Genomic DNA, 59,458 nt, shown 5'->3' with positions numbered 1-59,458 from the left:
CGCACGTCCACCGCCATTCCATCCTGAAAATAACAAAAAAAAAAGTCCAAAATGACGACACACAAACACCGGGAGAATTCCAATAAAATATATTTGTATTCTTTTCATAGGATTACAGCCAAGATTTCCTGGTGTGGCACAACTTACCCGAAATCCCACAAATCATCTGTGTACAGTCATTTGTGCTATAGTATGCAGTAAAGACTTTCCATTGAATGCATTAGAAACGTTATACTATCGACAATACAGCATTATCAACCAGGCGGTCTCTCGTGCCGGTCAGCCGCTCCGTACGGGGGGTGGGGGAGGGGCAGGAGCACAAGAACAAGGGATCTACGAGGTGGCCCCTGGTCGTACTCAACCATCTGGGCTTGTAACATCCACCGCCTGAGGTAAAAGCTCCGAGAACCAAACTCCGTGGATGCCACCGCCACCCGCCCAGATTTCCTCTCAACTCCAAGACGTTGTGGAAGACGGTTACAGTGTTTCGCTACGAGAAATCCACACAGAACTGAGAAGAAGCGTACAAGTCACCAAATTTCTAAATTACGTTATTCACAACACCTTGTTTGTTTTTTGTCCTTAGTTTATTACTAAAAAAAATTTCTGTATTTTTTTTTTTTTTATGTTTTAACTTTTTTTTTTTTCAGAGTCACAGAATACTTAAGACTATGATACAGCAAAACTAGGAAGGATGGAAGGTCTAGAATTGATAACAGTCTTCAGGCATAGTCTGTCATGATATCCACGAGACGACATGCGCTTATAGGATTCGCTCCGGTAATAGTCAATGGTTTTATAGATCTATATATAGAGGCATAAATATGTAGATTTTTTATTTATTTTTTTTAATTTTTTTTATTCCATATAGACACAAACGCACATTACTCTAACACAGCGTTTGGCTACTCGTACAGTAGATGACAACATGAAGAAAGTCTTGACACATATGTAGCCTGGTAAAACTAGATCAGCTCGGTTCTGCATCAAGTCTACGGAAGGTGGAGTCCGAGGTGAACCCAAAAAAGCCCTTTCCCACCATATTACAAGCTCGAAATAAATATGTGCATGGCTCTCGGTTGGTCCTAGGAATAGGGATAGTCATGTAATACTTTGTCTCTGACCAGGGGGGGGGGGGAGTTGCCGAAAACTAAGGAGAGGTTCGCTTCACCACAAAAGACGTAATACGCCAAAAAGAAAAAAAAAAAAGTTGCAATAATAAAAATAGACACCTATAATCATCTGTACAACACAAGGGAATGTTTGGTGGGCGTGAGAGAGTTAAAGAGCAGAAAAATAGTCCCTGATCCGTAATCGTTTTTGTTCTGGGTATTCAACTACTTAGGTCTGGAGAAAAAAAAAAAAAAAAAAAAAAAAAAAAAAAAAAAAAATCGAAAAATAAATAAAATTTAGAAAAAAATAAATAAATAAAATGGGATACGGGAAGAATATAGGATCATTTGTAGGACTGGAAATTTAGGAGAAAAAAAAATAAAAAGCACAAAAATAAAGGAAATATAAAAAAAAATAAAAAAATTTTTTTTTTTTTTTTTTTGGACAATAACCCAGGATTAAATTATTAAACTCTGCCACAATTTATTGTAACAGACAATTTTATTTTTCTCTTTATTAAATACAATACTTTATTTATCCGCCAAGGCCCGGGCTAGTTGAATTTTTTTTTTTTTTTTTTTTTTTAATATAGATTATCATCTATGGAGTCATGTGGTTGTATCACGTGATAAAACCCAAGCTTATAATTTATATATAATTTTTTTAATAATGGAATACGAGCAGTGATCCCTCCTGCTGGGAACAAAAAAAAAAAAAAAATTTAAAAAAAAAAAACAAAAAAAAAAACTACACCCAGCTTTAAATAAGACAAGATTCTCATAAAAAATACAGAACTGCAACGCTTAAAAAAATATATATTCCACATTACAGAAAAGGTCACTTCTAACAACAAGTCATATGGATAACATGAATGCGCAGGATCAATGCAAGGCACCGTCCACAACAGCGACCGATAATAAAATTATCTGGAGAAAAAAAACAAAAAAATTACAGCAAGAAAACAAGCAGGGCTGTTTCTTCGCAACGTGCTGATTTTGCACTAAATTGCAATGGGCCCCCCTTCTCTTTCAAAGTAAGAGCGGCCGCCGCTAAGGTAACTGCGTCTAGCTTTGAAAAAGTGGCGGGAAGAAACAAAAAAAAACAAAAAAAAACAAACAAATTAAAAACATCAAGATTCCCAGTTCTACCGAATGTATGCAAAGTCATTCCTAGTATCAACTGCATCTTCCTTACATTGTAATATATACAGGTTATGTCGCATTCAACTCATCCCAGTGAACAGATTACAGGTTATTACGAGAACTAGGTGCGCGCTAGAGGCGGGGGAGGGGAGTCACTCCGATGTCACTGCACGGGCTCCACGTAGTTTGCAGGGTACAAGCCCACTTGTCCTCCGTCCAGGCGCCCTTTGCACCAGCCTTGTTCATCTTCGTCCTCTATTTTGGTCAGCTCTTCCCCTATAAAACAGAAGGTGACGGGTCATAATAAATATGGGGGGGGGGGGGTAAATTTGGCTGTCGGTGGCTTTTTGGCCTAGGCCACATTCATAAATGTCTTGTGTTGTCCTCTTACCAGCTTTGAAGCTGAGCTCATCCGTCTCCTGCCCCTCATAGTCATACAGCGCTCTGACCCGGACCTCCATTCCCCCAGCAGCGTCTTCATCGAACGGGTTGCTGTCTCCATTGGCGTCATTGCTGGTGAAGGGGTTGTTGGATTCGTCGTCGGACCATTCGGTGGGGTAACTTTTTTCGTAGCTGCTGACGCTGGAAGGCAAGCATAAGCCGTGTAAGGCAGTATATACACCAGAGGTGGAGCTGCAGTAAGCACCCCGTACACAGAGCAGGCAGAACAAGGCGGCCACACGTGCTCCAGCTTTATAGGTAAAACAAGAGGTTGGTTAAGGTAACACCGCCCATGCACATGTGTCAGACCCCCCTGGACCTATCCTGTGGACTGGCCATCAGGATGAAAAATCGGACGACCCCTTTAATAAGCACTAGAATATAACATAAGACTTATGGCCACAAGCAGGCATGCCATTGTATACCTGCTGCGGCTGGACTGTCCATCACCGCGTCAGACTATCGGACACCGTTTTTGCACATTGCATTGAAAGTGGGGTAAGTTTGCAGCATGCTGTAGCTCAGTCCCATTCAAGCGAGTAAGACTGAGCTGCAATACCCAGTACAGCCACTACTCAATGGATGGCACTGTTTTTGGCAAGTAGTAGAGAAGTCGCAGCCATCATTATCACAGTCCTGGACAACCCCTTTAATGGGCCTAATCGCATGTTATAATACTCGGTGCAGCTGCCTGTACAATGTGATAAAATAACACGTACTAGATCAAAACCCAAGACAGAAGGCCCATGGAGGAGTCTCCCAAAGAAGAGAAGAAGTGCTCCGACTCCAGTGAGGAAGAGTAGTGCTCCGTCTCCAGTGGTGACCCCAATATGGGGGTAATAGAAGGTATTCTACCCCATCAGCAACACTACTTTCTATAGGTCCTTATTTTATAGTTCTCTTAAAGGGGTTTGCGAGACTTAGATATGGATGACCTGTCCTTAAGTGGGGTGGGGTCTGATACCCAGGACCCTCACAGATCAGCTCAGCTTCCACTTCACCACCCGGTGACGTTACATTAATTTGTCTCATGGCCTGTGTGAAGCTCAGTCCTATTCAAGTGAATGGGGCTGACCTGCAATACCAAGTGCAGCCACTATACATTGTATGGCGCTGTGCTTGGTATTCAGTGAAGAGGCTGAGCGCTCACTTGAATGATCGGTGGGATCCAGGGTGTTGGATTCCCACCGATCTGACTTGGATGATTTGTCCTAACTAGAGATGAGCGAGTAGTATTCGATCGAATACCTCGCCCCCATAGGAATGCGTGTAAGCGCCAAACACCAACGGGTTAAGCGTATGATCCCTTGGTGTTCGGCCGCTTACACGCATTCCTATGGGAACGAGGTAGTCGATCGAATACTACTCGCTCATCTCTAGTCCTAACCACTACTGTTTTCATTGTGGTGGCCATGGCTATGTCCAGGAACAAATCTATAAGCTCCTCCCCTTAGACTCCTTCACAGAGGGGAGGAGTCATACCTATCCCAGGCACTTTGTTGTACAGTCCCAGTCTCCTTAGCCTGGCGAGTCCCTGCACAAGTGGGTCACATGACCGCCAAGACCAATCAGGGACCTCAGCAGTCTCTGTTGAGGGATTGGTAACATCACTCAGATCGGTCGCCTCTAAGGCCACTGATTGGTCTCTGTGGTCACGTGAGCCTCTCCCCGCTTCCACCAAGGCGAGTCCCTGCACAGGAGGGAAATCGGACTAGGACTGTACAATCGAGTACCGGGCATAGGACAGTATGATTCTGCAGTACCAGAAAGACACCACACAACAGGGGTAGAGCCATTTCTGGAAGAAGACAACCATGTTTTTCTGTTACTGTACAATCCCTTTAAGCTGCTCGTAGGCGGCACAAGGGGGTAGAATACCTTAACCACCCCCCCACCCCCCCCAAACATGGAGTCGGAGGTGTCAGACAGCCCCGGAGCTCCCACATGCCAGTTTCCAGTTAATAAGCGACGTTAATAGACAAAAACTTAAGATTAGTGTCCGGTGCTGGAAAGGAAAGAGGGGAAAAACGGGGTTAAGGTGGACAGAGCAAAGTGTCATGCGTTGGGATCCGAAACTCCTGGCCCCTACGGACAAAGAAGAGCAGACGAGAAGAGACAACAGGGAACATGGCGTCACCAACTTTTTGGTTTTACTGTCCTCCTTCTCAATGATATTGTTCGTCTCCTCCTCGTCCTCGAACGGGTTGTTACTGGACTGTGTGGACTGTACTGACTGGACGCTAAGATGGCTACGTGGGAAGAAGAGAGCAGGCACATCAAACAACCAATCACATACGGGGGGGGGGGGGGGGGGGGCACATACTTTATAGCCACATTATACAAGCCTTGGGGTCAACGTTGCCCCTTGTAAAATGATGAATTTTTTGGAATTGCAGTATTTTTGTCTCCTGGAGGGACACACCAAGACTCACAAGGGGCCAAGTGATGCGTCAAGTGCACCCCCGCCCACCCTCTTAACCGCGGTGACCATTCATTTGCATAGAACAGGTCCTATGAGGGTGGTCGGAGGTGCTGGCCTGCGGGGAGAGACCTACAAGGGGCCGTAACCCTTTCATTATCAGGATTGGTGGAGGTCCCAGAGGTTGGACCCTTCCCAATAGCATCATATCAGAACCCCATCAAGTATTCATTTTCCCTACAGCTCCTCCACAGGCGAACTGAGGTATTACCATCAAACTCAATAGTGAAATGTACATTTCGGGTCCTCCAGAGACTGAGACCCGTGGCCATATTAGTTCGTATAAGGTTTCGTAAACCAGACAGCCCCCTAACAATGTAGGGGATAAAAAGTAAGGAGCGAACCCACCTGCTGTGTTTATTCTGCAGAGACCCCTCGCCCGCCTGACTGATTCCGGTGAGAGTGACCCCCTCTCCGGGCTTCTTCTTCTCTCTTCGGCTCAGAGTCCGGTTTAAGTCGGCAGACCATTCCTAGAAAGGGTTAACCAAAGCGAAGATGAGCGGCCATTGTGCAGTACACCTCTCTCCCCACGAGGGGGCGCTAGCGCGCTATGAATGTAACACAGCCGATCTGCTGGATCCATATACGGTATTTTTTTTATTTCCCCGAGAGAAAAACAAATGAAATAGACGGGTACATGCAACATGCGGGTAGATGGGAGGGCAGAGAGAGAACGCGGGCTCGTGCTGAGCGCCACGAGATGGAACTGGAGCGCGAGGAGAACCCGCCACCAGGCTGCCATGACAACGCAAATATCAGGGCGAATTAGGCCTGAAGCTTCCCAGTCGTGTTACATGCGCCATTAACGTCAGGGCGAGCGATTCACACGGCTGCTGAGCGCTCCACGTGCCAGACCTTATACATGTATATATACAGGACAGGCTGCTATTACCACTGCTGACCACTGTGGGGCAGTCTAGGGGACCGGCATGTCCTACTGACTAATGAGCAAATATCAGAGCGATAGCGATAGGATATCACATGTACAGCCAATGTAGCAGGAGGTTACTACACCACCTGCGCAGGGGGCGCTACGTCATGTCAAAGCTGCACAGCAACAAATGTCATCTCTACCCTTACTATCCTATATGTGGTATACGGCAGTGCAATACTGGACATGTCTCATACACCCGTATACAGTGACCGAAGGGACTACAAACACCAGCAGACTAGCAGCCCTCACAGGCGCCATGTCACCACAGGCACTGCCACGGGCACAGTCTTGTAAGGAAGCGCACACAAGACCCATGGTCTACACTACAGACAGAGCCCCTCCTTGTGCCACAATCTTATTCCCCCGCGCCCCGTGTCCCCACCCAATAAACTGCTAATGGTGCTGGCTTGGTGCGCTGCCATGTTGCTGCAGAAACCAGATAAGACACATAATGTGAACACGTTACTTACTTCGTCCTTTTGTCATCCGAGGCAAGAGAGACAGGAGGAGAATTATTAACACCGTCACAGCCATGTATCTACACCCAGATCCCCCCCCCCATGATGTCACTGGTCTGATGGTTGTGGAAATCTACTGGATCCATTATCGTTATTAACCCTCCCCTGCCCTGTAATCCAGCTGCAGTGAGGAATGTCATAGACAGCGGCGGTCACCGGAGGGGGGGAGGGGCCGCTCTGTCCTTGAATTCTCTGCATTGCTGAGGGATCAGTATCGGGATTGTTTAGGACTCAGCATATTACACTAAGGGGCCGGGCTGGGCCAGATTACCCACGGGAGGGTTCTAGATGCCCCCCCACCCCTGCCAATCCCTATGATGATCGGCCACTCACCTCAAACTGGGGCCAGTTCATAGACATGCCGGGGCCGTTGTTGTTCCTGAACCACTTCAGGTCCTCCAGGACATCGGCCGTCTTTATGGCGTACTCCAGGTCTCGGTATATACCGGAATAACTGAGGGGGCAAAAATCATCAAGGTCAAGTGTCACGGGGGTTAACACAGCCGTAAATCACATGGGGTCAATACAGGGGGTGGGGGGCGCATTTATTACCCCTTCCCCAGAGGCTTCGGTCAGGTCATAGGGATGTAGCAGAGCCTCTGAACTGGGCCTGGGGGGAAAAGGGGAGTCTGCTGGGTGGGCGTCACATTGGGGAGGGGGTCCCAGAATCGTATGTTATACGTATGTAATCCAATGGCTCCATCTATCCTCCTGTCCACCTCCCCGTTCCCTCACCCCCATCTACCTCCCCGTCCCTCTCGCTCAGCCCCCTCCTCTCCATAGACATCTCTTACCCATCAGAGTTGGACAGGTCCAGGTGTTTCTCCACATCCAGGAGCAGATCACGGAAGAAGCGCAGCCTCTTATCCTCGAACTGCTGGCACTGCTCGAACACCTGCTCCATGTTCTCCATGTACTGCGGGGTGGTGCTGTCCAGGTCCTTCAGAGCCTTCTCGTACTTCTCTTTGGTCTAGGAGACAGGAGGGTCGGCCATTTATATGGCGTCACTCTGCAGACTTCTCCCCCACATCATATGGAGCTTTGTATACAATCAGTATGCAGTCAGCTCCTGAGCCCCCTCTAGTGGTGGACATTATTTTTAAGATCATGGCTTACTATCAGTGAATGGAAACATCCAGAGGCTTCAAACCAGTCCTGACCCGAGAGACTGCGCTGATACATGGTGACGAGTCCTGCCCTGAGGTCATGTGACTGCTGATACTCCCGACTAATACAGACGTGACGCGGACTTATCACGCGTGTGCAGTGAGGTGCGGAGAATCGCATAATGGCGCAATTCACTAGTCCCAAATTCCATCATGGCCTCCCCTACAGAAGCAGCACAGGCCTCTCCTGAAATACTCTGTGCTGCAGGGTCCTTCACAATCACCTGTGGTCATTTACACTTCTCACATGCCACCCTGCCCTCACTGATGTAACCCCAATAGCACCCGACTCTCCTGAAACACACTGTGCTGCAGGGTCTTCCACAATCCTCTGTGCTCATTTCACCTATATAATCCCAATGGCAGAGCGTGGAATAAACTTTGACCCCGCCCACAGCGCAGTCACCCTATTCACACTCATCATGTGCAGCGCTGTCTTGCGATCTGAGTAGTTACTGCCTTACACAAGGCCGGCCTACTTCTCTCCTGAAATCCTCTGTGCTGCCTTCCCCCAATACTAGTCTGTGATATCTCACTCACATCGCGTCACCTTTACACAATGCCCTGCCCGGTATAATCCCATATAATCCCATTTTACAAGACCAGCCCACCCCTCTCCTGAAATCCTCTGTGCTGTTGATCATTCCGCTCCATTGACTTCACTAGACTTCCAAAAATGGAAACAAAAACAGAGGAAGGAAAAAAGGTCACAGATAGCGACACAGATAGGTATATATACATCCACGTCATGGTTAGAAGGGGAGCCCCCTACTCCGATGTCACATCCATTATGTACCAGGGGCCTGTGAATTATTTAGCGCCCTCTAGCTGTTTGCACAGATGTAGATCAGGATTCTCATCCATAAAAACAAGAGGTCACCTGACGACTACCAGGCCCGTGAGACTAGTGAGGGGGTAGGGGGGCAGCTATCGGACCCCTAAGTGACAGGACAGACGACTACGCTGCAAAAACACCCAAAAAGTGAAGCCCTATGAGACAAAAGTAGTAAATGAAAGGAGTCTTCCAGGCTTTATCACTAGATGGATGACCTATCCTTAGGACAGATCAGTGGCGGTCCCACAGCCAGGACCCATAGTCCGTGGAGAACCCCTTTAAGTCATGCCTCTGCTTCTACGCGGTCATCTCCTAACCCGCCACACGTGACCGGTCTCCTCTCACAATGTTGTCGCTGCAGATTACACGGTGTATTTGCTCACCGGGGCGTTACACCAGCGCAGCGCACACATACACCTGGAAGATTTCCTAAGCAAACAAAGCTGGAGGAGAGATCGGCAGCCATATCCGGTACCTTCTGAGAGTCCACCTTGCTCTTCTCCACCTTGTCTTGGAGTTTCTTCAGTTGCTCGGGATTGAGCGCAGGATCGGCTTTGCTGTTGGTCTCTCTGGAGATGGCGAGTTTCTCCTCCTTGCATGCGGCATGGTAGGCCTTCTTAGCTCCCTCCACCTGCACGGGATACGGACAAAGGGGTCAGAGCGCCATTATTTACCCTTTCCACTAGGGGGAGCTTACCGCAGACCGAATCTGTATTGTAAATGATCATAGGCTCCCCTAGTGACTACTACAGTACCGTGAAGAGGCTGCAGCGATTACCCCTGATCGGCAAGGTGGGCCACCGTCAGATCCCCTCTGATCTAATTCTGATGGTCTACCCTGCGAGTAACCAACCGATATTAAGGGTTTTCTAAAATTGTAATACTGGGGACACCCGGCACCCCTACAGATCAGTTACTCTCAGCAGCAGCGGCACTTTGGAGAGGGCTGCTTCCATTTCACATGTCATATTCATTCGTTACGTGACCTGTCAGCAGCTCAGTCTCATTCAAGCAATTTGGACTGAACCGCAATACCAAGCACAGCCACTAAACAATGGACGGCACTGTGCTTGATATTCAGTGAAGAGGCTGCAGCGATTACCCCTGATTGGCAAGGTGGGCCCCTCTGATCTAATTTTGATGGCCTATTCAGCGAGTAACCATCCAATATTAAAGGGTTTTCTAGGATTGTAATACTGGTGACACCCGGCACCCCTACAGATCAGTTACTCTCAGCAGCAGCGGCACTTGGGAGATTGACATCATATGAATTCATCATGTAGCCTATCAGCAGCTCAGTCTCATTGAAGCAATTTGGGCTGAGCTGCAATACCAAGCACAGCCACTATACAATAGACGGCACTGTGCTTGATATTCAGTGTAGAGGCTGCAGCGATCACCTGAACATTATAGTTGATCTCAAATTAAAAACCTCAATATTTGACTCCTAAAACCCCCCATAAAGTTGGAGATCCCCTTACAGTGCACATTTTACCCCATAGACCATCTCTCTCACCTCTTTCAGCTTCTTCGCCCACGGCTTCTGTGCTTTCCTGAAGCCGTCTTCAGCTTCTTTGGTCTCCTTAAAGCCTCCCATCATCTGTTTGTGGTAGGCCTCCTTCTGCCAGTTCTTCACCTTCTCGAAGTCGTCATTCATCAGTGCGTTCTTCACCTCTAGGTGGAGCTCACTGACTTTCTCCGCTTCGGTCATCAAGGCGTGCCAGGCCTTCTCTACAGTGCCGTACTGAGGCCCTAGAAGAGGCAAAGAGGACGGATTTCAGCTCTGGAGTATTGCGAATGCAGCTCTGGGCTGGAGCAGAAGAATATCCCACCATATAAACAGAGGGATATAAACACTATAAATAACGTTACACTTACATACAGCCTGTATTATGCTCCAGAGCTGCACTCATAATTCTGCCAACTAGGACAGACAGATTTTTCCTACCGCGCTTGGCACAAACGTGATATAAGGGTTATTTTTGGAAATGCAAATTGTGAAATAAAGTGGTGTGCAGACACTGGACAAGCAAGTGACGGCCGGGCGTCTATCATTTGCATGCAGCTGCGGAGGAGAATGGGATATAATGGAGCCTGTAACTGTATATGGAGATAAGCTCCTGTATATGACCCACTCGACACGCGATCCTAGGTCATATCGGGTACCCACGAGCATAACAAGTCTCCCGAATTCGTGCCTTACCTTTCTCCACGAGTTGCTTCCACCTCTTTGCCCATTCCGTCAGCTGCTGTGCGTACGCCTTCTCGATTTTCGCCCGCTCGTGAATACAGTTCATTAAGTCGTTGCAGAGCCTGTGCCCATCATCTATCCTCTTCACTGCTCGCTTGTAATTGCCGATCTGTCGAAAATAATAAAATTGCGTAATCGTTTCAATTAAAAAAAATAAAAAAATCTACCGTTTCATGTACACAGCTGCTATTCAGAACAGTGTATCGCTATGGTTAGTAATAAACATGCAAGGTGGATTCTGCAGTTTTCTGTAGGGTCACGGGCCCTCCCAATAAGTGGGCCCTGGTTTATGTCCCAACTACTGGTTGTCAAAGTGGCCAAAAAGGTGAGTTTGTCAAATCTATATGAATAGGTATTGCAATAAAAGGGGGCTATGACGCCCCCCCGATGGTGATTGAGGTCACATTTTGGAGCAAGGAGAAGCAGTAACAAGTGTGTTAGGTTATGGCGCACCCACAGACTATTAAGGCCACCCTCGTGGGACGGCGATCGGCTTTACACGTCGCAGTAATAGCAGAGACCGTAATAAAACTCCATTGACTATGATGGTACCCTACTGCATCGGGGGCGATATATCCGCCTCCGACACCTTCGTCAATCTTTCATCTACCGCATTAAAAAAAATGAGTTAAGGGATTCCGCCCGCGCAGTTGTACGCCATCGACTAATGAACTCGACTGGGAAATTACTCCGCACATTTTGTTTTCATCTGTGAGTGACAGGTGGGGGGATGGGAGGAGGGGGATTCAGTCTGGGAACAAGTTGTAGACTGGCAAAAACACAAGCTGATATTAGAACGTGCAATAGATTGGTCTGAGCTCAGCAGACAGAAAAGGAAAAGTTCTCCCTGTCCCAATAGAAATAAGTCCCCTTTATGATCCTCATTTACATGTCACAGTCATTGGTACAGTAAGATCGCTCCTCTTCACTTGATTTTCCTCTCTTTTCATCTCTTCCTGGAGTTTCCTTACTTTTCTGCTTCCTTCACATCTGCTCAAGTTTCCTCCTATTCTTCAGCTTTATGTTGTCTTGAGCTCTGCCTTTCCCTTCTTATCCTACGTACTAACTGTACAATCCCTTTAAGTGACTTCTCCTTATACTGATAACCACTTTCCCTCTCCATTTCCCCTTGTTTCTGCTCCCCTTTTCCACCTTCCACACTTTTTCCTCAATTCTCTTCCCTACTTCTCTCCCTTCCATACCTTCCCCATTGTCCTTGCTTTTCGGCTCTTCCCTTCCCTCCACCTGCCTCCATATCCCCCTCCATTACAGCTTTCCGTCGTTCTGACCCTTGCCATTCACGTTCTTTGTTTTCTTGCTGTACAATGCCTTTAAGTGAACGCTCCTTAGACTGATAAGATCTACTTTTTGGCTTCTCCTTTCCCTTTCACACCATTTCCTTACTTCTCTCCCCATTTCTTGCTTTTCTTCTCCTTTGCCCATTTTTCCTGTCCTCTCCACACAATTTCCTCGCTTTTCTTCTTTCTCTTAACTTTCCACTTTCTTCCCCACGTCGCTTGCTTGCCATCTCTTGCTTCTCCTCTCCCTTCCTACTTCTTCCCCATTTCCTTCCCTTGACCCATCTCTTGCTTCTCTGCCATCTTCTCACCAGCTCCTTCTTTTCTCTTGATTTTCCTTTCCCTTCTTCTCCCCTAGCTTCTTTACTCTTCTATTATTCCTCTTTTCTTCTCCTTTTTCTCTCACTTCCAGACTTCTCCTTTTCCTCCTCCCATCACCTGACCCATCTTCCACCTTCTCTCCAGCTTTAATCTATCCTCGCCTTTTCCTCTCTTCTCCTTCCCCCTTTCCCTTCCCTCTTCCAGTCTACCCCTCCATCTTTTACCTTCCCTCCATCTTCCATCTTACCCCTTGCCGTTCCCTTCTCCTTTCCCGTCACCTCCTCCATCTTCCCTCCAGCTTTACCGTACCCCTCGTCCTTCCCTTTCTTCTCCTTTCCTCCATCTTCCACCTTTCCCCTCGTCATTCCCTTTCTTCTCCTTTCCTCCATCTTCCACCTTTCCCCTCGTCATTCCCCTTCTTCTCTTTTCTCCTTCCCTCCATCTTCCACCTTTCCCCTTGCCATTCCCCTTCTTCTCTTTTCTCCTTCCCTCCATCTTCCACCTTTCCCCTTGCCATTCCCCTTCTTCTCTTTTCTCCTTCCCTCCATCTTCCACCTTTCCCCTCGCCATTCCCTTTCTTCTCTCTTCTCCTTTTCCTTCTCTCCATCTTCCACCTTTTCCCTCGTCGTTCCCTTTCTTCTCTCTTCTCTTTCCCTCCATCTTCCACCTTACCCCTCGCTGTTCCCTTTCTTCTCTCTTCTCCTTCCCTCCATCTTCCACCTTTCCCCTCGCCGTTCCCTTTCTTCTCTTCTCCTTCCCTCCATCTTCCACCTTTCCCCTCACCGTTCCCTTTCTTCTCTCTTCTCCTTCCCTCCATCTTCCACCTTTCCCCTCGCCGTTCCCTTTCGACTCTTTTCTCCTTCCCTCCATCTTTCACCTTACCCCTGGCCGTTCCCTTTCTTCTCTTTTCTCCTTTTCCTTCCCTCCATCTTCCACCTTTCCCCTCGTCGTTCCCTTCCTTCTCTCTTCTCCTTTTCCTTCCCTCCATCTTCCACCTTTCCCCTCGCCGTTCCCTTTCTTCTCTAGCCACTATGCCTTTAAGTGACTGCTCCCTACCTAGATAACATCTCCTTAGCACATAGTGGAACATTCTTTACATATCAGTATTGCTGAGTGGGGAGAGCGTCCATCCTAACCTCATAGATGGAGTCATTGCTCGGGGACCAGAGCCCTACAAATGTCTGTGTACAGATCAGGTTGGACAAGTCTCCCCCCGCCCGCCCGCCCGCTCTCTGGTTATGTAACCTCTCATCCCTGTACAAACACTTGGCGCTCGGCAGAAAGCTCCTCTTGTTATATCCCGGCTCCTGCTTGCACAAGAGACAAGTGTCGCTGAAGGAGGACTGCGGACTATCAACCTATAGAAACTGTACATAACCCAAATTCCTGCCATATAATCCGGAGCCAAACAAGGCGGCGTTAACCCCGCAGCTCCCAAGACTCATCGCCGCGCTCCTTAAATAGCCTGGCTTACGGATTTGAGGAATTACTCATCACAAGACGTGTCAGGTACATCTGGATCGTATATTTTTAAACAGCGGCAAAATAGCGCTGATGGGTAACAAACAAGTAAACACCATGTTCTTAAAGCGGCCCGAACCCCCCCGCCCGCCCCGCGCTCTTTGTACTGCAATGGAAAAAAAAAAAACTGCAAATGCAAAGCTTCTTCCCCACGTTTTAATCTCTCTCTGTCAAATATCACCATGACAACATAAAAACGTGACCGGGAGGGAGGGGGAGGGATCGAAAAAAAAAATTTGTAAAAAAAATAAAAAAAATTTGGTATTTAACATAGATGAGTCTCGAAGTGGTTACCGGTGAGTAGATCCTCTGCCGGGTGTAGAGTCTACTAAGGGTTACACTTCAGAGTCCTCGTATCGGATCATCGCCGAAACTCGCCCCTCCCCTCCCCCACAAGCCAAAAATTATGCAAGGTGGAAAAACAAACATCTTAAAGGAAGGTCTACATAAGAAGACGGGAGCAAAGACACCACGTAAAGGTGTACGACCGTTGGGTACGAAGGGGACTTTGCTTCCCAAATCCCTTGTGGTTATTCTAGACCACCTTGGTTATAGCAATAACGTTCCCTAACCCACGTGGCCCATCAATGGTGGCCAAGTGGCCCACATGCTGCGGCCGTGGAAATGGTGACGCCACTAGAGCAGCGGTAGGTCTTTTTGGTATTCTATGGCAATCTCCTTCCCTTTTCGCAACACGCCAAGCTTTATTTGGTTGCAAGGGACCCTAAAGACCAATTTTTTAAAAAAGAAAATGGCTGAGGAGTTCCCGTTGTCCCCTGAAAACAATGGTTCTTTGGGGGCGTAATCGAAATCCCGTCTCACAAAGAGGGAGTGGAAAAAAAAAAGGCAGGGGCAGGGGTGACCAGTCAGGGGTCACAACCGGTTAATAAGACTGACATGACAGATCAGTTTTTGGATGGACCTTTACAATCATGTTTCGGGATTCGCAAAAACAGCAATGGTGTGTATCCAACCTAAATATGCAAAAACATCTCGGTGTGACCATGACCCAAGTCGTGGCTGGACAAGTGACCACAAGAGCCACTCAGACCTCAAGGTGTAACCCCCAAATTCTTGACCAGGCAATGAGAAGGTCCATAGAAAATCAATGAAAAGAAAAAGTTAGGCTCCAACAGCGGGTTTCTTGGTGTATAGGCTACCTGGCTCCAGAGACTTATCGAGTCCTGATCTAATTTATATTATGCAAGTCTTTTCTAAAAAGGTCAAGGGTGTAGAGAAGGGTAGAGGGGCCCTCATATAGAGAAGGGTAGAGTGGGCCATCGTAGAGAAGGGTAGAGTGGGCCATCGTAGAGAAGGGTAGAGTGGGCCATCGTAGAGAAGGGCAGAGTGGGCCATCGTAGAGAAGGGCAGAGTGGGCCATCGTAGAGAAGGGCAGAGTGGGCTCTCGTAGAGAAGGGTAGAGTGGCCCTCGTAGAGAAGGGTAGAGTGGGCTTTCGTAGAGAAGGGTAAAGTGGCCCTCGTAGAGAAGGGTAGAGTGGCCCTCGTAGAGAAGGGTAGAGTGGCCCTCGTAGAGAAGGGTAGAGTGGGCTCTCGTAGAGAAGGGTAGAGTGGGCTCTCGTAGAGAAGGGTAGAGTGGCCCTCGTAGAGAAGGGTAGAGTGGGCCATCGTAGAGAAGGGTAGAGTGGGCTCTCGTAGAGAAGGGTAGAGTGGACTCTCGTAGAGAAGGGTAGAGTGGACTCTCATAGAGAAGGGTAGAGTGGCCCTCGTAGAGAAGGGTAGAGTGGCCCTCGTAGAGAAGGGTAGAGTGGGCCATCGTAGAGAAGGGTAGAGTGGGCTCTCGTAGAGAAGGGTAGAGTGGACTCTCGTAGAGAAGGGTAGAGTGGGCTCCTGTAGAGAAGGGTAGAGTGGGCTCCTGTAGAGAAGGGTAGAGTGGGCTCTCGTGGAGAAGGGTAGAGTGGGCTCCTGTAGAGAAGGGTAGAGTGGGCTCTCGTGGAGAAGGGTAGAGTGGGCTCCCGTAGAGAAGGGTAGAGTGGGCTCTCGTGGAGAAGGGTAGAGTGGCCTCTCGTAGAGAAGGGTAGAGTGGCCCTTGTGGAGAAGGGTAGAGTGGGCTCTCGTAGAGAAGGGTAGAGTGGGCTCTCATAGAGAAGGGTAGAGTGGGCTCTCATAGAGAAGGGTAGAGTGGGCTCTCATAGAGAAGGGTAGAGTGGGCTCTCATAGAGAAGGGTAGAGTGGGCTCTCATAGATAAGGGTAAAGTGGGCTCTCAGAGAAGGGTAGAGTGGGCTCTCATAGAGAAGGGTAGAGTGGGCTCTCATAGAGAAGGGTAGAGTGGGCTCTCATAGAGAAGGGTAGAGTGGGCTCTCATAGAGAAGGGTAAAGTGGGCTCTTGTAGAGAAGGGTAGAGTGGGCTCTCATAGAGAAGGGTAGAGTGGGCTCTCATAGAGAAGGGTAAAGTGGGCTCTCGTAGAGAAGGGTAGAGTGGGCTCTCATAGAGAAGGGTAGAGTGGGCCCTCGTAGGGAAGGCTATAGCGGCCTTCGTAGAGAAAGGTAGAATGGCCCTCTTCCAAAAACCATCAAAGAAAGGAATCCGGGTGAGCTGTAGCCCTGAAAAAAAGAGGGCAAGGAGGATATTAGCGGAAAGAAATCCATCTCAAGATATGGCAAGTTTTTAAGGAATCAGTAAAGTGGCATCTCTTAAGAGTCGAAGGTCCACAAGGTGAGGGAGGAGCACAACACACAGCGAGAAAGTAGAGCAATACAAAGCTTCATTCACTTCAAGGCAGAGAGAGGAATTTATATACTGGTGCCAAAAAATTCTCAAAAGTCCTGTTCATCTGCCTAGCGTTCGGGCTATAAATTGGGCCCCTAAACCCTGGAAGGGGGAGGGATAGATTGTGAGTTAATATACATTTCATCCATTAAGCCGGTATTCACATGACGCAGTTTTCAGCTTGGAATTACCAGACTTTTCTTGCCGTTTCATTCTTATTTTTCAAAAAGTTGGCCTTATTATAAGATAACTACAATCTACTCGGCATCCACAGCAACAAAATACTGGAGGAGAAGGTTTCTGATGCAGCAAGCTGCCTCCCAGCCCAATATAAAGAAGCTTAAAGGGACTCTCCAGAAACACCCCAACTAAGGGCCCAGTAGTCAGTACTCTATAAACCTTGCTGTATTGGGGAGCAACCCTCCATGCATGGACTTCTGAGTGTTTATACAAGGAAACCAATAGGGGGGAGGCAGAGATGCAGTGGAGGGAAAAATTAACAGCCTGAACCAATGATGAGACAGGTGGGCGTGTCTTAGACTACCATATACTCCCAGCAAGCACAATGGCTATGCTGTAGTCACAGATCACAGCTCTAGTTTCCTGGAGATAAATTTAAAGGAGCAAAATCTGATGGGGCTGAGCAGCAATCCATACCAATGATGAGACGGGGGGGGGGGGGGGGGGGGTCTTAGACTACCTCAGACTTTATAGTTAGCATTGTAAGTCAGATTAAAGCTGTGGTTTACTGAAGATGAGCTAAAAGGCAGCTAAGGAGCAAGATCTACGGGGGAGGAAGAGCAGCAACCAACCAATAATAGGACAGGGGGCGTGTCTCAGACTACCCTGTACTCTCCTTAGTCACAGATCACAACTTATGGGAGGTAAAAACCAACCAAACAGCAAGAACTGAGTAAAGTAAACAACAGGCGGTTATCTCCTTTGGATACGGACTTGCATATAACTTCTGACCCAAGGATTGGACATGCCCTTTAAGACACCTACTGCAGATTCAAGATGGAGGCTAACGGCTAAATGTTAGGACTTAAGTTACTCTATTGATTACTATAGGGGGGTGTAATGATCCCCCTCCCATGTATTTTATCTCGTGGCACCGCTCTAGTATAACAAGTCATTAAAATGCCGTTCCCTGCGAGGTGTTAAAGGGCCATTGACTGCGTATAGCGGTGAAATGAGAAGCAGACTTAACGGATAGTATTACAGGAAGGTCCTCCCGGGCACCCCATGTGTGTATACACGAAACCCTGCAATGTTTCCTAACAGCTTCCACTCAGACAGGCCCGAGGCCTCATTGACATGCAGAGCTGACAGAGGAACAAGTCATAGTCCTCCAGCGTGCGGTGGTGGAGAACAGCCAGGCCTCTGTTGGGTGGAATCTGATAGCGGCGATGTGAATAAATTCAGCGTGACCTCCAGTTCTCCATCCACAGAAGTGGAGAAAACACTTGTCCTATTGTGACCCAGTTTTCCCCTTCTATCTCCATCACTGCTCGATGGAAAATCCACCTCCTGGTCGGCCATGTTGTCTCCACGTGCATTTGCTATAGCAGAGGACACATGGTCTATCATCTTATGGGATGGTCAACTGGAATGGTTAGAACCGCAGTTTGTGCTCCGGAGCTTCCAAAAAGTTGGAAGCATAATCCGCCATTTTGGAGACTTTGGTCACCAAGAATAAACCATCTGGTAAATAGGCCCCATCTTTCATTCTCGTAAAAGTGAAGGTCCATGGTTCTCAACTTTTTGGCCATATTGAGTATGGGGGAAGTTGGGAAGAATAGCTATCAGCCAACCAAGCTTTTGGCCACCATCTTTTGCAGAATTGATGACCCTCACCTTGACCCCCACACATCACGCTTACATTGACAGTGGGTTCTATGGTGGCATCTACCCAGTCCCAGCTCTCAAACCAGGACTCCTTGTCCATCGTAGCATGGACACTATTGGACCTTTCTCCAATGGTCTCCACCTCACCCCTCAACTTCTTCTGTCTGCCAGAGGGTTCCCGAACTTCGTTACTAATTCTTAAAGGGCCAATGAGTGCTCACTCCAACAATTGCACAGTCAATCCTCAACGCCTAGAACCTAATTAAAGCAGTCTCAATGTCCAGGTGATGCCTGAGCAACACAGGTTCCTAGCTTCAATTTCTCTCTCTGTATTTTAACCTCTTGTCTCTGTCTCCATCTCCATCTACCACCTGCCCTAAACATATATTCTGCCTGCCTTTGACCCCCTACTTGACTACTGCCCTGCCTGATCCTTGGCGCTTTGCATTGGCATCAACTTGGTCAGCTACCACCATGACCACCCAATATTCTCCATGCAATGAAGTCCAGATCCCCGTACGGGGTATAAAAGAGTAGGCTGCATAGACAACACCCCAAAGCCAAAGCGGTTAATGACACGATGTGCCCACCACCTTCTGTCACCCATTAGTTTAGCACTGCAATGGCAACCAATGCGATAACCAAGACCCACGCCACCAGGCGGGTCTCCTATGTGGCCAAACAAAGATTCCTTAGCATGCTAGGAGTTGTAATTCTGCGCCAGCTGGAGTCTAACAGGTTGCAGACCCCGGCCTCGCACCGTAGTCATACAGCTACATTCCAGAACATGGGAAAGCTTCCTTTCTCTTGCTAATAAGTTCCTCTCGGAGCGGGATCCTGGCCGTCTATGACTCACGGTAATTGTTACAAGTTTCCTACAAAACTTCCAGATGACTTCACGTCATGGTTTTCCTGCGAGAACAATGCAAAGAGACAAGGGAACACAGCTCAGCAAATTTCAGCTAACGCAAAGCAGATGCATCGCGAAGGCGATTAGATGCGAGGAAGCCGATACTGCGAGGGATGGAGGACTTAAAGGGGCTACGGCCAAGGCTCTGAAGACAGCACGGGCCTGCTTATAAGGAATACAACCGCCAATTAAAACCAGATTGAGAAATCTATCACTTTTTGTACATGTAGGGGAATGGGGGGGGGGCGGCCATCTTGCCTGAGCTCAGTCAACGCTCCAATCGCATGTGGGACACAAGAGCCACGTACACCACATGACCAGTTATCACCTATCCTCTGCATAGGCAAGACCTTTTAATCTCAGGACACCCCCTTTAACCTCTGTATAGACAAGTTCCAAATTTCATAATGAGTAAGAGTCTTGCGTCAAAGACGTCTGAGGGTGCCAAGTTTCTATAAACTTTATCGCCCTGATCATTGTACATGTTCATAGTATCACGGCTCATTGCTTGTTTCAAAAAGACCACCGTGGCCAATATAAGAATATCCTTTTCTCAAACTTTATTTATAAATAACATTCCACCCTCATACAACTTTAACCTTCTTCCTAATAGAAGTAGGCAATGTTATAGGCAACCAAATCGGAACCGGGCACCTTTCTGTGTAAAATAGTCACATATAGAAGTGTCCAGTAGTACAACCCTTGACCATACACCCCCATTAGGGTTCACAGACAGGATGCAGCAGGTTCTCCATTCTGTTAGTTAGAGCAAAGCCACCACCAGCGTGGGTCTCGAGCACAGTGCCATATAATACGCCATCCCACCCCACCCCAGTACAGTAACAGTCACAATGTGGTCGCTCTGTGGCTTCCTCTGGTGATACCACATGAAAGTCATTCATAAAAGTCTATATAAATCTTTAAGGAAGCCCTCAGGCAGGGAGGATGCGTGATATTACATAAAGCCTGTGGTGGCGGAGGACTTCCTAGTAGATGTACTCTCATACCAGGAATGAATGGTAAAGGTGCACTACGTGAAGTCACGCAACCCTGAAATACTGAAAAAAGGTCTCTGCCATATAAACTTCCAAAATCTGCTGGTAGGCCGCCTTTAAGACAGGGGTCTGGGTTTTGTTTGTTCTGCACTTTTTTTTTTTAAAGGAATACACACCAAGAGCCAAGGCTCGGCTACAATGGGTCCAAAAACGACCCCGCTTGGAGCCACTAGGGTCTATTTCTTATGAGATGACTACAAATAACCCATTAGATCTGATCGATCATACATCCCGAGTGTACAGGGAGAGCTTTCTAGACCTCTGGAGGCCCAAGGAGCCCCACTGTGCTGGAATAACCCTTTAAATGGGTTCTTCCCACTTATCCCCCATTTACAGGATGATCGCTGAAGGTCCAACTGCGGAGACCCCGAGAGTGGGATAGTGTTGCGCTTGCGTGACCGCTGCTCCGTTCACATCTATGGGATTTCTGGAACAGCGATCAGTCCCGCAGAAGTGAATGGAGGGGTCAGGCATGTGCTCCATGAGGTGCACAGGGACCTGCATTCTTTTAACCTGCGGAGGTCTGGTCCGTTAGAATATCCTGTGGATGGGGAAATAAGTATCAATCCTGGGAACACACCCTTAAAGGGGTTGTCAAGGCCTTATATATTGGATGATCTATCATCCTTGGGATTGTAAGGGATCGGACACCTGGCTGAAGAGGCCACGGCGTTCATGCGAGCACAGCGCCGAATATATAGTAGTGGTTGTGCTTGGTATTGCAGCTCAGCCCCATTCAATTGCTGCTGTGACTGATGAACATGAAATCACCAGCACAGGGAAGAGATCGGTACTTAACTTCATCCAGGGGTCCCGGGAGTCAGACCCCACTACTCAATATATAAGTCCTGGCAAACCCCTTTAAAGACTGGTGAATCAAAATTTCCGTTAATAAAATAAACCTTGCAACGTTTTTACCTCCCAGAAACTGTCGCTGGACACTTCAACCCCGACGGCGTCGTCGTAGTTTCCAGACATGATTTCTGAAGACGGAAAGCAGAATGAAGTAGACTGGCGAAGGGCTCGTGTTCTCTCCTATAGACAGTCAGTACCTGCGGGGAGACAATAGGGGATTACTATACAAATACCCGCAGATGGAACGTTCTTACTTTTCTATTATTTACACCAAAATATCTGAAGTCGAAACATTTAGGGTAATTTTTACAGTGCAGGGCAGGTCATGCATATGTAAGCCCCAGAAAATCCCTTTAAGGCGGCCATACTAGATCCTATCTAGAACGCAAGGGCTTGAATGTAGCAGGTTTCCACATATACTGTCCCCCTAATAGGGCAGATGGACCGGGGTAGAACGTCACCCATGAACAACCCATGTACATGAGTATGTATACTCTGCCCTATTACGGATATTCGCCTAAACTCCTTTGCATTGTGCCGAGGACACAGAATCCAGGTCACCCCGCTCACCTGCAACCTGCGCAGACAATGAGTGAAAGTGACAGCACAGGACGCTGCGACTTAACTGCACGGAACAATTGTTTCCCCGGGTAAAGGAAGACCGAGCGGCAGAATGGCAGCCAACCTTATAATGACTGTTTGCACTGGGAAAGCAAAGAAAGACGAACACAACCTTCTACAAGAGAACCGGCCGCACTGAAGAGCCGAGAGGCCGACCACAAACCACTTCCAGAGCGTTACTTTAAAGGGGATGCTGCAGCTGTGTAAGGTTCACTGTACAGAATATTAAGGGTTAAATCCCTCTGAAATCTTGCCTCATGCAATCTGGAGCAGAACAGGCTCCAGTGACAACGTGCACGATGCAAGGTTCATGCAGGGAACAAAGTTGCATGCACAGAACCTATATAGTCCTGGTGGCACCCTCAAAGACTAGAGCTTCTGAGGCACCGCCAACCACGACGATGGGGGCTGCTGCGGCACCACCAACTACGACGAGGGTGCTGAGGCACCACCAATGACGACGAGGGTGCTGAGGCGCCACCAAAAACGATTGAAATCTTGCCTCATGTTACTGGAGCCTGTTCTGCTCCAGATTGCAACGTGCACGATGCAAGGTTCATGCATGGGACAAAGTTGCATGCACAGAACCCATATAGTCCTGGTGGCACCCTCAAAGACTAGGGCTGCTGCGGCACCGACGACGAGGGCTGCTGTGGCAGCGCCAACAACGACGAGGGCTGCTGCGGCACCGTCAATGACGATGAGGGCTGCTGCGGCACCATCAATGACGATGAGGGCTGCTGCGGCACCGCCAACGACGAGTCTGTGGCAGTGGCACTACCAAAGAGGAGGCTGCTGCATTAGTCAGCTGCTGCAGCCTTAGGGACCTTCCCCCCCACTGCTTGTTTACAGCGTTGACAGTTCACGTTAAGCCCCACCTACTTGGCCAAGGTCCATTCCAATCACACAGTCCCCAGGTAAAGATGGAGGACAGATTTTTCTAACCTTTTAGAGCCAGAGAGTCTTCTAAGCAGTCAGTACTGGATTTTACTGTCCCCTTAAATCCGAGCACCATCAGAGGTCACGACACCAGGTTGTCACAGGTCACTTCATCACGTTGTCAGACTTCATAAGAGCTACTTTGTAGTGAACATTTCTACAAGCTGATATGGACGGTCTGTCCGACACGTGACCCCTGCTGTATGACCAAGTCTGACCAGGGACGTACAGACTAACAACCCATCGAACAAACGAAAACTAAAGGTTACCCCCTCCCTCGGCTCAACATGTCCAAGTCTAGTCAGCAACGACTTGGAGATGTCAAATTTTAATAGCCTCTACCAAGGTGTCAGTTGTATCTCGAGAGGGTCATTGACATTGAGATCACTTTGGAGCGAAAAAGCTGTGGCTGTCTAGACAGCTGCCTGACATCAGCGCACTCGCTGCGGCTCATTTGGTCGGCAGAATTAAAGGGCGACTAAAGTCAACGCCGGTAATGACTGGCTACCTGAGACACTCACTCATCTTTAGAGGAATCGCCGACATTACTAATAGGAGTCAATCTCTGTCTGCTCTGACTGGACACGTATCATGTACTCAGCTTAGCTGCAAATTAATGGCTTCTTTATGCAAAGCTTTTTCTTGCTGTTGGTTAATGGCCTTTTAATACGAGAACGGCTCGAGATTTTTTTTTATAATCCTAAGGCTTTATATTAATGCCCATCTAGGGTCAGAAGAAAATCCTCTCCATGATCATGGCTGCACGAGAACAATGGCGCATCAAAATACAACAACGGATTAAAAGAAATGGGGTTACTACGTCTTTAAAGGGGACCTTTCATCGCCTCCACTAACTCCAATTCTTTACATCCCACAAAAGCTGCCGCTTCCCCGATTACAGAACAGTTGGAATTTTTTCTCTAGCCCACACCTATCCCGAGCAATTGGTTCTGTTAGTTTCAGCACCTGATAGGCTGCCTTCGAGTGGGCGGTCCTGAGCTGCAGCAGGTAGTCAGGGACGGCCCACCCAACAACAGAGAGCATGACTGTGTGGTAAATAGGATTGCTCGGGATTGGAAGGGGCTAGAGAAAAAATTCCAAGTGCGTCGGAATCGGTGGAGCGGCACCTATTAAAGGATGCAAAGAGTGGGAGTGGGTGGAGATGGTAAAACCTCCCCTTTAAAGAGAAAATAAATTCAAAACTAATTGACATAATATCAGGTGGAGGACAAATTGGAGTCCTCTTCAATTTCGTAGGTCAGAATCCCTTTCTTTTTGGCTGTACCACTGTATGCCTATACAGTACATGTCAGGAAGTCCTTCAGATGTAATGTGAACAAGGCTAAGGATCTACATCCTGACAGGTCTTGTGACTACCAATTACTGCAATTTACTAAAATAACAATAATGAGGAGAAAGTGTGAAGCCGGCACATCTGCAAGCTCACGTTATAGCGGAATGACTCGATAACCCTCCTCCATTCATGTAGCCTCCCCTCCAATTAAATCCTATTGACTCAGAAAAGCGCTGAGAGGGCTTAAGTCACCTGATCTGGGTTTTAACACATTTAAGCCTTTCAGCACTACAGATGCTCCGAGCAGAGAGCACTGTCAAGGTCTTAATAGAGCCATGTAAATTATAGGATATTAGGGCAAGACAAGGTGGAGGACGAAGGAACCGGGAGAGGGAGGATTTAAGCGCAGATTCTCAACATAGATGACGCTTAAAGGGGGACTCCGTCTTTCATATCCTATCTGTGATTCAGACCCAGCAGGTGACTACTCTGGATCATACTTGCTAACAGTTTTTATACTCAGTGACCTGAAAACAAACATGGGCATGGTTTAGGCCAAATTGCATCAAAATGGACATAAACTGACCCCCTATTTGACACTTAAATATAGTTAAGCAGGTTATATTTGCACACACTCGAGTCAGAGTTACGCAGAAGGGTTGTTCGCACTTTAAGTCGACCATAAAGCATCACCCCGATGACCAGATATAATCTGTGGGGAAACCTGGCAACAAATGCTCAATTTCCACGTACTGCTCCTACAGGTGAAAAGTAGTATTACAACATGTCCACTCATAAGAACGGGTTGTCCGTGTAATAAATGAACCAAACGCTCCTTGTTACCATTTTCCACCCCTGTCTGAACAGGGACCCCTTTAATTAGCCAAGAGGTTAGGGAAATGGGTTTGATAGAGGAATAACGCTTTAAAGGGAGTCTCTCACCAGATCCCAACTTATCATAGATGGATAGGTTAGGGTCACCGGAACTGAATGGAGTTTTCCCCTTGTGAATCGGACGCTCTGTCGTAGAGTTATCGTTGTTTTAAGAATATGCAAATGAGCTGTGGGCAATGGCGGCGCCCACATGACTGACACAAACGGCAATATCTCGGCAACGGAGGGAGCGATTCACGTGGGGAAAACGCCGTTTGATTCAGGTGACCCTAACCTATCCTGGGTTGATATGTTGGGGTCTGGTAATAGACTCCCTTTAAGTGCCCATTGAGAGGGTGGTCTGCAGTCACGTAGGCCTGTACCTACAGTAACATCATCCTACATCGGGTGAGATGGGCAAGCAAAAAGTTTACCCCATAGCTAAAAAACTGTAAGCGATGTCGTTGGACTCGTAGCTATTAACACTACAAATCCCAGCAGTCGCAGACCCATGTTATAGCTTGCGCTTCTCGCAGGCGGTGCGAGCAATGAGACTGAAACAAGTAAAACAAAAGCCATGATGTACCGCGTAGTAAACGAACGCGCGCTGGAAATAACAGGGAGATGAATGAGCTGCCTAGAAAGACGCCGTGGAACACGCAACCCATCGAAGAAAGAAGCGTCTGCGGCGGCACAATAGAAAAGGAAGCGGCGCTTGGATCAAGGTCGCCCTCCCCTCCGTCAGGTAACGCCGCAGCCGCCTCGGTGGTTTTTCTTACTTTTTACTAAACACATGTGCAGAACGCCCCAGGCCGCCGGCGAGCAGCCATAGCAACAGAGGAGGGAATAGATGGGGTCTTGTTGTACAGAGAGGGTTATAAATAGCCCAGAGTATGAAATGCCATCCGCGCCGGGCAGCACTGACTCACCCAGCGTGCTGGAATGCAATTAACAATCCCAATAAATCCAACCGGGGAAGAGGCGCCATGACGAGCGTACCGAATGGCAAGGTTAATGGGACGACGCAGGACCGTAAGCAGGTGCGAAGGCCGCTGTACAGACGGATTCGTAGCAAAGGAGAAATTCAGAATTTTCGTGATCATACATCTTCGTCGGCTATTCCTCTAGACTTGGCCATGCACATGCAATCTTGGTTCGGCCGAGCATGCATGTGTATGGAGTAAGTCACTGCCGGACACCGCTGGTAGAAACTTATGTCAACTGCAAAGGAAAGGATCGGGCCTTAAAGGGATTCTACATTTTTTCTCGATCACACGTAGAAATAGCCTTAAGAAAGGCTATTCTTCTCCTACCTTTAGATGTCTTCTCCACGCCGCTGTTCCATAGTAATCCCGGTTTTTGTCTGTATGCAAATGAGTTCTCTGGCAGCACTGGGGGCGGTCCCCAGCGCTCAAACAGCACTGGGGGCGTGCCCAATGCTTCGAGAGAAATCTCCATCATCTTCAGGAACGGCGTCTCTGCACGTCTTCTTCCGGAGCTGGGTTCAAATGTGTAGGCCACGGGGGATGCCCCCAGTGCTGCAAGAGAACTCATTTGCATACAGACGAAAATCGGGTTTTCTACTGAACGGCGGCGTGGAAAAGAAATCTAATGGTAGGTACAGAGTAGCCTTTCTTAAGGCTATTCCTACGTGTTAGCGAGAAAAAAATGTTATTTTAATGATAGGATCCCTTTAAGCTATAACGACATGCAGCTCCCATAGACATGATATAGTTGGCCGTGTCCTCCTGAAGTTGAAGTTAAAGGGACGGTCCACATTGCAAAAACCTATTTTATACACCCCATTGTGAAATTCCTTGTTCATAGAGGGGACGGTCGGGACCTCTGTTCAGGATCCTCAACCCTCGGCCGGTGGTGAATGGATTCTCTCCTGTCCTGTGTTATATAGACAACCTAAGGATTGGAACTGGCATTGTGTAATGCTTTACATCCCCTGTGGGGGCACTGCAGGGAAACTCAGCAGTTACAATCAGGTTTCCTACAGCTGATCTCTAGGGGGCTAAGTGACTTTGTGACACTTTTGGTGGCCTGGTCATTGAGTGGGTAGTCATCATTGTCAAAGCCATAGGTGGGACCAGTAGACTGGACCATCACTGACGTCAAGTGGTCACGTGCCTCCTTCCCAGTGGACACACGTGGACTGGCACATTTTGGGAATTACTAAAGCCTATTACTGTAAGGTGGATGCACCCCATTATAGATCCTGCAGGGGAGTTGGGCATTTGGGTGACGGTTGTGTGATGGATATCAGCGTGAAGAGAGCCGAGCTGAACTACTGCAGCTTTACGATTGCAGCTCTGAGTGCACGAGAAGAGCAAGAATGTAATCCCCGTATAAAGAGCAACGAGAAAGAAAAACCTGCAGATCTTCCTTTTATGGAAAGAACGCAAGTCAGGAGAGGTCTGCCAAGAACATCCCGATCATGTAATTATAATGGGCACACAGAGCGAGAGCGCCGAAACCACTGATATGGAACAACCACAGCAGCCTGATGGGAAATCACAGGAACGCGCTGTGTACGGCGAGAGCAGGCTGTCCATACACACGGCACGAGGGCCGGCTATCTGTCCACATGGCACGAGAACATACTGATCAGGAAAGTATCATCGCAACAAGGGGAGTGGGCACTGCACTACACCAGACTACCAGGGACACAAGCATCAACCAAGAAAACCCCCCGACCCCATCAAGACATTAACTACTCAGTGCCCTAAGACATAGGTACAAAGACATAGGTACCTCCAAATCACCAAAGGAACAGGCACTGACCTATACAGCACTCTAGACCACCAGGGGTGCAAGCACTAACACAATAGATGCCATAAACCCCTCCAGTGCCCTAAGCCACCAGGCAATAAACCCAGTGATACCCTACTATAATAGTGAAGGGGGGATTAATCCCTGTAGTATCCACTAGGCCACCAGGACCGCAGGCATTGGGCACCCCCTCCAGTACACTAGGCCCCCAGAATTAACCTTTCCAGGGCTTTAGACCACCACAGAAACAGGCACTAAGTTTTCTAGAAACATAAGTCACTAGGCACACTAACCCTAGGCCATCAGGACAACCAATCTTAACCCTCAGGTGATCAGAAAGGCCGGCATTAGTCCGTCCAGCACCCTTGGCTCCCAGGGAAGCAGCCATTAAACTCCTCCAATACCCAAGGCCACCAGTGAAACGGGTGCAGAGCTCTCCACTACTCCGGACTACTTTGGCCATTGAATAGCCTACACTACCCACCAGGACAGCTGGTATGAACGGTTCCATGACCCTGGGCCACCAGAGAAGCAGACACTGACCCCTCCAGTACCCTATGTTACCAGGAAAGTAGGTATAAACTCCTCCAGTACTGTGGGATAGAAGGCGTTAACCAGGGAGGATGCAAACAATAGGCCCTCAGGACACCAGGGCATTAGGTCGTCACCCCTCAGGTAGCCTAGAACATCAGACAAGCACGCAGACCATCAGGGACATTCGCCGCTGCACCGAGGTAGCGCTGCTCCAAAAACCGTGTCATTTCAGGATAAAATGTGAAAGGTAAAAGGGACAAAAGTGGAAGGAGATGAGGGAGGTAGAAAGACTAAAGATAGGGACAAAGATCTGCAGAGAGTCTTCAAGAGAAATACAAGATGTCAGAAGTTATTAAGATGTATATAAAGGACAGAACCGTGTACCAAGGAGAGAACATGAGAACCGGGAAATTCTCAGAGAAATCCCTAAAAATATCATAAGAAGGACTTGGCAGAGACTTATATCAGCGGAGCAGAAGAAGAAGTAGTCACATAGGCATGCTGTAGCTCGAGAATGGTGAGCGCAGCTCTGGAGTATAATACAGGATAAGTGATGTAATGTATGTACACAGTGACTGTACCAGCAGAATAGTGAGCGCAGCTCTGGAGTATAATACAGGATAAGTAATGTAATGTATGTACACATTGACTGCACCAGCAGAATAGTGAGCGCAGCTCTGGAGTATAATACAGGATAAGTGATGTAATGTATGTACACAGTGACTGTACCAGCAGAATAGTGAGTGCAGCTCTGGAGTATAATACAGGAGAAGTAATGTAATGTATGTGCACATTGACTGCACCAGCAGAATAGTGAGTGCAGCTCTGGAGTATAATACAGGATAAGTAATGTAATGTATGTACACATTGACTGCACCAGCAGAATAGTGAGTGCAGCTCTGGAGTATAATACAGGATAAGTAATGTATGTACACAGTGACTGCACCAGCAGAATAGTGAGCGCAGCTCTGGAGTATAATACAGGATAAGTAATGTAATGTATGTACACAGTGACTGTACCAGCAGAATAGTGAGCGCAGCTCTGGAGTATAATACAGGATAAGTAATGTAATGTATGTACACAGTGACTGCACCAGCAGAATAGTGAGCGCAGCTCTGGAGTATAATACAGGATAAGTAATGTATGTACACAGTGACTGCACCAGCAGAATAGTGAGCGCAGCTCTGGAGTATAATACAGGATAAGTAATGTATGTATGTACACAGTGACTGTACCAGCAGAATAGTGAGCGCAGCTCTGGGGTATAATACAGGATAAGTAATGTAATGTATGTACACAGTGACTGCACCAGCAGAACAGTGAGCGCAGCTCTGGAGTATAATACAGGATAAGTAATGTAATGTATGTACACAGTGACTGCACCAGCAGAATAGTGAGCGCAGCTCTGGAGTATAATACAGGATAAGTAATATAATGTATGTACACAGTGACTGCACCAGCAGAATAGTGAGCGCAGCTCTGGAGTATAATACAGGATAAGTAATGTAATGTATGTACACAGTGACTGTACCAGCAGAATAGTGAGTGCAGCTCTGGAGTATAATACAGGATAAGTAATGTAATGTATGTACACAGTGACTGCACCAGCAGAATAGTGAGCGCAGCTCTGGAGTAGAATACAGGATAAGTAATGTAATGTATGTACACAGTGACTGTACCAGCAGAATAGTGAGCGCAGCTCTGGAGTATAATACGGGATAAGTAATGTAATGTATGTACATAGTGACTGTACCAGCAGAATAGTGAGTGCAGCTCTGGAGTATAATACAGGATAAGTAATGTAATGTATGTACACAGTGACTGCACCAGCAGAATAGTGAGCGCAGCTCTGGAGTAGAATACAGGATAAGTAATGTAATGTATGTACACAGTGACTGCACCAGCAGAATAGTGAGCACAGCTCTGGAGTAGAATACAGGATAAGTAATGTAATGTATGTACACAGTGACTGTACCAGCAGAATAGTGAGCGCAGCTCTGGAGTAGAACATTCGAAGGAGGATGAAAACCATCTAGAGTCAGTCAGTGGGCAGTCTGGAACTGGTTAATCCGCATGAATGAATCGGCTACTACAGACTGTCAATGACAGCTATGAATTTACAATGCAGCCGCCACATCCAGGCTTCTACACCGCAGAGCCAGTGAACAATAACCGCACTGTCAGTGCTCAGTTTAGGAGGAAATGTCTATACAAACCAATTATGGATTTCATGGAAGATTTTCCATCGCTGTCAACCATTTAAATACTGAAACAAACATATAGAATAGGATGTGCAGGACAGCACACAGAGCACAGGACTAGGATACCCCGCAGGCACTGACGGTGCGATCAAGTGACTGCCCCAAGTCCTTCTCCCCGGACAGTCAGCAAAGAGCCCTTTAATTGGGCGATACTGCAGCTATTGCATAGTATTACATGGCGACCATTCAGATGAATAGCTATCTATCTGTGTATACAAGGACGGCCAGAAGCCAAGGCAGCGAAATGTAAGGGCCTCTATGATGTGCGTAGTCCGTAATAGGACAGGGGCCATAGTCAAGACACCCCTTTAAAGGGATCATCCCAATTGGACTTCTATGGCATATCCATAAGTACCTGCCAGTGGCGGTTCCTAAACGTAGCCTCCATATCCAGACGGACAATGAATGGACGGGTGGTCATGCACGAACGGACTGGTCCCATAGGTGGTCTAGAGACAGGGGGTGGGGGAGGTGGGGGGTGGGCAGAGGGGTACCTGGCAGGGAAGAAGCGCTAGATCAGGTCATACTAAAGGTTTTGTTTTTATGCAGGACTTCCAGTTTCGGATTATCCGTGCAACAGAATCCCCAACATCAAAATCTGCCATTTTCACCACGTAACATTTAATTATCGCCGTCGTATCCGCGAGATTCTCAGACTAAGAGCCGCGTGACTACAGTGACTTCTCGTGAAGGAAATCGGGAGCAATAAACCCGAATTACAGAAGATTTGTAGAAATCCCATTTTATTACGATAAGCTCTTCCTATAATAATGTTATTTGTCTGCTCCAGACGTTGCCCAGGAATTCGCCGCGGCCAGACGACCAGATCCAGACACTGAACAAGTCAGGCGGAAGATCGGAGCAGACGTGTCACACTATTGACTATGGAGAGGATGCCTTAAAGGGTTTAGATAGCACCAAAGTCCACCCCCTTAAAGGGGATAGCTTATCGCTCAGGTGTAACCTCCTTAAAGGGGGAAATTTCTGCTTGCGGGACTTCGTGCGCAAACCACACGGACCCCATTATAGTCTACGGTGTCCAGGGGTTTCCTTAGGTAACCGCTTTTTTATGCGTATAGGTTTCCATTCAGAGAACTCCCCGAACGCAGATGTGAACTGGGCCGGAGACATTTCTGCCAAATTCACATATACCTGCTTAAGGAGTCAATGGCGGGCGTACTTATGTGTATAGGAGCGCAGTCACACATAGCTGGGGAGCCAAATAGCAAAACCCCTCACTCCTATACGATATAAAGGGCAGCTGCAGACTGGTCCCCGCAGAATATTCCTCCCATGTGTTTACCGCCACATAATGTATTCAGTAACACTACCTACATACAGCAGATGGGAGATACAACCAAGGGGTGAAGCGTGGGGGCGGAAAAAAAAACCCGCCATCCCTGCCCCTCCAATATCTCTGTAATAAAATTATCAGCCCCACAACTACCTATAGATTTATGGCAGGTTACAGCTATGACTCCGGAGCAACAGATATCAGATATGGCGGGATCGAGATGACCCTACAATACGGCCGCTAATCTGACTTACCTCGCTGCTGACTGCGGTATAACACATTATATAATATGTATATATGGTACGGAGGGAAAGGGTTAATGCAATAAGTTTACTTTACTTATAGGAACAGCCAAAGTATACGGAAAGTCCATAATGTGCTGATCTGAATTGACTATAGTGCGTGTGTGCGTGTGTGTGTATCTGTGTGTATATATATATATATATATATATATATATATATATATATATATTTATTATGTATGGTCACTACTATATATATTTGTATGTACACATGTAGCTACTATAGTTGCACACAGTAGTAGTATATATTACTGAACTATATACCTATAGTATTATAGTAATACATGGACATTACTAAACTGAACATGTATTGACTGTATATACACACAGTATATAATGTATAAGTACTAAACTGACATATACAAGCACAGTATATCTATATTTGTGCTTACATCACTAGACTGACTTGTATATACACGTCTACTATCCAGTCTAGTAATGTACACAGATATATAGTGTATACATACCGTTATATATACACATGTACCATCTGTGTACAATTCAGTTTAGTAATGTATACAAGGATATATTAAACATACACAGTATATATCTGAATTGTACACACAGTATATACAGATTTTCCATGTACATTACATACACCAGACACCCACGCAGCAGAGCCCAATTTGTTCCGATGACATACCCCATAAGACAATCCGCACACACATACGCTCGCCCCGCGGAGTACACTATGAGCTCTGCTACACGGCTCCCCACACTCCGGGTAATAAAGGCCACTTCTCCAGCATCTGGATATGAGGAGGGGGAATAAGCCGGTGCCGGGAGAGAATTACTGACAGATTAGAGGGGAGAGAAGAAAAGGCTGCACCTGACCTGTAGGGTGGCAGATGGCAGCGCTGTTGTTGGGGGGAGGCAGCAGTGTGTGACATTCAGGCTCCGGGTACTTACAGGCGGGTGCTGGTGGCGCGGTGCTGTCGCTGCATCCTTGGCGTTCAGCCTGCGGGCACCTGCATTACTCCTGCACCGCTGCGGTGACCTTTTCCATGGGCACAATCCTCAGTGTGCCCGTTTCATCATTTCCTGTGTGCAGCCGAAATCCTTGCAGCTCAGGGTAAGGTCATTCCTGCATACTGCAGCAGGAATTCCGCACCCAGCCCCCTCCTCCCCCTCCTCCTCCTCCTGGCTGCTGCCAGCGCTGTGACATGTTTACATATTGCAGCAGAGGCAGCAGCAGCGCCCGCCCCTACACAGGTATAGGGACACGTCAAATCTACAACGCAGCAACGCAACGCTCTCATTCACACCGGGGAGAACCGCAGAATATTCATGGCGTGACGGCCCTGGAAGACGGAGTGCTAGATTAAAATAATATTACATACAAAAAAAATATATAAATATAAATAATATATATTTTTATATAAATATATATTTATTATATATAGTATTATTTATACATTTATATAATATCATACACACGCGCACACATACATACAAGCACGCACACACATACATACATACAAGCACGCACACACATACATACATACAAGCGCACGCACATACACGCGCGCGCACACACAAGCACGCGCGCGCACACACAAAAGCGCGCGCGCACACACAAAAGCGCGCGCACACACACAAAAGCGCGCGCACACACACAAAAGCGCGCGCACACACACAAAAGCGCGCGCACACACACAAAAGCGCGCGCACACACACAAAAGCGCGCGCACACACACAAAAGCGCGCGCACACACACAAAAGCGCGCGCACACACACAAAAGCGCGCGCACACACACAAAAGCGCGCGCACACACACAAAAGCGCGCACACACACAAAAGCGCGCACACACACAAAAGCGCGCACACACACAAAAGCGCGCACACACACAAAAGCGCGCACACACACAAAAGCGCGCACACACACAAAAGCGCGCACACACACAAAAGCGCGCACACACACAAAAGCGCGCACACACACAAAAGCGCGCACACACACAAAAGCGCGCACACACACACACAAAAGCGCGCACACACACACAAAAGCGCGCACACACACACACAAAAGCGCGCACACACACACAAAAGCGCACGCACACACACATACGCACACACACACAGTAAAAAAAATATGCAAATTATTGTCCAGGATGTAATTAGGAGAACAGATACATACATACATACATACATACGCACACACACATACACACTAATAATATATATGTATAGTGTATACATCCCACCGATTCTAGATTAAAGGAATTTTACGTCATATAATCTTCTGACTGCGGAGCTTGCAATCTAATGTCGGACACGGAGAGGTCAGCGTCCTTCACGCCAACGCCCTCGCTATATATTATACTCAGATTCCAGGTAGAGCCAGCTATAAATATGTCCCCACAATAGGGACCTTTGTCCCTTACGGCCGAGACCAGGAAGCGCTGAGCACAAGTCTATGAGGCTGCTGACTATTTAATAAAAGGAGATGTTTTTAGAAAAACAAGGCGAGATCGAAAAATCAACACAAGACGACCTCGGAGCGAGGTTGTCTGCCGAAAAGACGAGGCTGCGAAAATATACACGGCTGTCATTTATCTGTAGTGTGCGTATTCCATATAATAATCCCCCCCCAGCCCCCGCCACCGCGACACCTTAAAGCCAGCTTAAAAATGACATGAAACGGCCCATTGTTCTGGGTGACAAGTCACAACATGGCCACCATGGGATCAAAAAGTCAATTATGTGGTTTTACAGGTCACGGGAAGAGGACGCAGTCAGAGATGACAGGAAAATGATGAAAAAAGAAGTATAGGCCAATATAATGGATGGGGAGGGGGTTCGGGGAGTCACCGGGACTGGTATTTTACGCAGGTGCACCAGTGGGGGGCGCATCCTCGGCGCAAACCTTCACCAGCTCCATATGGGGCTTTCAGTTCAAAAGCAATGAACACCAGAGAGAACCTGACATGAGACAAGAATGAGCAACCAATCAGAGCTCAGCTTACACTTCTGACACTGCTGTGGTAAAATGAAAGCTGAGCTCTGATTGGTTGCGAAGGGCAACAGAGACAGTTCTGGAAAATGAGGCCTCAGGCCTACTCTCGGTTAGCAAGGCAGTACTCATAGTGTTTGTATGTTGGCAGCACTGAGCGGGTGACTACACCACAATCCCAAATAACGCCAAAAACGTACCCAGCTTCTACGTATAGCGCCGTCCGGCAATACATACAGCTCCGATTCTTTACTGTGAAGCTTTTAGACGAGACCAACTGTATTTATTTATTTATTTATTTCTTGGGGGGGGGGGGGGTGCATTTTTTTTTAAAGGGGATGTCCAGGAAGTATACATTTACTGATTTACTGACCTGGTCGCAGGGTTTCCGGTGACATCATGACCTATAGGTCATGTGATTTAAGGAAACGTTCAGCTACTTGAATCGCGCGCCCGTGATCTCATTGCTAAGTCATTACCTGCGCTATAGGGGGCTGGCTTTGCTATAGTCAGCCTTCCCCAACACATAGGCAATTATCTACGAGATCAGGGACGGGGTGGGTCCATCAAAAGCATCCCCGCCACCAGGTAAGTAAATTAATACGCCTTGGACAACCCCTTTAAAGTTTTGGACTCTCTACTACACTATCTTCTTCTCTTGACTTCAGCACTATGTCTCCCAGAAAAAGGTTTAAAAACTCCATAACTAGGAAATTCAGAGTTGACATCGTTCCTACTCAAACATGTTGAATTTCAATATGCCCAATCCTTCGTTCTTAAAGGGGTTGTTCGGTAATCACATATTTTCGCCAGGAAGGAGGTGGTGTCCCAGGCGCATTCAGCGCACATGACCAATGAGGCCAATCATTGACCTACGGGAAGACACCTAGGACGTCACCTGTACCTGTCACCTTTAGGCCGCCGATTGGCCTCAGTGGTCACATGTGGCAAGGACTTCCACCAGAACAGGACCCCGTGTGCCACTGGAACAGAGAACCATCTAGGACAGTGGAGTACCAGAAACGGAAAAGTATGGCTAGATAAGCTACCACCACAGGTGTCTGACACCAGGCCTCCCCATTCAAAACACAGGCATGCTCTTGTAAACTGACCCTGTAGGTGTACGGGGAAGACATACGTAATAGATTCAGAAGACCAATGCGTGCTCAGCCACTGGTCAAACATCTCACCAACATGACCAGTTCCACGCAACCCTACTATTAGATAAGAGAACTCGGAGACACCATGGAGTCCGTCTTACAAAACGAGTCAAGTCCTGTTATTACCACAAATATATGATTACAGTGTCCCGGCCCTACTGAGGTATGGATGTTCCCAATAATATTGGAGAGCTGAAAATTATAATTAACATTTCTAAAATTAAATCGGGTACACACCCACCGGCTCGCCACTCCCTGGAAAAACGAGAAGATAAACCTGAGGATAGAACACATGGAAGAACATGAGGGAACGTGACTACTGATATCACCACAACCTGCCCAGACGTGTGACTGGGACAAAAGGTGGAAGATCTGATAACTGGATGGCGTCTTCTAGGACTTCATATGTGAAGAAAGATAATGGATGTGCTGTACTACCACGTGTCAACTAGACCTAGAGGGATCGGCATGGACAAAATTAACATTCTCCACTCTCGTAATAATAGTCTTCAGAGTAAAGGTCCTCCCTATGTGCCATATGTTAAAAGGACCTCAGACAAAATGACCAATCCAGGTCTCCATGATCTGTGAAGTAGTCTGGACTTACACCAATTTGATGAAGATCTGTCGTTCAACATGAATAAATTTTCGACTATGGACCTCAAGAAAAACAAATTCTACGTGACAGATTTTCAATGTGGCAGAACATCTCTTGACATATCGGCCATTAATCAGCATCAAAAGTCATCAAAGAAGCAAAAATAGTCTAAATTGACTTTCCAGCTGTCTAAAATTTTAGTGTATGGACAACTTAGACCTTGTATCATCTTCTTCCGTGAAATTTCATAGTGTGATCATCAATATGGCCACATTTCAGAAGTGATTGTATATACAACTTGTTCTAGTGGAGATTAAGTAGGTGGAATTGGTTTTCGGGAGCATGAGGCGGCTGGGTATAAACCACCGTCGGAACGGAGAGACTCGGTATCAACCACTGTTGTAATGGTGACCATAATGGGGAGACTGGACATCAACCACTGTTGTAATTGTAACCATAATGGGGAGACTGAGCATCAACCACTGTTGTAATGGTAACCATAAAGGGGAGACTTGGTGTCAACCACTATTGTAATGGTAACCATAATGGGGAGACTGGACATCAACCACTATTGAAATGGTGACCATAATGGGGAGACTGGACATCAACCACTATTGTAACGGTGACCATAATGGGGAGACTGGACATCAACCACTATTGTAACGGTAACCATAATGGGGAGACTGGACATCAACCACTATTGTAACGGTAACCATAATGGGGAGACTGGACATCAACCACTATTGTAACGGTGACCATAATGGGGAGACGGAGCATCAACCACTGTTGTAATGGTAACCATAACGGGGAGACTGGACATCAACCACTATTGTAACGGTGACCATAATGGGGAGACTGAGCATCAACCACTGTTGTAATGGTAACCATAACGGGGAGACTGGACATCAACCACTATTGTAACGGTGACCATAATGGGGAGACTGGACATCAACCACTATTGTAACGGTGACCATAATGGGGAGACTGGACATCAACCACTATTGTAACGGTGACCATAATGGGGAGACTGGACATCAACCACTATTGTAACGGTGACCATAATGGGGAGACTGAGCATCAACCACTGTTGTAATGGTAACCATAATGGGGAGACTGAGCATCAACCACTGTTGTAATGGTAACCATAATGGGGAGACTGGACATCAACCACTGTTGTAACGGTAACCATAATGGGGAGACTGGACATCAACCACTATTGTAACGGTGACCATAATGGGGAGACTGAGCATCAACCACTGTTGTAATGGTAACCATAATGGGGAGACTGGACATCAACCACTGTTGTAACGGTGACCATAATGGGGAGACTGGACATCAACCACTATTGTAACGGTGACCATAATGGGGAGACTGAGCATCAACCACTGTTGTAATGGTGACCATAATGGGGAGACTGGACATCAACCACTGTTGTAACGGTGACCATAATGGGGAGACTGGACATCAACCACTATTGTAACGGTGACCATAATGGGGAGACTGAGCATCAACCACTGTTGTAATGGTAACCATAATGGGGAGACTGGACATCAACCACTGTTGTAACGGTAACCATAATGGGGAGACTGGACATCAACCACTATTGTAACGGTGACCATAATGGGGAGACTGAGCATCAACCACTGTTGTAATGGTAACCATAATGGGGAGACTGGACATCAACCACTGTTGTAACGGTGACCATAATGGGGAGACTGGACATCAACCACTATTGTAACGGTGACCATAATGGGGAGACTGACCATCAACCATTGTTGCGATGGTAACCATAATGGGGAGGCTCGGTGTCGACCAGTATTGTAGTGGTGGGCATTATTGTGGTTGACCCCATGTACCCAATATAGGGAGCCAAGGATGAAGTCATCCTAGCTAAAATAGCTGGGTTCTTCATTGGGACATCTGGTCAAGAGTTTCGAGAAAATACAAAACAATCCTGATCAGAGGTAAAATCGGGTCCAGTGTAAAATCTATAAGGCGATGTTCACACATGTCAAATTTGTGTATTTTGCTACAGGATCTGCAGCAGAAATTCAAGTTTGACAACCAAATTTCTGCCATAGATGTACAGAGAGATCCAAGTGAGGATTAGCCCCACACCTCAACGTGGCCATTCAAATAGGCCAATCCTATAACTTATCCCCATAATGGAATTTTTTTTCCACTTGGGTAGTCAAAAATTTTCATGGAAATGATCAGTTCATGTGAACAATGTTGTATAAACTCCATCTACATACATAGATTGTGAAATGGAGAGCAACTAGATTGTGGCCACAAGCCAAAAAAGATCAGGTAGAACAGAACAGATCGAGCTCTCCCAACCTGATCGACCATAAATGCGGGACATACCAAGTGTTCATATCCTTAGGTCAATGAATTTTTTAGCTCGAGTTCAGCTAAATTCTTGTACAGGGTAAAAAATTAAACCCGACCACTCGTTCTCTGGGGCAGGAGGGCGGTGAGAGAGGACACTTTGGTGAACCTGGATGCCGATGTCACAATTGTAGACTCTCCAGGATAAGAACCCACGGCATGCTCTTAATATTTTACTAAGTGCGTGAATAATGTACGAAGGCTGCAGGATGGCTCTCCAGCGTACGCTCAAGGCCTCCTTACAAGTAAAGGAGCTCAAGAGCAGGCGAAAAGGTCAGAAGAGAGGGAATACGGCACAACGGTGCGAAGTCAGATTTCATGCACATAATCGAGTATCTTTGGGACCGAGCCAACATTTGCCAAGGTTTTTGGCCTTGTTAAAGGAAGAGGCTATGAGGCCTGAATTTTATCAATAATACAAAAAAATATTTGGCACAGTCTGGCCAAGCGTATATACTATTACTCCCGAACACAAAGGTTGGGCAGTGCAGCTTATCTCCTCCAAGAACAAAAGGATGGGACACAATGTCAACATGCCCAATCCTCCTTTCTCCCAAAAATTAGGTCAGGTAGAACTCATACACAACAGGAACTCTGTTGATCTGGTCAACGTTAAGGATTACAGAGGCCACCATGAAAACTAATAGATCAACCATCTTAGATTTAGAAGCCAAGCCTACTGCTCCTCCCAACTTGGGATCCTACTAATACGAAGACAGTTGGTGGCCAGTTGTTATCCATGTGTACGGCTAACAGTGGTGGGATGCAACTAGCCATAGGACAATCCACCACTACGACCAATGTTACATACCAGTTGTAGGATGATTCACCACTACGCCCAAAGTCACGTACAAACTACAGGACAATCCACCACTATGTCCAACGTAACAGCCATAGGACAGTCCACTAGTATGTCCAACGTTGGGTACCAGCTATAGGACAACCCACCACTACGTCCAACTTAACATAACAGCCATAGGACAATCCACTAGTATGCCCAACGTTGGGTACCAGCTAAAGTACAATCCTCCACTACGCCCAAAGTCACGTACCAGCTACAGGACAATCCACCACTACGTCCAACGTAACATAACAGCCATAGGAAAATCCACCAGTATGCCCAACATTGGGTACCAGCTACAGGACAATCCACCACTACGTCCAACGTAACATAACAGCCATAGGACAATCCACCAGTATGCCCAACATTGGGTACCAGCTACAGGACAATCCACCACTACGTCCAACGTAACATAACAGCCATAGGACAATCCACCAGTATGCCCAACATTGGGTACCAGCTACAGGACAATCCACCACTACGTCCAACGTAACATAACAGCCATAGGACAATCCACCAGTATGCCCAACGTTGAGTACCAGCTATAGGACAATCCTCCACTACGCCCAAAGTCACATACCAGCTACAGGACAATCCACCACTACGTCCAACGTAACATAACAGCCATAGGACAATCCACCAGTATGCTCAACGTTGGGTACCAGCTATAGGACAATTCACCACTATGCCTAATGTCGCTATACGTAATGTCGCGTAGAGGGCAGTACTACAATAAAATCTAACATCTTGATGGGATGTTATTTTACAATGTCGTGAGTTAGACTGGATTTGATGCCATGGTACCAGGCCTACAAGAAAATTAATGGACTTTCTGCTGCTGACCCCAAAAAGGTGTCATAAGTCATCCCTTGATCCACTACACCCTTCAGCTGCCGCTTAGCAATTTTTCCAGTCGGCCACAAAGGCCAGTGGTCTAGTCACAGGGTAAAGGTTGCCATAAATAGCACCGGCCAATAGAGAAACCAGATGCTTGGTCCAGTCATATCCATGCACTGACCATCGATGTGCACAGCGTTATCACATACTGAAGCATGAAAACTGCATTTACATCCCAGCGTCTCCCAACACTTTCATGAAAGGGTCTCTTCCCTTATCGAGCCTTGAAAAAGATTCGAGATATATCAACGCTCTGCCTCTGGCAAACTTTGTTCCAGTTTTCAAGAGACGCAGACATACATCAAACCAGCCAAGGAGAAGAAAGGAAGCTCGGCTCAAAACTGGAATACAAACTAGCGGCGGGCGAGAGGCTCGCTTTATATCATGTCTACATTAGTTTTATCAACACAGATACAGGGCTCCTCTACAGATGAATGGGATTCTCCATCCCGAGAGAGAAATTAACGCTGGGTTCTCTCTACAGGACAGAAAGCTTCTCAGTAGGACATTTACAAATAAGGTCAATAAAGCTAAGCTGGTTTAGATGACATCTAGAGAGCCAAAACTGGCTAGAGATGGTCATGGCATTCATGTCAATCAGATATGACCTAAATGTGATCAGCTGCCACCAGCTGAAGAGGACGCAGATGGCCACACAATCTCTGTACATGAATGTCTAACCATGTTTTATATGGTGGTGCTGTCCTCCAGAGCTTGGATGGGTTTCTTCCAGGTACTCGACCACGTTGAAGAGACCGTGGCTTAACTGCAATACTAGACTCAACCCATGGAAAGGAATGGGGCTGTTTTAGGGCGTTTTTTTTCTCCCCAAAAAATCAGCCATGTTTTTCTAATCCTGGATGAGCCCTGTCAATACTTTTCGAAAATGTGATTCAACGTAGAGGGGAGAAATAAGCTTTGGAGTTAGCTTGGGTTTGTTTGGTCATTTAATGGTTACGCGCTTGGCGATGCCAGTCTCTCTCATCATTAGTGGGTTCTTTGTCGCCAGCCAAGCCATGAATCAGATACTATTCGCAGATCAGGATTATTCCAGCGATGTTGGTACAGCAATAACATTGTGTTTAGCAAACACATCAACTGCTCATTTTGCAAAAATAGCAAAATTCTCTACAGCCACGTTACAGTTCTCTACCTCTCCGGTAGCATCTCCCCACCGGGGGTCAACAGAAGACAATCAGGTCACCTCAGCTTGGTCATAACCAGAAAACATGGGGTAGGACAACCAGTCAAAAATAGGCCCCTAAACTATACAAAGAAGGCTGAAGACCACCTCCAGATCTCCACAAATGGCCGCTTTCTCCCAAAACAGTGCCATAGTTGTAGTAGATCGGTCTTATTCACCTCAATGAAACCAAGCTACAATACCAGACACAACCCATAGACAAGTGTGGCACTGTCTCTGAGTAAATCAGCCATGTTTTTTGAACCCAGGACAATCCTTTACAATCGAGTCTTCTGGTTGGACATTGGCTAACAGGTGACAGCAGGCTTCCTCCTGGGGCACTGCCGGGCCTATATTATACCCTACACCAGCTGATGGTCTCCACAAGAAGAAAACACCACTCCCAAGATTTCCACCAAATCTCAGACCCCACCAACTAACCCCCGCTCTGTACTACCAAGGGGCAAGAACCTACAAACCGCTAGTTTTCCACTACTGAAAGAGGAGACTCAGATGTGTCCAATATCCCTAGGCAGGTTGCAAGGCCTGTTATAGGGTCGGACACCGACTTGTAGGGTGGCTCCCTCCAATAGGTGGCACTAGAGAAACTCTAGGAGGAACAAACTGATTTGCAAACTTATTTTCCAGGTAGCACTGCACTGCTGTTCTCCAGAAGAATCTGGGATAGCTAGTATCCAAGTCACGTTGCAAGGCCTGTTACAAGGTCGTACATTGACTGATAGGGTAGTCTCCTCCAATAAGCGGCACTAGAGACATGGGTTTTTACCTCCTGGATGTGGCCTAATCTACCTATCATTTTCTCAGGTAGCATTGCACTGCTGGTCTCCAGAAGAATCTGGGATAGCTAGTATCCAAGTCACGTTGCAAGGCCTGTTACAAGGTCGTACATTGACTGATAGGGTAGTCTCCTCCAATAAGCGGCACTAGAGACATGGGTTTTTACCTCCTGGATGTGGCCTAATCTACCTATCATTTTCTCAGGTAGCATTGCACTGCTGGTCTCCAGAAGAATCTGGGATAGCTAGTATCCAAGTCACGTTGCAAGGCCTATTACAGGGTCGTACATTGACTGATAGGGTAGTCTCCTCCAATAAGTGGCACTAGAGACATGGGTTTCTACCTCCTAGATGTGACCTAATCTGCCTATCATTTTCTCAGGTAGCATTGCACTGCTGGCCAGCTGGTGGTCTCCACAAGGAGAAAGGGTCCCCCTAGTCTCCATGACCTAACTCTCAGGTGATGCAGCTCTATTGCAGAATTTTTGGGGACCCAACAGGGATATTAAAGCCACAACTGTGAAAGAGCAACGAGCACCCGACAGCCAATGTAATGTAATGGCCATGTAAGGCAACCCTGAGGGTGGGCGCCCGCCTTATAAGCGCACATACCCCTGGCACCTGGAGAGCAGCGGGCACCATTCTGCGGTTCCATTAAATTAACACATCTGCCATTCCAGATCCAAATTGAAATTGTCTGCTCTCCAGAGACCGAAACAGCTTGGTGGTGCATCTCTTCCCGACCTGTTCCTCTACTATTTAGCTAGCCAACTTCGATTTCTCAAATCTTGGCTTTCCCCGGAGCCTCTACGAGGCCCTGAGGCGCATTTGGCTCATCACCTGGACTTGCGTATCCTATGGCCGGTGTTGGACCACCCTCAGCTGTTCAGAGGCAAGCTCTTACCCTTACATGCTTTGGCGGCGCGGGTCTGGAAACAGGCCCGGGCAGTATCGTCCTATTCTGACGCCCCTGCGGAGACCCCCCTGTGGGATAATCCTAGCTTACCCGACCTTTACAAGTTGCCCGATGCTCAATCCTGGTCTCGTTATGGGGTGTCCTTTCTGTCGGATTTATATGTGCAGGGAGTCTTCGTCACATTTGATTCTCTGCAGGTATCCCATGAGATTCCCCGCCATCAATTCTTCCGATTCCTCCAAATACGCCATGCCCTTTCCTCTATATTCCCTACCCAGCCTAGTGCTATTTCTGTGTATCCACTGATTGGTGTGCTACGCTCTCAGGGCCGAGGAGGTCTGATTTCGGTCCTTTACGAGCATCTGATTCACGCGAAAGTGTCCCTGACCGAGGCCCCGGCCCTGTCCCGCTGGCGCACCAATATTCCTGAGCTAACAGATGAGACGTTTCAGGACATTTTGGAATCTCCCCTGTATGTTTCGCCCTCAGCCAACAATAAGCTGATCCAAATTTTCATTTTGCATCAGTGCTACTTGACCCCTGCCCGTCTTTACAAGATGGGTCAATTGCCGGGCCCGAACTGCCTTCGGTGTCCGCATCCTCGAGCGGACTTCTGGCACATGATGTGGACCTGTTCAGTTGTGCAGACCTTCTGGAGAGGGGTGGTTGATCTCCTGATAGACGTCCTCGATCGCCCTGTCCCGTTTTCCCCTGAAGTTTGTTTATTTGGTGTATTGGATGAGGAGTTGTGGCAGCATCACACCCGGATTTTTCTTCGGGAATGTCTGTTCTATGCCAGGAAGGCCATCGCCCTGCGGTGGATGGCCCCGCGCCCCCCATCAGTATCTCAATGGCGGAGGCTGGTCAATTCTATTCTTCCATTTAACCAGATTATATATAAAGGTAGGGGCTGCCCCCAAAAATTCACCAAGGTGTGGGGAGCATGGTGTGATTCTCCTAATACCCAACACTCTGCCTCCTCGATGCGCTCAGCACTAGGCGCCTTCACATAGTAAGATGGTTACCCACCGGATGATGCTGTACTCCCCCTTGTCTGGACTGCTTTACTCTCTGTTCCGTCTTTTGTAGGCGGGGTGGGTTTAGCCTGGGTCGGGATGGCGGTGTGGTGGATCTTTGTTTGTTTAGACTTTTTTCCTTTTCATTGTATTTTATTTTGTATGTTTTGATTATGTGTACTCCTGAGTGTATTGTTTCATTGTTACATCTTTTTCAATAAAACGAGTTTAAAAAAAATTAACACATCTGGCGTCCATTGATATAATTCATCGGCTTCCTATATGGAAGTACATTATTATTCACGAGCGAGAGTAAGGCACATTAGTCCCTCAGTGCGTAAAATAAAATGCAAGCAGGCGCTGTCCCGCTGTAGATAAGCGGCGCAACCATTAACCCCTGCTCTGCCTGCTAACAGCACACGCTACAGCCAAAAGCTTCATGGCTCCTCCGGGCACAATGTCACTTTAGGAAGAACATTATCTAAACTCTTAAAAGTGATGAATGGCGCCCGCGGGGACCGTAAGGTGACGGCCGTGCGAGGGGAGAATCCATACTGCTGCAGGGAAGGTCTGCAATGCTACGCGGGAAATAAATAAATAATACCGCCCCGCTAACAGCCGACGAAACCTTCAGAGGGCTAAGTATTGCAAATGGGATTACAGTCTCCGAAAATAGTGGCAACGTAATCTCGGCAGCGCGAGGAGGGCGTCCCGGGCAGAAGTGCAGAGCCGGACAACCCAGGCAAATGCAAGGACGATGTCGTAGGTCACCACCACCATGTGGATGCTCGCCCGCACCTCTGATAGCGCCCCCTAGAGCAAAAGGATTGGGCATGGGCAACAGTCCCGGTTTTTTCATCTACCTAGGCACATTAGATGGACAACTAGTCCCAGCAAAACCAGTGGGTTAAAGGGGTTTCTAGGCTTAAGGTCATCAATTGAGGATCGGAAAAGGGGTCTGACACTCAGGACCCCTGTGGATCAGCTGTTGGAAGCGACAGGAAATCTTCCCGAGCATCATGTGATCACACTCATCGGTCACGTGACCTAATCGCAGCTCAGCCCCAAGGGAATGACGTTGAGCGGCAATACCAAGCACGGCCACTCTATGATGTATGGCGCTGTGCTTAGTACACAGTGAAGAGGTTTCAGCACTCGCCTGATCACTGCGGCCTCTCCAAACAGTGGACACCCAGGACCCCGGCCAGGACCCTTCTGCAGCCCCTAACCCCAAAACAAGGGTTGCAAAGAGGGGTGTCTAAAGAATCCCATAAAAATGGCCGATTTAGGTAGTTTGGGGGCCAGGACCTTGGACGTGCCCGAGGACTTATATCAGGAGTGATGATGGCACACAATATGGCTGCAATAGCCGTTTCAATCTAAGGCCCCCAGCGACAGAACTACATCTCCCAGCATGCCCCGACAACCTCTGGATAGAGATTACGAGCGAAAGCCGAGTTGTCAGCATAACCTCATGTGTCATGGTGTCCGCTCCATCTACGGGACGGGGATTTAGCTTAGAAATTTTAAAGTCACTAATCCAATTAAAGGGACGGTCTCCTCAGATGCCCTGAACCTTGAGGGTCCTCGCCTTAGGTGACAGAGCCCTGATGTATATAGTCCTAGAGGCCCTATAGGGAACTACAACTAACATCACAGCCTGGTTGCCCACAGCTTTTTCTATAGCCACATTAAAAATAAACGAGGATCGATCAACGAGGACGGAGGAAATAATGGCGGAGGCCGCAATAATAGGAAATATTAGGAAAAATGGAGGTGCAGAGGCGTGACAGTGCGGCACATTGATCAGTGTCCGGGCCGAGAGAACTGAAAGCGAGAAGATGTCGTCAGAACCACAAGCACACGGGTCAGGAGATGTGGGGGCGGGCGGAAAACCTCAAATATGGATTGTGCTGCGAGGTGCGAAAGTGCTCAGAGGTGTGAAGGAAGATGGAGGGGGCGACCGATTCAGGATAAACTCCGCCCCACACCTTCTTACACCTCTCACAGTGGTGGAAACTGAATACACAGAAGTGAACAATCCCTTTAAGACTGATGAGGCACCAAATAGGAATATGTAATCCATCCATGATCTGTCATAGCAACAGAACAATACAAACAGCTACTAAGTCACCCAAATTATCAGACTTCCCCTTTCAGGACAGGAAAAAGTCACAGCGGACCCCCCACCCCAAATATACATAGTGAAACCAGAGCGACGGCAGAACTGTAACCGAGTATATAGACGAGAGCGCTGTGGTCTATTACATCTATAAGAAGACACTAGTCAGAAGCAATGTAATATAGAGGTAACTATAACACAGGATGGACAAAGTGACCAGCAGAATAGTGAGCGCAGCTCTGGAGTATAATACAGGATAAGTAATGTAATGTATGTACACAGTGACTGCACCAGCAGAATAGTGAGCGCAGCTCTGGAGTATAATACAGGAGAAGTAATGTAATGTATGTACACAGTGACTGCACCAGCAGAATAGTGAGCGCAGCTCTGGAGTATAATACAGGATAAGTAATGTATGTACACAGTGACTGCACCAGCAGAATAGTGAGTGCAGCTCTGGAGTATAATGCAGGATGTATCTCAGGATCTCTACTATGTATATATTTGCACAGTTACTGGACTGTATACTTTCTGACATGCGACCACCTTCATGAAATAAACAGGTGACTTTCCCACGGCATCGCCCCACGTTGGGACATCTGCACCAATATAGGATTACAACAACACTCTGCAGAAGGAAGAGAATGGTGACAACTTACAAAGACAACCATACAGCTGAGCTATACAGCGCCTATATAATATAGTGTGCCAGTAATACCGCCATACAATGCACAGATAACGCTCAGATTCCAAGTTTATCCAGCAAACAATCAGACAGTGTGGCAGCTGTTGGAGGATCCTTTTTGCGGGGGACATCGATGACCCCCTGAGTATTTGCCCCTTTGCAGTCTATATAATACGGCCCTGGTGGACCTACCCCTGCAGGTACCTGCACAAGACATGGTCAGATCTGGCTAGTAGTGAACACTGGATGATACCAGAGGACAACGGCATCAGAGCTGTGTACATTTATGAATGTTAATCTTCTATTCTATACATAAACAGTCTCCGTATTCTTTGGCGTATAATGGCCCTCCACGTAGAACACAATACACATAATTGCCTTCAATAAAACCGCCACACACCAGCACATTCAGCTTCCATAGTGCAGTCGAGCAGTACAATGGCAGCCCAGGCGCAGGCATTGTTCTCTATTATGGGATGAGCTCTCTAGACACACAATGTGGCCGCCGCGGATGCCTGACACCAGCAAGTGTTTAAGCCATCGGAATGGAAGGAGAACAGTGCGCGGCACTAGACGTGTGCGAGATACGGGGAGATCAGATCTCGCTGCTGTTCAGAGCATGGGGGGGGGGGGGGTGACAAAAGAAAAGTTCCCCACTAAAAAACATGCACGCTCAGCCAAGCCGAATGTGCAGGTGTATTGTGAGATCAGGGGTCACCCGCAGTCACATGACAGACTATGGAGTGTCCCTTTAAGGATAATTGCACTGTTTACAGCCTCAGTAGTCATGTGGTGGAATGTGTACAGACATGAAAGACATATTAAGCCCCGCCATTCGGCCTTCTCTGTGATCTACGCTCTGTTCTTTGGGGGATTAGTTACCTGGAGGAGGAGACGACATCGGAGTTACACGCTCCGTCACAGGCCCGCAAGCTAATTGCATTTTCAATAGTAAACCAAATAACCATCTCTGAGACAGAAGCCCGAGGGCAGAGAGACGTGTAATCCGGAGATCAGCTCAGTGATGGGCTGAGATCATGGAGATCTCTGCAGGGTTTAGGTCCTGAATTGTTAAAGAGAACCTATCTCCACCTCCGCTTGCTTACATCCTTCAATAGGCGGCGCTCCACAGATTCCAGCGCAGTTGGAATTTTTTCTCTAGCCCCCACCGTTCTGGAATAATCAGTGCAGTTAGGTTTGGTGCCTGATAGGTTAACTAGACTCCCTAATGGCAAGTGGGTGATGTCCAGAAGGAGCAAGAAAGGGGGTCAGGCAGGAAAGGGGGTGTGACTCAAAGCTCCAACATGAGGAGAGAGCTCCTCCACTGATTGGAGCTCAGCGTCACGCCCCCTTTCCTGCCTGGCACCTCCCACTGGCTATTGGGGAGTTTAGTTAACATATCAGACACCAAAACTAACAGCAATGATTGCTCAGCAACGGTGGGGGCTAGAGAAAAAATTCCAACTGCGCCAGAATCAGCGGAGTAGCACTTAAGATGGTGGAGGTAGCGAAAGGACCAAGCACCATTTTAGTGAACATTAGCCTTATTCCGTTTGTACTGAAATTTATCGTCTGCAACACACAACGATGACCGTCCTCTTCCAATGCCAGGTCCAGCTTTGATCTGCTGACGGTGAGGGGTCAACATGGGCACTCTGACCAGTCGGTGGCTACACAGCACATTTGTGTACACGTTTCTATCATTGCCACCAGGAACTTTTTTTTAGCAATTTTTGTCTCTAGTTGTTCACTTGGACCACTTTGTAACAGCTGCAGGGTCGAAGGTTGCCGACCCCGAACTAGAGGGAGCCTGCTCATTCCCTAAATTTTAGGTTTGTAGGCTAGCGGAGACAATAGCGCCTGCCGGTGGTGCCTTAGAGCTTGGCGCCACCGTCCATAAACAAAAAGACATGGCGGGTCTAGCTCCTTTCCAAAAACAGGCTCACAGGATAGAGGACAAGTGTCCTTGCATATAATTTATGGGGGGCCCAGAAGCTGGAGCCCCAATGATCACATATGTATCCTCTATTACGTGGGTGCTTTTCTTGGGCACCGTTCATTTCTATGGGCCTGATGAAGACCACCACTCTTGTTTCCCCACCACCTTTCCCCCATTCTCCCGATCACTGGGAGCCCCAATAGTCAGACACTTCTCCCCACTCTTGTGAGAAATCCCCTTAAAGGGATCACTCACCTCATGCAGCAATATCTGAGCAACTAGTTCAGACCCAAAAATGGGCAAAGACAAAGTCCATTCATCTCCACGTCCGAGGTGTCCCTTTATAACCCCGCAGGGCGCGCAGCCTATAAAAACAGGGAAATACCCTATAAACCAGCGAGCACAGGAACAAAGGAGAGCATTGCTACCATGTGTGATCACAGCCGAAGAGGGGAGTTCTGGAGAATGCAGGGAAGACTCTACCATCTCATACCAAGGTGATGACATCACTGCAAGCAAGGAAACATGGAGAGGGCGTGCGGGCTCCAGATCCTTCCTACAACCAGTTGCTAACCAACATGAATCACAATTTACAGGGTTACTGGGAGTGGAGATCTGGGTTACTACACAGTCACCGGAACCGCAGCCAAGTTTCACTGGAATTGCTCAGCTCTTCTCCATATGTAAGAATCCTCCTATAAGAGCGGCCAATATGGGACAGCAAGAGCCAAACCGAACCCATGTTCTCCAGAATAATCCCGACCCAAAGGTCCATGGTGGGGGGGAAGGAATTCTTAAGAAAGTGGTTGCTCAAACAACTGGCACAATATGACATGAAATACCGTACATTACTCCAGAGCTGAACTCACTGTGTACATACATTATATCCTGTATTACACTCCAGAGCTGCGCTCACTATTCTGCTGGGGCAGTCACTGTGTACATACATTACATTACTTATCCTGTATTATACTCCAGAGCTGCGCTCACTATTCTGCTGGTCCAGTCACTGTGTACATACATTACTTATCCTGTATTATACTCCAGAGCTGCGCTCACTATTCTGCTGGTACAGTCACTGTGTACATACATTACATTACTTATCCTGTATTATACTCCAGAGCTGCGCTCACTATTCTGCTGGTGCAGTCACTGTGTACATACATTACATTACTTATCCTGTATTACACTCCAGAGCTGCGCTCACTATTCTGCTGGTGCAGTCACTGTGTACATACATTACATTACTTATCCTGTATTATACTCCAGAGCTGCACTCACTATTCTGCTGGTGCAGTCACTGTGTACATACATTACATTACTTATCCTGTATTACACTCCAGAGCTGCGCTCACTATTCTGCTGGTGCAGTCACTGTGTACATACATTACATTACTTATCCTGTATTATACTCCAGAGCTGCGCTCACTATTCTGCTGGTCCAGTCACTGTGTACATACATTACTTATCCTGTATTATACTCCAGAGCTGCGCTCACTATTCTGCTGGTACAGTCACTGTGTACATACATTACATTACTTATCCTGTATTATACTCCAGAGCTGCGCTCACTATTCTGCTGGTCCAGTCACTGTGTACATACATTACTTATCCTGTATTATACTCCAGAGCTGCGCTCACTATTCTGCTGGTACAGTCACTGTGTACATACATTACATTACTTATCCTGTATTATACTCCAGAGCTGCGCTCACTATTCTGCTGGTGCAGTCACTGTGTACATACATTACATTACTTATCCTGTATTACACTCCAGAGCTGCGCTCACTATTCTGCTGGTGCAGTCACTGTGTACATACATTACATTACTTATCCTGTATTATACTCCAGAGCTGCACTCACTATTCTGCTGGTACAGTCACTGTGTACATACATTACATTACTTATCTTGTATTATACTCCAGAGCTGCGCTCACTATTCTGGGGTCACTGCTAGGACTACATCCCCCATCCTCAGTTCAGTACACGCTCTCCCCAGGACAATCAGCAGAAATCATTGACTGAAATCAATATAAGTCCATACAGGGACAATCCATGGAAAACTTGCATGATCAGCGCAAGGACAGAGGGGGCGGGGCGTGACAACATGACATCTCTCCATACTGACAGGCACAGAACTATAACCAGGCTGACATGTCCGTGCATCACCGATGTAGCAGAGCTGAGTCTGTCACATGACCAGTCAATGATTATATATATATATATATACTGCTTATAGTAGTACAACATGACAAACCTGGCTCTGCTTCACCCCGCTGACGTTGATGACAGACGTAACCTGTCAAATCATTAACAGGGGGGGGGGCAGTGTGGAGAATCCTATAATCAGCCAGTGAGTGGGTCATTACACCGCTACAACCCTGCAGCATTGCTGATAATGACCCATAACACAGCCCAGACTACAAACACAGCTCCACAACACCGCCATTGTACGGCCGCCACACATTTAACCTTCTCCAGCCCAATCAATCATCTCACGGTCAATGAATGAGCTCCAGGATAGATCTAGACCCTATAGCGCCCCCTATATCCTATAGACATGTAATCAATACCCTGCCTGCCCTCTGCACCCCCCGCTCCAATCAATAGACGGCTATAAATGCCCCTTTGGGGGGTCTGGATGGATGAATCCCAAAAGATGGACAATCCCTTTAAGGAGTGAATCACCTATGGCTCCCCCTGCACTGCACAACTACAAGTCCCAGCATGCCCAGCCGGTCACAGGTATATTACTGCAACAGCTGGAAGGTCACAGGTTAGAGATTCAGCTCTTAAAGGAAATGTCCATTGCTAAGGAAGACACAGGGATTACTAGACGCTGTATAATATATACATGGACACACTCCATACACAGCAACGACCCCCCGCCCTCCATACTCTGCCCCCATTACCTCCCGCTGCCTCCGGCTACCCGGCTCCGCCGCTCCCCTCTCGGTTCCCTGTCAGGCGGGAGCTTCTGCAGCCTTCTACAGCCACACCCAGATACCACGACTACCGCTAAGCGATTGGCTGGCGCCAAACCCCGCCCCCTGCGTCACACGGGGAGGTGGAGAGTGCAAGGAGCCAAGTCTCGTTTCCAAGTGTCACGTGAGTGGAAGGAAGCGGTCACGTGATGTTATGGCACAGGGAACAGGGAGGGGTGTAACTCCTTTTAGAGGGCGAAACCATTGTAATGTAAACATGTATGTCAATTAGAGACGTAATGGGGGGGAGAGTCACAGCAGGAGCAGCTGTAATACTCCTCAGAATAGCCAGAGTGCCCCCATAGTGATAACTAGAGAGCCCCTACAGTCTGTAATAGTCAGGGTGACCCCATAGTGATAACTACAGAGCCCCTATAGTCTATAATAGTCAGAGTGCCCCCATAAGGATAACCAGAGACCCTCTACAGTCTATAATAGTCAGGGTGCCCCCATAGTGATAACTACAGAGCCCCTATAGTCTATAATAGTCAGGGTGACCCCATAGTGATGACTAGAGAGCCCCTATAGTCTATAATAGTCAGAGTGCCCCCATAGTGATAACTAGAGAGCCCCTACAGTCTGTAATAGTCAGGGTGACCCCATAGTGATAACTACAGAGCCCCTATAGTCTATAATAGTCAGAGTGCCCCCATAAGGATAACCAGAGACCCTCTACAGTCTATAATAGTCAGGGTGCCCCCATAGTGATAACTACAGAGCCCCTATAGTCTATAATAGTCAGGGTGACCCCATAGTGATGACTAGAGAGCCCCTATAGTCTATAATAGTCAGGGTGACCCCATAGTGATGACTAGAGAGCCCCTATAGTCTGTAATAGTCAGGGTGCCCCCATAGTGATAACTAGAGTGCCCCCATAGTGAGAACTAGAGAGCCCCTGTAGTCTATAATAGTCAGGGTGCCCCCATAAGGATAACTAGAGAGCCCCTATAGTCTATAATAGTCAGAGTGCCCCCATAAGGATAACTAGAGAGCCCCTATAGTCTATAATAGTCAGGGTGCCCCCATAAGGATAACTAGAGAGCCCCTATAGTCTATAATCAAATCAAAAAAAAAAAATCAATAGTCAGGGTGCCCCCATAGTGATAACTAGAGAGCCCCTATAGTCTATAATAGTCAGGATGACCCCATAGTGATAACTAGAGAGCCCCTATAGTCTATAATAGTCAGAGTGCCCCCATAAGGATAACTAGAGAGCCCCTGTAGTCTATAATAGTCAGGGTGCCCCCATAAGGATAACCAGAGAGCCCCTATAGTCTATAATAGTCAGAGTGCCCCCATAAGGATAACCAGAGAGCCCCTATAGTCTATAGTAGTCAGAGTGCCCCCATAGTGATAACTAGAGAGCGCCTACAGTCTATAATAGTCAGGGTGCCCCCATAGTGATGACTAGAGAGCCCCTATAGTCTATAATAGTCAGGGTGACCCCATAGTGATGACTAGAGAGCCCCTATAGTCTATAATAGTCAGGGTGACCCCATAAGAATAACCGGAGTGCAGCTATAGTCTATAATAGTCAGGGTGCCCCCATAGTGATGACTAGAGAGCCCCTATAGTCTATAATAATCAGGGTGACCCCATAGTGATGACTAGAGAGCCCCTATAGTCTATAATAGTCAGGGTGCCCCCATAAGGATAACTAGAGAGCCCCTATAGTCTATAATAGTCAGAGTGCCCCCATAAGGATAACCAGAGAGCCCTTATAGTCTATAATAGTCAGGGTGCCCCCATAGCGATGACTAGAGAGCCCCTATAGTCTATATTAGGGTGATCCCATAGTGATGACAAGAGAGCCCCTATAGTCTATAATAGTCAGAGTGCCCCCATAAGGATAACCAGAGAGCCCCTATAGTCTATAATAGTCAGGGTGACCCCATAGTGATGACTAGAGATCCCCTATAGTCTATAATAGTCAGGGTGCCCCCATAGTGATGACTAGAGAGCCCCTGTAGTCTATAATAGTCAGGGTGCCCCCATAGTGATGACTAGAGAGCCCCTATAGTCTATAATAGTCAGGGTGCCCCCATAGTGATGACTACAGAGCCCCTATAGTCTATAATAGTCAGGGTGCCCCCATAGTGATGACTAGAGAGCCCCTATAGTCTTTAATAGTCAGGGTGACCCCATAGTGAGAACTAGAGAGCCCCTATTGTCTATAATAGTCAGGGTGCCCCCATATTGAGAACTAGAGAGCCCCTATAGTCTATAATAGTCAGGGTGCCCCCATATTGAGAACTAGAGAGCCCCTATTGTCTATAATAGTCAGGGTGCCCCCATAGTGATAACCAAAGAGCAGCTACAGTCTGTAATAGTCAGGTTGACCCCACCATGATAACTAGAGAGCCCCTAAAGTCTACAATAGTCAGGGTGCCCCCATAATGATAACCAGAGAGCCCCAACAGTCTATGATAGAGCCCCTATCATGTTTAATAGTCAGGGTTCCCCCATAATGATGACCAGAGTTCCTCTAAAGCCTATAATAGTGAGCAAACACCGATAATGAGAACTAGAGACCCCCTACAGTGTTTAATAGTCACGGGGCTCCCATAGTGATTACTAGAGAGACTCTACAGTGTATGATAGTCGGGGTGGCCCCACAAGGATAACCAGAGATCCCCTATAGTCTATGATAGTCGGGGTGCCCCCATAAGGATAACCAGAGATCACCTATGGTCTTTGATAGTTGGGGTGCCCCCTTAAGGATAACCAGAGATCCCCTATAGTCTATGATAGTCGGGGTGCCCACATAGTGACAACCATGGTTATTACATGCTGTACTGTGTGTTGTGATAGTTCCAGTATTACCTCTATTGCTTCTATAAAGGGGTGACCTTCAGCCCCTATTAGGGACCCCCCTCATTTAGTAGTCAGAGTTGCTACTACACAACATGGATGAGCACATGGTGGGAGTATTTACTGTTCTGTGTACACTAGTTATTAAAGGGTTTCTCCCCAACAATGAGCCCAATGAAGGGGCTGTGGAGGTGCTGCAAAAGGGCAGTAAAGCAGTGGAGAGAGTAACAAAGAGTGTCCCAGCTGATCAGTGGGGGTCCCATAAACCAAACAAGCATGTATGACCTATCCTAGGGACCCCCCTCCATTATATCTTGCGCAGTTGGTTCGATCAGTCACATATGTTCATGTGTATGTTGCCGGGTGCTCTACATATGATACATGTAAATATCCCATCAGACATAAATAGTGCCGTCTTATGGGGAAGCCGAGACTGTCATGGCTGATCCTTATACAAGCTGACATGTAGCACTTCCCATATGTCCACACATTACAGCTGATCCTCATCGCTCCTATGGGGGTGGGCGGCGGTAATCTCACCATAGGCTTCTCAGAATTTAAAGGGGAAATCCACACGAGACACTTGGAGACTCTATAACCTCTGGCGGTACGTTGGCTATGGAGCCGGATCACACATATGACCCCTGGGGTGCAAAACGTACCAATTCTCCTGATCAATAGGGAGTCTGAACCCCCACCAATCAGCAAGTTACCCCCTAAGGGGTATTCATTCACTTGAATGAAGCTGAGCTGCAATACCACACACAGCCTGTGGGCAGAAGTGGCGCTGTTTCAGTGGAAAAATAAAAAGCAGCCATGTTTTTCGTCATCTCGGTCTCGTCTTCCAGCGGGGAATTCTGAGATTTTCATGGCTTCAGTCGCATCCTATGATCTCACCGCCTCATCCACATTCCAGCCCAATCTTTGATGCCATCAAGAGACATTTTGTTCTGCAGGCTGGCAGCGCCAGTGACGGGTGACGAGAGGAGATTCACGTGCGCCAGGGCCATGGAACAAATGAAATGAGCAGCTGAGAGGGACAGATGGTCGGGGAGGCAGGACGGTTACCACTAGCTGCGACAACAGATAACAGAAGGCCTGGAAAAGGGGGGCAAGCGCCAGGCCAAATAAAACTTTTGGAATATTGGATACGTAGAGGGGGCTGCTTTAGGTGTGAGTTGTGACTTCTGTATCTTGGCATCAACACGGCAACCAGGAAGCTCGGGAATGGAACGTAATGTTATTACTGGAGTCACTGGAACAATCCCATAGTAACCCCGACGGGATAGAAGTAACATTCCAAAACTGTAGGAGGGGCAGAAGGGGCGCAAGAGCCAAATATATACACCAGGCCAAGAGTGTAGTTATAGGGGGCGCAATGGTAACAAGAACTACCGGGCCCTGGACCTTGAGGGGGCCCCATGACATCGGGGCCCAGGAGCTTTGAGTGACGTTAGGTTCATACTAGTGATCGGGTCTTTGTTATTCAGGTCCTGTCTGCTTAAAGGGATTCGACCATTAAAATCAAATTTTTCCTCACTAAGGGTGCATGCACACTACGTAACGCCGGGCGTGTATGAGAGCCGTACACGCCGGCATTACGGCAGACTGCCGAACACTTCCCATTCACTTCAATGGGAGCGCTCGTAACAGCGGCGTTTACGAGCGCTCCCATTGAAGTGAATGGGAAGTGTTCGGCAGCCCTGCTGTAACGCCGGCGTGTACGGCTCTCATACACGCCCGGCGTTACGTAGTGTGCATGCACCCTAACATGTCGGAATAGCCTTAAGAAAGACTATTCATCTCCTACCTTTAGATATCTTCTCCGCGCCGCCGTCGGTAGAAATGCCGGTTTTCGTCTGTATGACAATGAGTTCTCTCGCAGCACTAGGGGCGGTCCTCAGCGCTCAAACAGCACCGGGGGCGTCCGCAATGCTGTGAGAAAACTCTCCAGCGACGCCTCCATCTTCTTCAGGAACATCCTCATCACGCGTCTTCTTCCTGCACAGGCGGTCAAACTTGTAGGCCTCGGGCCTCTGGCAGAGCCCACTGCACATGCCCGCGGCCACAAGAAAAATGGCCGCTTACACGGTAAGTAAGCGGCCATTTTCTTGTGGGCATGCGCAGTCAGCTCTGCCCAAGGCTTACAAGTTTGACCGCCAGTGTTGGAAGAAGACGCGTGATGAGGACGCTCCTGAAGAAGATTGAGGTGGCGCTGGAGAGTTCTCTCGCAGCATTAGGGACGCCCCGAGTGCTGTTTGAGCATTGGGGCCCGCCCCCAGTGCTGTGAGAGAACTCATAGTAGACGAAAACCGGGATTTCTATGGAATGGTGGCGCGGAGAAGACATCTAAAGGTAGGAGAATAGTCTTCTTAAGGCTATTCCTACGTGTCAACGGGGAAAAAAAAAAAGTGTTTTAGTGGTAGAATCCCTTTAAAGGTACCATTAGCTATTATCACCTGGCACCTGACTCCCCTATAAAATGTCCAGTGTTGGACTGGTCCACAAGAGCACCAGAAGATCCTCCAGGTGTCCAGGCTCTAACACAAGAATGGTCCAGCAGAAGACACCCAAATCTAAGGGCACTATGGTCTATTTCCTAGGTGAAGGTTGAGCCCAAAGAACCTCAGTAGTCCGACACAGTCCAGACTTAGGTTTTTATCTGACAATCTCATGTCTATGTAGTTGTTGGACAATCCAATCTCTCTCCTGGCTAAAGGGTTAGTTTTCTCTACACTGACTGACGCTGCTTATCTCTGACCATTGGGGAAGTCAGACTGTCCCCATAGACAGGAGACACCAACAAGAAGTGTTTGCTTTTCTCACTTTGAAGTTCTTCCCATGGTCTTCTCCTATAAAGTCACATTTACAGACATTGCGAGCTATTGTTCTCCTTTATCTGAAGGATCTGAGCCATTGTGAAGAGTTTGGGTGTAAACCTGTAAATTATCAGCCCCCTGTCCCGGGGTCACAGGAGGCCTCAGCGCACACATATAGGGTTCAAGGTAAGCGCCGGTTTCTGTCACATTCCTGACATACTTCTACTCCGGATTGTTCCGTCTGTACTTGTCATATCCACAATCGTATCCCCTGGGACGTAGTAGAAGGTATATACACTACAGTAGTATCTTATACCTGACTATCCCTTTAAGACACATCTAATGTGATTGAAGCTTCCATATTGGAGACATGAGACCTATAAATTAGGCCCAAAACAAGACTAAGGAGCCTGAGCGGAGATGGTCGAACCTCTGAGTTCCAATGGTTCAGCCCAAAGATTCAGTTTTGGACAAGTCTGGGGTCTCTTCGGTTCTCTGAGGTGACTTCACACATCCCAGGATCATAGGCTGCTGTGTCGTTTCATCTGCTGGCTGAACTGCTCACAGGGAGGGATAGTGAGCTTGCAAACGAAACGTCACAGCTGTGGTCAATGACCTGAAAATGATACTCCGAGGTGACCTCACACGCCCCAGGATCATAGGCTGCTGTGTCGTTTCCTTTTCTGGCTGAACTGCTCACAGGGAGGGGTAATAATCTTTCAAACGAAACGTCATAGCTGTGGTCAATGACCTGAAAATGATACTCCGAGGTGACCTCACGCGCCACAGGATCATAGGCTGCTGTGTCGTTTCCTTTGCTGGCTGAACTGCTCACAGGGGGGGGTACTAATCTTGCAAGCGAAACGTTACAGCTGTGTTCAATGACCTGAAAATGATACTCTGAGGTGACCTCACGCGCCACAGGATCATAGGCTGCTGTGTCGTTTCCTTTGCTGGCTGAACTGCTCACAGGGAGGGTAATAATCTTGCAAATGAAACGTCATAGCTGTGGTCAATGATCTGAAAATAATAAACG

The 59,458-nt window shown here is 47.6% G+C and overlaps 1 protein-coding gene across 3 annotated transcripts; it reads right to left on the bottom strand.

Moving 5' to 3' along the window:
* Positions 1-1,911: 1,911 nt before the first annotated feature.
* Positions 1,912-52,819, bottom strand: PACSIN2 (protein kinase C and casein kinase substrate in neurons 2). 3 transcript variants are annotated; one of them, XM_075275115.1, is made up of 11 exons: positions 52,721-52,819; positions 21,480-21,613; positions 10,832-10,988; positions 10,145-10,380; positions 9,104-9,259; positions 7,422-7,597; positions 6,961-7,081; positions 5,524-5,645; positions 4,838-4,945; positions 2,647-2,837; positions 1,912-2,531 (listed from the first exon to the last, which is right to left on the bottom strand). In XM_075275115.1, exons 2-11 carry the CDS (start codon positions 21,537-21,539, stop codon positions 2,419-2,421), a joined length of 1,440 nt encoding a protein of 479 aa, XP_075131216.1. In that variant the 5' UTR covers positions 21,540-21,613; positions 52,721-52,819; the 3' UTR covers positions 1,912-2,418. The 3 variants fall into 3 exon arrangements, with proteins under 3 accessions (XP_075131216.1, XP_075131215.1, XP_075131217.1); XM_075275114.1 differs by lacking the exon at positions 52,721-52,819 and adding an exon at positions 33,223-33,437; XM_075275116.1 differs by lacking the exons at positions 4,838-4,945; positions 52,721-52,819 and adding an exon at positions 33,223-33,436.
* Positions 52,820-59,458: the final 6,639 nt, after the last annotated feature.

Source organism: Leptodactylus fuscus, chromosome 5 (assembly GCF_031893055.1).
Source record: "Leptodactylus fuscus isolate aLepFus1 chromosome 5, aLepFus1.hap2, whole genome shotgun sequence".
Classification (NCBI taxonomy): domain Eukaryota; kingdom Metazoa; phylum Chordata; class Amphibia; order Anura; family Leptodactylidae; genus Leptodactylus; species Leptodactylus fuscus.
Note: the sequence above shows the minus strand (reverse complement) of the source record. Positions and strands in the feature narration are given on the sequence as shown.

Coding starts and splice junctions, on each gene's coding strand:
- PACSIN2 (XM_075275115.1), bottom strand. CDS start 21,539: ATGTCTGGAAACTACGACGACGCCGTCGGGGTTGAAGTGTCCAGCGAC. Junction 7,082..7,421: donor GACCTGTCCAACTCTGATGG/GTAAGAGATGTC, acceptor TTGCCCCCTCAG/TTATTCCGGTATATACCGAG. Junction 2,532..2,646: donor TGAGCTCAGCTTCAAAGCTG/GTAAGAGGACAA, acceptor TCTGTTTTATAG/GGGAAGAGCTGACCAAAATA.